Genomic DNA, 71,140 nt, shown 5'->3' on the forward strand with positions numbered 1-71,140 from the left:
TCCCCGGGACCCCCTGCACCCCCCTATACCCCTCCCCGGGACCACAACACCCTCTATACCCCCTACACCCCGGGACCCCTACACCCCCTATACCCCCTACACCCCTCCCTGTTTCTGTGATGCCAATACCCATCCACCTCTCTGTGACCTCTACACCCCTCAATTTCTCCATAACTATCCACGTCTCAGCGACCCCTCCCTACACCACTCTCCATCTCTGTGACCCCAGTACCCATCCACATTTCTGTGACCCCTCCCTACACCACTCCCCATCTCTGTGACCCCCAGTACCCATCCACATTTCTGTGACCCCTACACCACTCCCCATCTCTGTGACCCCAGTACCCATCCACATTTCTGCGACCTCTACACCACTCCCCATCTCTGTGACCCCAGTACCCATCCACATTTCTGTGACCCCTCCCTACACCACTCCCCATCTCTGTGACCCCAGTACCCATCCACATTTCTGTGACCCCTACACCACTCCCCATCTCTGTGACCCCAGTACCCATCCACATTTCTGTGACCCCTACACCACTCCCCATCTCTGTGACCCCAGTACCCATCCACATTTCTGTGACCCCTACACCACTCCCCATCTCTGTGACCCCAGTACCCATCCACATTTCTGTGACCCCTACACCACTCCCCATCTCTGACCCCAGTACCCATCCACATTTCTGCGACCCCTACACCACTCCCCATCTCTGTGACCCCAGTACCCATCCACATTTCTGTGACCCCTCCCTACACCACTCCCCATCTCTGTGACCCCAGTACCCATCCACATTTCTGTGACCCCACCCCACACCACTCCCCATCTCTGTGACCCCAGTACCCATCCACATTTCTGTGACCCCTACACCACTCCCCATCTCTGTGACCCCAGTACCCATCCACATTTCTGCGACCCCTACACCACTCCCCATCTCTGTGACCCCAATACCCATCCACATTTCTGTGACCCCTCCCTACACCACTCCCCATCTCTGTGACCCCAGTACCCATCCACATTTCTGTGACCCCTCCCTACACCACTCCCCATCTCTGTGACCCCAGTACCCATCCACATTTCTGTGACCACTACACCACTCCCCATCTCTGTGACCCCAGTACCCATCCACATTTCTGTGACCCCTACACCACTCCCCATCTCTGTGACCCCAGTACCCATCCACATTTCTGTGACCCCTACACCACTCCCCATCTCTGACCCCAGTACCCATCCACATTTCTGCGACCCCTACACCACTCCCCATCTCTGTGACCCCAGTACCCATCCACATTTCTGTGACCCCTCCCTACACCACTCCCCAGCTCTGTGACCCCAGTACCCATCCACATTTCTGTGACCCCCTCCCCTACTCCACTCCCCATCTCTGTGACCCCAGTACCCATCCACATTTCTGTGACCCCCTACACCACTCCCCCATCTCTGTGACCCCAGTACCCATCCACATTTCTGCGACCCCTACACCACTCCCCATCTCTGTGACCCCAATACCCATCCACATTTCTGTGACCCCTCCCTACACCACTCCCCCATCTCTGTGACCCCAGTACCCATCCACATTTCTGTGACCCCCTCCCTACACCACTCCCCATCACTGTGACCCCAGTACCCATCCACATTTCTGTGACCCCTACACCACTCCCCATCTCTGTGACCCCAATACCCATCCACATTTCTGTGACCCCTACACCACTCCCCATCTCTGTGACCCCAGTACCCATCCACATTTCTGTGACCCCTACACCACTCCCCATCTCTGTGACCCCAGTACCCAACCACATTTCTGCGACCCCTACACCACTCCCCATCTCTGTGACCCCAATACCCATCCACATTTCTGTGACCCCTCCCTACACCACTCCCCATCTCTGTGACCCCAGTACCCATCCACATTTCTGTGACCCCTCCCTACACCACTCCCCATCTCTGTGACCCCAGTACCCATCCACATTTCTGTGACCCCTACACCACTCCCCATCTCTGTGACCCCAATACCCATCCACATTTCTGTGACCCCTACACCACTCCCCATCACTGTGACCCCAGTACCCATCCACATTTCTGTGACCCCTACACCACTCCCCATTTCTGTGACCCCAGTACCCATCCACATTTCTGTGACCCCTACACCACTCCCCATCTCTGTGACCCCAGTACCCATCCACGTTTCTGTGACCCCTACACCACTCCCCATCTCTGTGACCCCAGTACCCATCCACATTTCTGTGACCCCTACACCACTCCCCATCTCTGAGACCCCAGTACCCATCCACATTTCTGTGACCCCTCCCTACACCACTCCCCATCTCTGTGACCCCAGTACCCATCCACATTTCTGTGACCCCTACACCACTCCCCATCTCTGTGACCCCAGTACCCATCCACATTTCTGTGACCCCTACACCACTCCCCATCTCTGTGACCCCAATACCCATCCACATTTCTGTGACCCCTCCCTACACCACTCCCCATCTCTGTGACCCCAGTACCCATCCACATTTCTGTGACCCCTCCCTACACCACTCCCCATCTCTGTGACCCCAGTACCCATCCACATTTCTGTGACCCCTACACCACTCCCCATCTCTGTGACCCCAATACCCATCCACATTTCTGTGACCCCTACACCACTCCCCATCTCTGTGACCCCAGTACCCATCCACATTTCTGTGACCCCTACACCACTCCCCATCTCTGTGACCCCAGTACCCATCCACATTTCTGTGACCCCTACACCACTCCCCATCTCTGTGACCCCAGTACCCATCCACATTTCTGTGACCCCTACACCACTCCCCATCTCTGTGACCCCAGTACCCATCCACATTTCTGTGACCCCTACACCACTCCCCATCTCTGTGACCCCAGTACCCATCCACATTTCTGTGACCCCTACACCACTCCCCATCTCTGACCCCAGTACCCATCCACATTTCTGCGACCCCTACACCACTCCCCATCTCTGTGACCCCAGTACCCATCCACATTTCTGTGACCCCTCCCTACACCACTCCCCATCTCTGTGACCCCAGTACCCATCCACATTTCTGTGACCCCTACACCACTCCCCATCTCTGTGACCCCAGTACCCATCCACATTTCTGCGACCCCTACACCACTCCCCATCTCTGTGACCCCAATACCCATCCACATTTCTGTGACCCCTCCCTACACCACTCCCCATCTCTGTGACCCCAGTACCCATCCACATTTCTGTGACCCCTCCCTACACCACTCCCCATCTCTGTGACCCCAGTACCCATCCACATTTCTGTGACCCCTACACCACTCCCCATCTCTGTGACCCCAATACCCATCCACATTTCTGTGACCCCTACACCACTCCCCATCTCTGTGACCCCAGTACCCATCCACATTTCTGTGACCCCTACACCACTCCCCATCTCTGTGACCCCAGTACCCATCCACATTTCTGTGACCCCTACACCACTCCCCATCTCTGTGACCCCAGTACCCATCCACATTTCTGTGACCCCTACACCACTCCCCATCTCTGTGACCCCAGTACCCATCCACATTTCTGTGACCCCTACACCACTCCCCTTCTCTGTGACCCCAATACCCATCCACATTTCTGTGACCCCTCCCTACACCACTCCCCATCTCTGTGACCCCAGTACCCATCCACATTTCTGCACCCCCTACACCACTCCCCATCTCTGTGACCCCAGTACCCATCCACATTTCTGTGACCCCTCCCTACACCACTCCCCATCTCTATGACCCCAGTACCCATCCACATTTCTGCGACCCCTACACCACTCCCCATCTCTGTGACCCCAATACCCATCCACATTTCTGTGACCCCTCCCTACACCACTCCCCATCTCTGTGACCCCAGTACCCATCCACATTTCTGCGACCCCTCCCTACACCACTCCCCATCTCTGTGACCCCAGTACCCATCCACATTTCTGCGACCCCTACACCACTCCCCATCTCTGTGACCCCAATACCCATCCACATTTCTGTGACCCCTCCCTACACCACTCCCCATCTCTGTGACCCCAGTACCCATCCACATTTCAGCGACCCCTCCCTACACCACTCCCCATCTCTGTGACCCCAGTACCCATCCACATTTCTGCGACCCCTCCCTACACCACTCCCCATCTCTGTGACCCCAGTACCCATCCACATTTCTGTGACCCCAGTACCCATCCACATTTCTGTGACCCCTACACCACTCCCCATCTCTGTGACCCCAGTACCCATCCACATTTCAGCGACCCCTACACCACTCCCCATCTCTGTGACCCCAGTACCCATCCACATTTCTGTGACCCCTACACCACTCCCCATCTCTGTGACCCCAGTACCCATCCACATTTCTGTGACCCCTACACCACTCCCCATCTCTGTGTCCCCAGTACCCATCCACATTTCTGTGACCCCTACACCACTCCCCATCTCTGTGACCCCAGTACCCATCCACATTTCTGTGACCCCTCCCTACACCACTCCCCATCTCTGTGACCCCAGTACCCATCCACATTTCTGCGACCCCTACACCACTCCCCATCTCTGACCCCAATACCCATCCACATTTCTGTGACCCCTCCCTACACCACTCCCCATCTCTGACCCCAGTACCCATCCACATTTCTGCGACCTCTACACCACTCCCCATCTCTGTGACCCCAGTACCCATCCACATTTCTGTGACCCCTCCCTACACCACTCCCCATCTCTGTGACCCCAGTACCCATCCACATTTCTGTGAGCCCAGTACCCATCCACATTTCTGTGACCCCTACACCACTCTCCATCTCTGTGTCCCCAGTACCCATCCACATTTCTGTGACCCCTACACCACTCCCCATCTCTGTGACCCCAGTACCCATCCACATTTCTGCGACCCCTACACCACTCCCCATCTCTGTGACCCCAGTACCCATCCACATTTCTGCGACCCCTACACCACTCCCCATCTCTTTAACCTGTACACCGCACAACTGGATCGGTCCTGCCTTCTGGTTCCCAAACCCCACACTCTGAAATTTCACCCCCAACCTCCATTTCCCTTCTTTTCAACCTGAGCCGTTCCTTTCTCTCCCAACAAGGTGTGGTGTTGAATATTTGTTGGAAATCCCCCCTCCCTCCTGACACAGGCCGGGCTGTCCTTCTGCAGCTTTGGACATGGCGTTTAGGGCAAGGTCCCCGATCAGGACATTAGACACCAGCATCTGTAGCAAAAGGTTCTGAGGAGGCCAGAAAATGGGGTGGAGTGGGAGAGGCCAGGAAATGGGGTGGAGAGGGGGAGAAGGCCAGGAAATGGGGTGGAGAGGGGGAGGCCAGGAAATGGGGTGGAGAGGGGGAGAAGGCCAGGAAATGGGGTGGAGAGGGGGAGGCCAGGAAATGGGGTGGAGAGGGGGAGGCCAGGAAATGGGGTGGAGAGGGGGAGGCCAGGAAATGGGGTGGAGGAGGGGGGAGGCCAGGAAATGGGGTGGAGAGGGGGAGAAGGCCAGGAAATGGGGTGGAGAGGGGGTCAGGAAATGGGGTGGAGAGGGGGAGGCCAGGAAATGGGGTGGAGGAGGGGGGAGGCCAGGAAATGGGGTGGAGGAGGGGGGAGGCCAGGAAATGGGGTGGAGAGGGGGAGGCCAGGAAATGGGGTGGAGAGGGGGTCAGGAAATGGGGTGGAGAGGGGGAGAAGGCCAGGAAATGGGGTGGAGAGGGGGAGAAGGCCAGGAAATGGGGTGGAGGAGGGGGGAGGCCAGGAAATGGGGTGGAGAGGGGGAGGCCAGGAAATGGGGTGGAGAGGGGGAGAAGGCCAGGAAATGGGGTGGAGAGGGGGAGAAGGCCAGGAAATGGGGGTGGCGAGGGGGAGGCCAGGAAATGGGGTGGAGAGGGGGTCAGGAAATGGGGTGGAGAGGGGGAGAAGGCCAGGAAATGGGGTGGAGAGGGGGAGAAGGCCAGGAAATGGGGTGGAGGAGGGGGGAGGCCAGGAAATGGGGTGGAGAGGGGGAGGCCAGGAAATGGGGTGGAGAGGGGGAGGCCAGGAAATGGGGTGGAGAGGGGGAGAAGGCCAGGAAATGGGGTGGAGAGGGGGAGGTCAGGAAATGGGGTGGAGAGGGGGAGGTCAGGAAATGGGGTGGAGAGGGGGAGAAGGCCAGGAAATGGGGTGGAGAGGGGGAGGTCAGGAAATGGGGTGGAGAGGGGGAGAAAGCCAGGAAATGGGGTGGAGAGGGGGTCAGGAAATGGGGTGGAGAGGGGGAGGCCAGGAAATGGGGTGGAGAGGGGGAGGCCAGGAAATGGGGTGGAGGGGGGGTCAGGAAATGGGGTGGAGAGGGGGAGGCCAGGAAATGGGGTGGAGAGGGGGTCAGGAAATGGGGTGGAGAGGGGGAGGCCAGGAAATGGGGTGGAGAGGGGGAGAAGGCCAGGAAATGGGGTGGAGAGGGGGAGAAGGCCAGGAAATGGGGTGGAGAGGGGGTCAGGAAATGGGGTGGAGAGGGGGAGGTCAGGAAATGGGGTGGAGAGGGGGAGAAGGCCAGGAAATGGGGTGGAGAGGGGGAGAAGGCCAGGAAATGGGGTGGAGAGGGGGTCAGGAAATGGGGTGGAGAGGGGGGAGGCCAGGAAATGGGGTGGAGAGGGGGTCAGGAAATGGGGTGGAGAGGGGGAGGCCAGGAAATGGGGTAAAGAGGGGGGTCAGGAAATGGGGTGGAGAGGGGGAGAAGGCCAGGAAATGGGGTGGAGAGGGGGAGGCCAGGAAATGGGGTGGAGAGGGGGAGAAGGCCAGGAAATGGGGTGGAGAGGGGGAGGTCAGGAAATGGGGTGGAGAGGGGGTCAGGAAATGGGGTGGAGAGGGGGAGAAGGCCAGGAAATGGGGTGGAGAGGGGGAGGTCAGGAAATGGGGTGGAGAGGGGGAGAAGGCCAGGAAATGGGGTGGAGAGTGGGTCAGGAAATGGGGTGGAGAGGGGGAGGCCAGGAAATGGGGTGGAGAGGGGGAGAAGGCCAGGAAATGGGGTGGAGAGGGGGTCAGGAAATGGGGTGGAGAGGGGGAGGCCAGGAAATGGGGTGGAGAGGGGGAGGCCAGGAAATGGGGTGGAGAGGGGGAGAAGGCCAGGAAATGGGGTGGAGAGGGGGAGGCCAGGAAATGGGTTGGAGATGGGGAGAAGGCCAGGAAATGGGGTGGATAGGGGGAGAAGGCCAGGAAATGGGGTAAGGGGGGAGGTCAGGAAATGGGGTGGAGAGGGGGAGGTCAGGAAATGGGGTGGAGAAGGGGAGAAGGCCAGGAAATGGGGTGGAGAGGGGGTCAGGAAGGGGGTGAGGAGGGGGTAGGCCAGGAAATGGGGTGGGGCCAGGAAATGGGGAAAGGAGGGGGGAGGCCAGGAAATCGGGTGGAGGAGGGGGGAGGTAAGGAAATGGAGTAAGGAGGGGGGAGAAGGCCAGGGAATGGGGTTGAGGAGGGGGGAGGCAAGGAAATGGAGTAAGGAGGGGGGAGAAGGCCAGGGAATGGGGTTGAGGAGGGGGGAGGCTAGGGAATGGGGTGGAGGAGGGGGGGAGAAGGCTAGGGAATGCAGTAGAGGAGGGGGGAGGCCAGCAAATGGGGTGGAGGGGACAGAAAGCCAAGAAATGGGGTAAGGAGGGGGGAGAAGGCCAGGAAATCGGGTGGGTGGGTGGGTGGGGGGGGAGGACAGGAAATGGGGTAAGGAGGGGGGAGAAGGCCAGGGAATGGGGTTGAGGAGGGGGGAGGCTAGGGAATGGGGTGGAGGAGGGGGGGAGAAGGCTAGGGAATGCAGTAGAGGGGGGAGGCCAGCAAATGGGGTGGAGGGGACAGAAAGCCAGGAAATGGGGTAAGGAGGGGGGAGAAGGCCAGGAAATCGGGTGGGCGAAGGCCAGGAAATAGGGTGGAGGAGGGGGTAAGAAGGCCAGAAAATGGGGTAAGGAGGGGGGAGGTCAGGAAATGGGGTAAGGAGGGGGAGGCCAGGAAATGGGGTGGAGGAGAGGGGGCCAGGAAATGGGGCATTGGTGGGTGGAAGGAGGCCAGGAAATGGGGTGGAGGAGGGGGTAAGAAGGCAAGGAAATGGGGTCAGGAGGGGGGAGGCCAGGAAATGGGGTGGTGGGGGAGGCCAGAAAATCGGGTAAGGAGTGGGGAAGGAGGGCAGGAAATGGGGTATTGGAGGGTGGAAGGCCAGGAAATGGTGTGGAGGAGGGGGTGCCAGGAAATGGGGTATGGAGGGGGGAGAAGACCAGGAAATGGGGTGGTCAGGAAATAGGGTAAGGAGAGGTCAGGAAATGGGGTAATTAGGGGGGCCAGGAAATGGGGTGGAGGAGGGTGGGAGAAGGCCAGGGAATGGGGTGGAGGAGGGGGAGAAGGTCAGGAAATGGGATGGAGGAGAGGGGGAGGCCAGGGAATGGGGTGGAGGAGAGGGGAGGCCAGGGAATGGGGTGGAGGGGGGGAGGCCAGGGAATGGGGTGGAGGGGGGGAGGCCAGCAAATGGGGTGGAGGAGGGGGGAGGCCAGGGAATGGGGTGGAGGAGGGGGAGGCCAGGGAATGGGGTGGAGGAGGGGGGAGGCCAGGGAATGGGGTGGAGGAGGGGGGAGGCCAGGGAATGGGGTGGAGGAGGGGGGAGGCCAGGGAATGGGGTGGAGGAGGGGGAGAAGGCCAGCGAATGGGGTGGAGGAGAGGGGAGGCTAGGGAATGGGGTGGAGGAGGGGGGAGGCCAGCGAATGGGGTGGAGGAGGGGGGAGGCCAGGGAATGGGGTGGAGGGGGGGGAGGCCAGCGAATGGGGTGGAGGAGAGGGGAGGCCAGGGAATGGGGTGGAGGAGAGGGGAGGCCAGGGAATGGGGTGGAGGAGAGGGGAGGCCAGGGAATGGGGTGGAGGAGAGGGGAGGCCAGGGAATGGGGTGGAGGAGAGGGGAGGCCAGGGAATGGGGTGGAGGAGAGGGGAGGCCAGGGAATGGGGTGGAGGAGGGGGGAGGCCAGGGAATGGGGTGGAGGAGGGGGGAGGCCAGGGAATGGGGTGGAGGAGGGGGGAGGCCAGGGAATGGGGTGGAGGAGGGGGGGAGGCCAGGGAATGGGGTGGAGGAGAGGGGAGGCCAGGGAATGGGGTGGAGGGGGGGAGGCCAGCGAATGGGGTGGAGGAGGGGGAGGCCAGGGAATGGGGTGGAGGAGGGGGAGGCCAGGGAATGGGGTGGAGGAGGGGGAGAAGGCCAGCGAATGGGGTGGAGGAGAGGGGAGGCCAGGGAATGGGGTGGAGGCCAGCAAATGGGGTGGAGGAGGGGGGAGGCCAGGGAATGGGGTGGAGGGGGGGAGGCCAGCGAATGGGGTGGAGGAGAGGGGAGGCCAGGGAATGGAGTAAGGAGGGGGGAGAAGGCCAGGGAATGGGGTGGAGAGGGGGTCAGGAAATGGAGTGGAGAGGGGAAGGTCAGGAAATGGGGTGGAGAGGGAGAAGGCCAGGAAATGGGGTGGATAGGGGGAGAAGGCCAGGAAATGGGGTAAGGAGGGGGGGTCCGGAAATGGGGTAAGGAGGGGGAGGCCAGGAAATGGGGTGGAGGAGGGGGAGGTCAGGAAGGGGGTGAGGAGGGGGTAGGCCAGGAAATGGGGGTGGGGCCAGGAAATGGGGGGGGGCCAGGAAATGGGGAAAGGAGGGGGGAGGTCAGGAAATCGGGTGGAGGGGGGGAGGCAAGGAAATGAAGTAAGGAGGGGGAGAAGGCCAGGAAATGGGGTTGAGGAGGGGGGAGGCAAGGAAATGGAGTAAGGAGGGGGGAGGCCAGGGAATGGGGTTGAGGAGGGGGGAGAAGGCTAGGGAATGGGGTGGAGGAGGCGGGGGAGAAGGCTAGGGAATGCAGTAGAGGAGGGGGGAGGCCAGCAAATGGGGTGGAGGGGGGAGAAAGCCAGGAAATGGGGTAAGGAGGGGGGAGGCCAGGAAATGGGGTGGTGGGGGAGGCCAGAAAATCGGGTAAGGAGTGGGGAAGGAGGGCAGGAAATGGGGCATTGGAGGGGGGAAGGCCAGGAAATGGTGTGGAGGAGGGGGTAAGCCAGGAAATGGGGTATGGAGGGGGGAGAAGACCAGGAAATGGGGTGGAGGTCAGGAAATGGAGTGGAGCTGGGGGGATGTCAGGAAATGGGGTAAGGAGGGGGAGGTCAGGAAATGGAGTGGAGCAGGGGGGATGTCAGGAAATGGGGTGAGGAGGGGGAGAAGACCAGGAAATGGGGTGGAGGTCAGGAAATAGGGTAAGGAGGGAGAGGTCAGGAAATGGAGTGGAGCAGGGGGGGATGTCAGGAAATGGGGTGAGGAGGGGGAGAAGGGTTCAGCCCTGGTGGAATGGTGGAGCAGACTGCTGCAGTGCCTTGAGGGGAGGAATGGGCCGGTTTTACACTGTGAGGTGATATTGCACTCCCAGTGATCCCTGTTGGATAGTGTTCAGTTTAGCACAGCAAGATCCAACAGCCCCCACCGCTCCCGTCGTTCACGGTCGAGGTGAGCAAATTGGTGGCTTTCCCTCTCAAAACACCCCAACAAACAACCCTAATCTTGCCTTCTGTTCCACCACCATAGTTGCCCCTACCAATCCAACGATACCGGTGCCCCCGATCCAAACCATTGATTTGCCCCCTCGCCCGCCTCTCTGCGGGTGCCAGTATCAAACATGGCCGCCCCTGGCCTGCTCAAGCCCCGCCCACATGACCTCCGTTCAAAAGCTGACAGACATTGACGTTGTCCAACCCGCACGAAAGGCTGGATTTGTGCGGGGTAACGTTTCCTTTCCGCTCCGGAAGAGGAAGCGGCCGGGCGGGAGACATGGCGCTGTAAACAGCCCGGCCCGTTTCTCAGGGGAGGCAATCCAGGAGCAGAACCCCCACCTCGGCTGCACTCTCCTTTCCAACTTCGGTGCCCAGACTGACCCCTCAACCCGTCCGCAAAATGCCAGAGATCAGGCTTCAGCATGTGGTGTCCTGCAGCAGCGAGGACCCGGTGAGAGGGCGGCCCACCTGGCACTTGTCCGGGGGGCAGAGGGTCGGCACGGTTTGGGGGCATCTCCTGGCAGAGGGTCGGCACGGTTTGGGGGCATCTTGAGGCAGAGGGTCGGCACGGTTTGGGGGCATCTTGAGGCAGAGGGTCGGCACGGTTTGGGGGCATCTCCTGGCAGAGGGTCGGCACGGTTTGGGGGCATCTTGAGGCAGTGGGTCGGCACGGTTTGGGGGCATCTCCTGGCAGAGGGTCGGCACGGTTTGGGGGCATCTCCTGGCAGAGGGTCGGCACGGTTTGGGGGCATCTTGAGGCAGTGGGTCGGCACGGTTTGGGGGCATCTTGAGGCAGTGTGTCGGCACGGTTTGGGGGCATCTTGAGGCAGTGTGTCGGCACGGTTTGGGGGCATCTTGAGGCAGTGGGTCGGCACGGTTTGGGGGCATCTTGAGGCAGTGGGTCGGCACGGTTTGGGGGCATCTTGAGGCAGTGGGTCGGCATGAACAATGTTGGTGACACACCATGGTGTCGGTGGGTGGTGAGGCCGGGGTGAGACTCAGCTGTGGACTCTGGAGGGAAGCTGGTTTTCTCCCACATCCACATCCTGGTGCACGGCGGAGAAGAGGGAGCAGCTGACCAGGAGAGTGGACTGTGGGGGCGTGTCTGGCGAGATCGGGTGGGCTGTTGCAGTGAGGCGTGGAGGTGAGAGATTGCAAGAGGAGTATTAGGATCCGATTTCTCCTCGGACGGGATCCCACGGACCCTCTCTCTCCTCGGACGGGATCCCACGGACCCTCTCTGGCAAAGGGACGTACTCTCAGCAATGCACCCTGAAGGGGAGGGGTTCACAGAGACAGCAAAGGATGGAGGGGCTGGGGGGGGGTGCGGCACAGAGCTGGGGGGAGTGAATGAGACTGCAGGTCAGACTGAATGCTGGGGTTGGACAGAGCACTGATCCTGTTGTGATGGATGTTTTATTGCACCCCAGACCCATAAGGCTGAGAATCTGCTCCTTGCGGATACATACCGAAAATGGCGTTGCAGCAACTGTGGAGAGAAGCAGAACTCAGTCATCCTCCAGGTACGTCTGTGCTAGAGGTGAGATATGGTCTTCCCTTCGCACCATGGTCTTGTTGTGGTCTGACCCAGGGATACAGAGACTGGAACTGCGCACGGTGCTCCCGGTGTGGGTCTGACCGAGGGATACGGAGACTGGAACTGTGCTCGGTGCTCCCGGTGTGGGTCTGACACAGGGGTACGGAGACTTGAACTGTGCACGGTGCTCCCAGTGTGAGTCTGACCCAGGGAGACGGAGACTGGAACTGTGCACGGTGTTCCTGGTGTGGGTCTGACCCAGGGACACGGAGACTGGAACTGTGCACGGTGCTCCCGGTGTGAGTCTGACCCAGGGAGACGGAGACTGGAACTGTGCACGGTGCTCCCGGTGTGGGTCTGACACAGGGGTACGGAGACTTGAACTGTGCACGGTGCTCCCGGTGTGGGTCTGACCCAGGGATACGGAGACTGGAACTGTGCACGGTGCTCCCGGTGTGGGTCTGACCCAGGGATACGGAAACAGGAACTGCGCACGGTGCTCCCGGTGTGGGTCTGACCCACGGATACGGAGACTGGAACTGTGCGCGGTGCTCCCGGTGTGGGTCTGACCCAGGGATACGGAAACAGGAACTGTGCGCGGTGCTCCCGGTGTGGGTCTGACCCAGGGACACGGAGACTGGAACTGTACACGGTGCTCCCGGTGTGGGTTTGACCAGGGACATGGAGACTGGAACTGTGCACGGTGCTCCCGGTGTGGGTTTGACCAGGGACACGGAGACTGGAACTGTGCACGGTGCTCCCGGTGTGGGTTTGACCAGGGACACGGAGACTGGAACTGTGCACGGTGCTCCCGGTGTGGGTTTGACCAGGGACACGGAAACTGGAACTGTGCACGGTACTCCCGGTGTGGGTCTGACCCACGGATACGGAGACTGGAACTGTGCGCGGTGCTCCCGGTGTGGGTCTGACCCAGGGATACGGAGACTGGAACTGTGCGTGGTGCTCCCGGTGTGGGTCTGACCCAGGGAGATGGAGACTGGAACTGTGCACGGTGTTCCCGGTGTGGGTCTGACCCAGGGACACGGAGACTGGAACTGTGCACGGTGCTCCCGGTGTGGGTCTGACCCAGGTATACAGAGAGTGGAACTGTGCACGGTGCTCCCGGTGTGGGTCTGACCCAGGGACACGGAGAATGGAACTGTGCACGGTGCTCCCGGTGTGGGTCTGACCCAGGGATATGGAGACTGGAACTGGACAGGGAAAGGGGGGATTTTCCAACCACGTACCCAGAGCATAGGCTCCCACTTGATGAGCAGTCGGCAACTGACTGCCCACAGCTTCCCCCCAGGACTGTCCCACATCGTCAGTACAAAGTTTACGTGGTGAGTTGGTGTAGCACAGCGGACCAGAACAGGGTGGGTAGCCAGGAGGAGGAGGAGGTGGCAAAGGGGAGACTCAGGCTGGCATCATCCTAACAATTGCAAAGATCACTGGATCAGCCAGGGAATTCACCACCTCTTTCCCTCCCAGCAAAGGAGTGGACATCGAGTGGAATTTGAATATTATCAACAGCCCGCCACTGAGAACCTCCTTCACTGCCGTAGCCACTGCCCTTCGGTCCCCAGCACCAACCTTTCCTCTCATCCTGATGCCAGAGAGTGGGTGACATCGTCGGGGGAGGGTTCTCTCTCTCTCTCTCCCCCCCCCAATCTCTGTGCTGTGAGCACACTGACTGGCACGTGTTCAGGGAGGCTGCAACCAATGGCGACTCTGCCAACTGAGAGGAGTACACAGCATCGGTGACCAGCTACATCAGCAAGTGCATCGATGATGTTACTCTGTCCAAGACCATCACTATAGGCGCCAACCAGAAGCCATGGATGACCACGGAGGTGCGTGCGCTGCTGAGGTCCCGCGACTCCGCCTTCAGAGCAGTTGACAAGGCAGCTTTAACAACAGCAAGAGCCAAGCTGTTCCAGGCCATCAGAGGGGCAAAGCGTGCACACACCCACTAATCCACATCGGCTTCCAGGACAGTGGCGACATGTGGAAGAGCATTCAGGACATCACCAACTAAAGCAGTGGACCCCAACCACCGGGCTGCGAGGAAATGATACGATTTGGTGATACGAAACAATATGAGCCAGCTGCACCTTTCCTCATTCTTTGTCAACGCCTACTGTTGAACGCACGTGAGGTCATCAGTCGCTTAAACACAGTGACACCCTCGCGTCAGGCGTCTCTGGTTGGCCTCGGGTAACCGGCCGGCGAGAAGTGCCGTTGCTCCTGGCCTGGAGCGTGGACAGATGGGCGCCACCTCTAAACCTGTTTAGCACACCAAGTATTCATGGGGAACCCGGTGATAAAATATTCACAGACGACCTAATTCGGGCTCAGGGTTTCGTAGGTAGCAGAGCAGCTACCTTGCTGCGATCTATTGAAAGTCATCCCTCGAGACAATCTTTTGTCGGCTGATAGATCCTACCTACCTACGGGGGGGGGGGGGGGGGGGTTGCAATCCTCAGTCGGTCGCTCTCTCTGGACTGCGACTGCCGCGGCCCCGGCACGGGGACCTCCGGCCCTTACCTTGTCCTCTCACTGGTGTGTTGCAATGGTTTTATATGTTCATACGAGGAAAATATACGCTGTGTGTTTAATAGCCAAACGTTACCTAAAATGTTATGATTCTACTGACTTATAAGTGAGCTATAATTGACTTATCACTATATTCACGCAAGGAAAATATACGCTGTGTGTTTAATATTAAGTTTGTTAAATAAACCCTTTTAGAAACAAAATTGAGTGTATTAGCCACTTATAAGTGACATAGTTGACTTATCACCTATATTCCAGTGACAATTAACACCCAGCCCCCCTCCCCCAGCTGGTCCGCAAGAATATTGGCAATATTAGACTGATCCGTGGTACAAAAAAGGTTGGTGACTCCTGGACTACAGGACAACATCACCTGCTGTGCGGGTGATGCCTCCCTCCCAGATGCGCTGAATAACCTCTACGTTTAGTTTGAGGCAGAAAATGACGTGGCGGCAAGGAATCCATCCCTCCTGCAAATGACTAGGTGCTGTGTCTCACCGTGGCCGATGTGAGAAGAACCCTGTGCAGGGTCAACCCACGGAAGGCTGCTGGACCAAACAACATTCCTGGTAGAGTGTTCAGAGGATGTGCAGACCAGCTAGCAGATGTTCTGACTGACATTTTCAACATCTCCCTGAGCAGCGCCACCATTCCAAAGTGCTTCAAGGCTGCCACCATCATCCCTGTGCAGAAATCTTCAGTGTCTTTCCTCAATGACTACCGTCCCATTGCACTCACATCCATCATCATGCAGTGTTTCGAGAGGCTGGTCATGAGGCATATCAAGACCCTGCTGCCCCCCTCACTGGACCCCCTGCAGTTTGCGTACCGTCCCAACCACTGAACAGAACGCCATTGCCACCACCCTCCACCTGGCCCTAACCCAACTGGACAAAAAAGACACATACGTTCGAATGCTGTTCACAGACTTTAGTTCAGTATTCAACACCATCATCCCTCAGAAACTGATTAGAAAGCTGAGCCTACTGGGCCTGAACACCTCCCTCTGCAACTGGATCCTAGACATCCTGACTGGGAGATCTCAGTCAGTCCGGATCAGAGCCAGCATCTCCAACACCATCACACTGAGCACGGGGGCTCCCCAGGGCTGTGTGCTCAGTCCACTGCTGTTCACTCTGCTGACCCACGACTGTGCTGCAACACACAGCTCGAACCACATCGTCAAGTTCACCGATGACACGACCGTGGTGGGTCTCATCAGCAAGAATGACGAGTCAGCTTACAGAGAGGAAGTGCAGTAGCTAACAGACTGGTGCAGAGCCAACAACCTGTCTCTGAATGTGAACAAAACAACAGAGATGGTTGTTGACTTAAGGAGGGCACGGAGCGACCACTGCCTGCTGAAATTTGATGGCTCCTCGGTAGAGATCGTAAAGAGCACCAACTTTCTTGGTGTTCACCTGGTGGAGAATCTCACCTGGTCCCTCAACACCAGCTCCATAGCAAAGAAAGCCCAGCAGCGTCTCTACTTTCTGCAAAGGCTGAGGAAAGTCCATCTCCCCCCACCCCCCATCCTCATCACATTCTACAGGGGTTGTACTGAGAGCATCCTGAGCAGCTGCATCACTGTCTGGTTCGGAAATTGCACCATCTCGGATCACAAGACCCTGCAGCGGATAGTGAGGTCAGCTGAGAAGATCATCGGGGTCTCTCTTCCCGCCATTACAGACATTTACATTACACGCTGCATCTGCAAAGCAAACAGCTGTAACCCCCTGGGTCGCCTCAGGCTCGCTCAGCTCGTACTCGTCTAGAGGGAGCAGCCTTCAGCCCCGCCAAACTGGGTAATCAGCTGGTGTGGATGCTGTGTGATGTCCCCGCCTCGCCCAAAAACAGACAGTACACCATATGCGATTAAATGAGTACAATTTATAAAGGTTACTATAACTAAGTGATTAATAACGATACAGTATATATAAAGAGAAAAAATAAAGAAAAGGCGCCAAACTTATCAAAGTCCAAACCACTTCGTGCACAACCGTTGGAGCTCAATTATTGAAGTCTGCTGGCCACCATTCGATCCCCTCCGAACTCCTCGACTCGCAGCTCAGGACCCTCTGAGTGGTCAACCAAGCACATCTAGCTTCATCCCCCCCCTCCTCGGAGTACCTCCCGGCCTCGGACCCCCACTTGGGGTCTGATCCTCGCCCAGTTTACAGCATTGCGTCCTCTCTCTCGACCCCCTCGCGCCGATCTGCCCAAAAGCCCGTCAACAAAAGTTTACAGACTCAGAAGAAAGAACATTAATCCCCATTTGGTTTACAAAGGAATACCATTCTCGTTATCAGTAAATTTTAACAAACAAGCTTCCAGCACTCTCTCACAACAAAGAAACATTCCTGCTTTTCACAAAACAAAGAAACCCTTTACCAACAGTAACAAAGAAAAAAGAAGAAACCCCCTTTACATAGCATTATGAAGGACCCCACGCACCCCTCATACAAACTTTTCTCCCTCCTGCCGTCTGGGAAAAGACACCGAAGCATTCGGGCTCTCACAACCAGACTATGTAACAGTTTATCAGAGCTATCAGACTCCTCAATACCCAGAGTCTGGACTGACACCAACTTACTGCCCTCCACTGTGCCTATTGTCTTGTTTATTATTTATTGTAATGCCTGCACTATTTTGTGCACTTTATGCAGTCCTGGGTAGGTCTGTAGTCTAGTGTTTTTTTTTCTGTGTTGTTTTCACGTAGTTCAGTCTAGTTTTTGTACTGTTTTATTTAGCACCATGGTCCTGAAAAACGTCTCATTTTCATTGTGTCCTGTACCAGCAGTTGTGGTCAAAATGACAATAAAAAGTGACAACTTGACACACTCCCCAACACTGATTCTCAAGTTCAAGTTCGGTTATTGTCATTCAACTGTGCGCGCAAATACTGACAAATGAGACAACGTTCCTCTGGACCAAGTTGCACAACACTACATATAACCCACACACACCACATGAAGTAACGTTACCACAAATAAAACATTTTCCAGAAGATTAATGTTTAGTATAAACATTTATGATACAAGTTTAAAAAGTGAAAATTGTGATGCTATTGTGCTTCATAACTGACGAAACCTGGGTTGTGGCAGGAGTCCAGGAAAAGCTGTTTCCCATCCTAACTGTCCTTGTCCTAATGCTATAGGAGGTCAACGAGATTGTGGGACGGAAGGGAGGGTCCTGCCGACATAGTGCTTCTGATGGGTGTGAGACACGTGCCAATGATCCCCTCAGAGATCATTGCAATCCTCTGTACGGACTTGCGATCGAGTGCCTCGCAATTCCCTGAGGGCTGGTCTCTGGTGAATCATGTCAAACAGCTGTAAAAATGGTGCCCTTTTTGTCCTTGCAGTTTGAGAAGGCAGAATTGATTCACAGCATTGATATCGGCAATGAGGGGTCTGCTTTCGTGGAAGTGTTGGTGGGCAATTCAACATCAGCCTGTGAGCAGGACTTTGAGGTGAGCACCCAAGACATGGTGTCAAATTAAAAGAGAAGGTTGACAGGTCGGGGCACCGAAGATGGATGGAGAAGACAAGAGAATGGGGTTGAGTGGGAGCAGATTCTCTGGCCCGAGTGGCCTAATTCTGCTCCTACATCTGTTTTAATGGTCTCCTCTCTCCCAGGTGATCCTGGTCTCCTCCTTCTTCATGTCTCCCACGGAGAGTCGCAGCGGTACCAACCTGAACCGTGTCCGGATGTTTGGGCCTGACAAGTTGGCCAAAGGTGTCCTGGGGAAAAAATGGGACCGTGTCAAAGTGGTCTGTACTCAACCCTACAACAAGGTGAGCGGGGGCTTAGAGAACAAAATCACCGTGGAGTTTAAATGTCCACGTGGACAGACGTGCATTAAAAAACCTATTTGCAGCAGCATCAGAGACTGTTCACAAGAAAAGCTTCAACGTATAAGTGCTTAATTTTTACAACAGAAAAGGTCAATTATATTGCAAAATGAGGTCCTAATGATTCTGATTTTAGTGTTACTGTGCTGAGTTAGAGAAGGGAAGAAGCCGTTCCTGAACCTGGTCAAGGTGCACTACAACACAAGAACAGGCCTTTCGGCCCATCTCGACCATACCAAGTTATTAATCTGCCGGGTCCCATTTTCCTGCACCCGGTCTGTAGCCCTCCACACTTCTCCTATCCGTGCACCTCTCCAAATTTCTTTTAAATATTGAAATTGAGCCTGCATCCACCATGTGTCTGGCAGCTTGCTCCACTCTCTCATCACCCTCCAAGTGAAGAAGATTCCCCTCATGTACTTTACCTTTCACACTCAACCTATGGGCTTGTGTTCTAATCTCACCCAACCTCAGTGAAAAAAAGCCTGCTTGCATTAGCCCTATCTATACTCCTCAGAATTTTGTGTACCTGTATTAAATCTCCTATATTCCAGGGAATTAAATCCTAACCTATTTGAGTTTTTCTTAAAATCGGGTCTTTATAACATCCTTGTAGATTTTCCCTGTACACTTTCAGTCTTATCTTTCCTATAGTTAGGTAACCAGAACTGCACACAATACTCCAAAGTAGGCCTCAGTAACAACCTGAGCATAACATCCCTACTCCTGCATTCAGTAATTTGATCTGTAAAGGCCAGTGTGCCTAACACCCTTTATGACTCTGTCTACCTATGTGGGATATGGTAGTGTGGGACTTCAGGCTTCTGTACATCCTGGCCAGTGGGTGCTGTGCCCACTAGAATGGGCTGGATGGTGGGGATCTTTGTAGATTGTGTAAATACTTCCGATGGTGACAGGCGTGTCCTTAATGTAGTCCACTGGCTTCACTAATCTGCAGCTTCTTACTCCAGGCACTACTTGTGTGTTTAAAACAAAAACTTGTCCCACACATCATCTTCAAACTTACCCCCTCTCATCTTGTATCCATGCCCTCTAGATTTTATTAGACGCCTCTCTGTCTGAAAAGATTCTGACCATTTACGTGCTTATAATTTTATAAACGTCATTCAGGTTCCCCCCCCTCAGCCCCTGTAGCTCCAAGTTTGAAGATTTGAGATGGTTTCTCCTCTCCTCATAGCTCACTCTAATCGGGACAGCATCCTGGGCACCTGTTGTGATGGAAATGAGACATTCTTTGGGTTGCAAATGGATACAGCAGCCTCTTCTGCTCCCTCTCCAAAGCCCCACATTCTTTCTGTAATGGGTGACCAGAACTGAATGCAATACTCCAAATGCAGCCGAACCAGAGCTTTATAAAGCAGCCAAATAACTTCCTGACACAGAGACAGCAGATGCTGCAAATCCAGAGCAACACACACAAAGTGCTGGGTCTCAGCCCGAAACATCAACTGTTTATTCCTTTCCATTGTGCTGAGTTCCTCCTGCGTTTTGTGTGTGTTGTTCCTGATCCAGTGCCTCAAGCGTGCCATGTACCACCTTTACTGCCCCGTCGACCTCTGCAGCCACTTTCAGGAAGCGATGGATAGATCCCACGATCACTCTGCTGCCAGCCATTTATCTTGGGAGATGGTGTGGCCATTCTGTCCCTCTTGCTCTAGTCTATCGCTCTGCTCGATCTCCCAGTTTCACCCTGCAGAGGGTTTATGAGGATGTTGTCGGTGTTTCTGAGCGAGGGAGTAGGGGAGTCCAGGGAGGGTTGGATTCGGCCTTGATTCTGGCAATGAAGTTGGGAAGCATTTCTACAGGTTTGTAGAAACCTTGGGATTGGGGTTTCTCGCCACCGATCATCTGCGTTTTTGAATATATGAGAAACTTGGATCGGCATCTATGGGAAGATGAGCTAGTACTGGAGAAAATGATATTAAGAAGAATGATCCAGGGAAGGGATGGGTTAATGTATGTGACACGTCTGATGGCTCCTGTACTTGATGGCGTTTCGTTGGGGGAGGGGTTGAGCAGTGATCTCATTGAACCCTAGCAAATATTGAAAGGCCAAAAATAGAGTAGATGTAGAGAGGATATTTCCTAGTCAGTGAGTGTAGGACCAGGGAGCACTGCCTCATAATAGAAGGAGGTCCCTATCAAAGGGAGTTGAGGGTGAATTTCTTTAGCCAGAGGGTGGTGAGTCTGTTGAATTCTTTGGAGGCAAAATTATTGGGTATGTTTGGCTCTTGATTAGTGAGGGGGTTAACGGCTACAGGGAGAAGGGAGCAGAATGGTATTAAGAAAAAATCAGTCTTGATTGCAAAGTGGAGCAGACTAGATGGGCTGAATGGCCTAATTCTGCTCCTATGCCATATGGTCATATGTCGGGCTGGTGTCAAATTGGATTAAGAGATATGGACGGGGCAGAGTTGGATAGTGCAGCGGCATGGTGGGTGTCAAAGGTTTCCGTCTGTCTCTGTATAACAGACATCGAGAGGGGTGAAAGGTTTCTGTCTGTCCCTGTATAACAGGGATCGAGAGGGGTGAAAGGTTTCTGTCTGTCCCTGTATAACAGACATCGAGAGGGGTGAAAGGTTTCTGTCTGTCCCTGTATAACAGACACCGAGAGGGGTGAAAGGTTTCTGTCTGTCCCTGTATAACAGACACCGAGAGGGGTGAAAGGTTTCTGTCTGTCCCTGTATAACAGACATCGAGAGGGGTGAAAGGTTTCTGTCTGTCCCTGTATAACAGACACCGAGAGGGGTTAAAGGTTTCCGTCTGTCCCTGTATAACACGGATCGAGAGGGGTTAAAGGTTTCTGTCTGTCCCTGTATAACACGGATCGAGAGGGGTAAAAGGTTTCTGTCTGTCCCTGTATAACAGACACCGAGAGGGGTGAAAGGTTTCTGTCTGTCCCTGTATAACACGGATCAAGAGGGGTTAAAGGTTTCCGTCTGTCCCTGTATAACACGGATCGAGAGGGGTTAAAGGTTTCTGTCTGTCCCTGTATAACACGGATCGAGAGGGGTGAAAGGTTTCCGTCTGTCTCTGTATAACAGACATCGAGAGGGGTGAAAGGTTTCTGTCTGTCCCTGTATAACAGACATCGAGAGGGGTGAAAGGTTTCTGTCTGTCCCTGTATAACAGACACCGAGAGGGGTGAAAGGTTTCTGTCTGTCCCTGTATAACAGACATCGAGAGGGGTGAAAGGTTTCTGTCTGTCCCTGTATAACACGGATCAAGAGGGGTTAAAGGTTTCCGTCTGTCCCTGTATAACACGGATCGAGAGGGGTTAAAGGTTTCTGTCTGTCCCTGTATAACAGACACCGAGAGGGGTTAAAGGTTTCTGTCTGTCCCTGTATAACAGACATCGAGAGGGGTGAAAGGTTTCTGTCTGTCCCTGTATAACAGACATCGAGAGGGGTGAAAGGCTTCTGTCTGTCCCTGTATAACACGGATCGAGAGGGGTAAAAGGTTTCTGTCTGTCCCTGTATAACAGACACCGAGAGGGGTTAAAGGTTTCTGTCTGTCCCTGTATAACACGGATCGAGAGGGGTAAAAGGTTTCTGTCTGTCCCTGTATAACACGGATCGAGAGGGGTAAAAGGTTTCTGTCTGTCCCTGTATAACAGACATCGAGAGGGGTAAAAGGCTTCTGTCTGTCCCTGTATAACACGGATCGAGAGGGGTAAAAGGTTTCTGTCTGTCCCTGTATAACAGACATCGAGAGGGGTGAAAGGTTTCTGTCTGTCCCTGTATAACAGACATCGAGAGGGGTGAAAGGTTTCTGTCTGTCCCTGTATAACACGGATCGAGAGGGGTGAAAGATTTCTGTCTGTCCCTGTATAACAGACACCGAGAGGGGTGAAAGGTTTCTGTCTGTCCCTGTATAACAGACACCGAGAGGGGTTAAAGGTTTCTGTCTGTCCCTGTATAACACGGATCGAGAGGGGTAAAAGGTTTCTGTCTGTCCCTGTATAACAGACACCGAGAGGGGTTAAAGGTTTCTGTCTGTCCCTGTATAACAGACACCGAGAGGGGTTAAAGGTTTCTGTCTGTCCCTGTATAACAGACACCGAGAGGGGTTAAAGGTTTCTGTCTGTCCCTGTATAACACGGATCGAGAGGGGTGAAAGATCTGCAGTTCCCTGTAAACCAAGCAGAGAGATTCACTGGACCACGAAGGTTGATTTTGTTCTCTAATATAGTTTTCTTTTCTTCTTTCCGCAATCCCTTACCTCTTCAAATGCTGGTGTAGAATTTGCCCTATGGGCTGTCGTTCATCAAATTTCACTCTACTCCCGAAGCTGATGAGAAGACCCCAAATTCCTACACTGCGGTAAGTGACTTGCACATCTGCAAGTTGCAGATTGTTCATTATGTTAGTGGTGGGGCCCTTCTACGCCCATCTTGTCCAACCTACTTACCTAAACTAGACCCACTTGGCAACATTTGTACCATATTCCCCAATCCACTTTTCTATCCAAATGTCTTTTAAATCTTGTAATTGTACCCACTTCTACCACTTCCTCTGGCAGCTTATTCCATAACACCCACCACCCTCCATGTGGAAAAACTTGTTATCAGATTCTCTTTAAATCTTTCCCTTCTCACCCTATCTACATCCTTAATGGTTTTAAATACTTCGTTTAAGTTCAAGTGTAATTGTCCTTCATCATATGCTTGTATACAGCTAGACGAAACAGCGTTCCTCCAGATCCAAGGTGCAAAACTGCATCCTGATGTTCCAAAGCATAACACTAACTCTGCTCCTCTGATGGTTGTGTCCAGGAAACTGTCCTCAGGAACTCCTGCGTTGCCGGAGAGGCTGTTTGCTGTTTCCTACTCCAGAGGGAGCGGGAGGGGTGTGGTTCCAGAGAACAAAATTGAAGGAGCGTGTTTTTCATTTCGTTTCTCTCCACAGAAAGTGACCAAGCTCGGCCAGTTTGTGGTGAAGGAGGAGGGGAGCACTGAGAGCCTGCGGCCGGGTAGCCTCTTCTTCAACAGGGTGACCAGGCCCTCGACCACCACTGCAGGTGGGACAGGAGAGGGAGGACTGGGACCATCTCCACATTCATTTACCCCAAGCACCACCCCCAACTCCTGACTTGGGACATTCCTTCCCCTGCCACCACGTTCTGTATGTGTGTCGTGGCGTACAAATTGCCTTTACACATTCAATTCTGCCTGGGAGCTGGGATGGCCCCCTCCCCACTGCGCCTACCTGGGAGCTGGGATGTCCCTTCCCCCTCCTGCCTGGAACCTGGGACGTCCCTCCCCTGCCCGCCTGGGAGTTGGGGAGTGCCTTCCCCTTCCCCTCACTCAGTGTGGGGCAGGTGTAGTTACCCACTCTGTTTACCCCACAGGGTCTCCCCTGTCAGTGAGCGAACGGCCAGTGGCGAGTTACGCAGCAGCCACTCTACAGGCCAGTGGGGTCACCTCCCCTGGCTCTGCCCTTCTGGGGGACAATGAAAATCCACTGGTTCAGCCCAGCCTCCGGGATCTGACCCCCAAGGTAGGCGCGCTCCTTATGTGAGTGATTCCTGATATCAGTCAGGGACGGTGAGGTCCCGGAAAATATGGGGAGGGATATTCAGGTTATAGGCAAAGAGTGGCAGTGGAGGGAGGGAGAGTGCTGGGGAGGGGGCAAGTTGGGGGCGTGGGAAGGGTAGGAAAGGGGAAGGGCGGTGCGGAAGGATGGAGGGGGTGAATGGGTTGGTGGTGAGAGGGGAGAGTTAGGGAATGGAGGGGAGGGATAAAGGGTTAGGATGGGGAGCGGACGGCTGACAATTCCTCCCGTTCCCCACCTTGCTGGACTCTGTGACCACAGGATGCCGCGCCAACCAAGAGGAAGTTTCAGTTCCCCAGGGAGCAAGGGAGGAAGGAGAAGGAGACGCCGGAAGGTTCAGGCAAGAAGGGCACCCCATCGCCATCGGCTTCGAAACGGCCCCGAGGTGAGGAGGGAGAAGTGAGGGGGAGCAGGGAAGGTGGGTCAATACCCCTGCTGCAAATGGTGTTGCCAGTATACCCTGGCACATTAACAAAGGTTGGGAGGTGCCCAGTGGAATCCCAGTGACTGGGGAAGTTCACATCTCTGTCGGTGGGACCTTGCTTTGCATATGCCATCATGGGGCTTCCTGAAATGGGAGTTGTGGAGGGTAATGAGGTTTGGAGTGATCCAAAGTTGTAACTATTTCTTCCCACCCTCTTTTCAACTTCCTCCTCCTCCTACTTCACTTGCCCTCCCTCACACTCTCCCCTGCTCCTTGCCCTTTTTTCCACCTCCCCCCACACCACCCCGCTCTCTGATGCACAGTAGATCATCTTACTCCAAAGACAGAGCCGACGTTAGGGAAGAGGAAGGCGGGGGCAGAGGGGAAACAGTCAGCACCCTCTGCCCCAACGCCCGACTTCCACTCCATCTTGGGAGGCACCGTGCTGGTCCTGAGCGGCTTCCAGAACCCCTTCCGCTCGGAACTGCGGGACAAGGCGCTTGAGATGGGGGCTCGTTACCGGAGCGACTGGGACCCCGAGTGTACGCACCTGATGTGAGTGCACAGAGCAATTCCACAGCTGGGGTCTGGGAGTGTATACAACAGGGAAACAGGTACATGGTTCCCTTAGAAGTGGTGACAGAGGGTGGCAAAGAAGGTGGATGACCGGGCACTGACTACAGGAGTTGGGATGTCATATTACAGCTGTACAAGACGTTAGTGAGACAGAGCTTTTGTATTGTGTGTACGTCCAGTTATAGGAAGGATGTCATTAACCTCAAGAAGCTGCAGGAAAGACTTATGAGTATGTTACCAGGACTGGAGAGTTTGAATTATAAAGAGAGGCTGGAGAGTGTGGGACTGTTTTCCCTGATGGGTGACCTTATAAAAGTTTATAAAATCATGAGGGGCAGAGATCAGGTGGATGGTCACAGACTCTCCTCCAGGGTAGGGTTGGGGAGTCTAAAACTAGAGGGCATAGGTTTAAGGGGAAAGAGGAGATTTAAAGGGGACCTGAGGGGTAAGTTTTCCACACAAAGGGTGCTGGATATTATGGAACGAGATGCCAGAGGGAGTGGTAGAGGTGGGTACAATTACAACACTTAAAATGCAGTGCCTCATAAAAGTGTTCAGCTTTGTTTACATAAATGACTATTACAACCAGGGACTTTGATCCATTTAACTGAGAATTTTTATTTGTGTATCACCAACTCTTTTATTTCATAGCAGGGCCCTAAAAACAGGGAAAGCGGTAACTAAAGATTCAAAAACTGAATTATCAGCAGTTCAAATGTAGTCATCGTTCTTTGCTCAGCACTTAGTTGAACCACCTCTCTCAACTATTATAGCCAGTAATGTTTTGGATAAGTCTGTATTAGCATTGTATAGCATGATTGGCACGTTCCTCCTTGCAAATTTGCTCACGTTGTGCCAGGTTAGTTGGGGAGCAGCGATGGACAGCTTGAGGTCTTACCAGAGATGTTCAATTGGGTTACGGTCAGGACTCTGGCCTTTCAAGGACATAAATTTCCTTCATTTGAAACCACTCCATGGTTGCATTGGTACTGTGTTGTTGTCCTGCTGAAAGATGAACTTCCTCCCCACTTTCTGGCAGTCCAGCAGGTGTTTATCCAGGATCTCTCTATAGCAGTATTCATCTTCCCATCAATCTTGACCGGATTTAAAAGCATCCCCGTAGCATGATGCTACCTCCACCATACTTCAGTGTCCTCCCACCACCAGACCTTCTTCCGCATCTTTGCAATATTTTCTAAGCAACGCTTTGCTAAGTCTTCACAGGCAAGGGTATGCTCTTTTTTAAGCCGGGGCTTCTTCCTTGCCACTTTTCCATAAATACCCTTGTTGCACAAGGCTTTAGAGAAGTGGAGCCATTAACTTCATCGCCAGTTACAGCTCACTCAGAGTGACTGTTAGAGTTAGAAATGCCATTCTTCTCCAGCTACTAAGTTTAGAGGGGCAGCCTGAACTAGGCAGTGTGGCTGGGCTGTGGTTTCATATTTTTCCACTTTTTAAGGGGACTGTACTGAGCTCTGAGGTACGTTCAGTGCCTTTGAAGTGGTCTTGTACCCTTCCCCCGATTTGTGCTTCACTGACTCACCTTGAGTGCTCTTTTATTCCCATTTTGGTTTGTTCTGTTGAAAACCTACCATACTGTTGGACCTTACAGAGAGAGGGGTATTCATTCAGGTAAATCCTCCAATTTTCTGCATCAACAAATGGGTCAGTTGGTAAGGTAATACATTGCACTTGCAGAAATTAGCATAGTTGTTACAAAGTGGATGAACCTCACAACCTTGTTTTTCAGACTTTAGTAAATTGTTGACAAGTTTTGGAACTTTTCTTTTTACATGCTTTGTAGATTAGTTCAAAAATCCGACTTGATAAATTTAGAAAATGAGAGAGTGAAATGTGAAAATAGTTGTGGGGTTGAACAGTTTTCTTTTAGGCACTGTACATTTATAATGGGGTATGAATAGGAAAAGTTTTGAAGAATGTTGGTCAAACTCATACAACTGGGAGTAACTTGGATAGGCACCTTTGATGGCATGGATGAAGGGTGCAATTTCATTTTATGACTAGCCTGAAAGTGACCTTTCTCATTCTTTCAGTTAACCACACTGATCTCTACCCAACAGTGACCCAACCCCAGCTGTTTTCTGATGTCTCTGTTTACTACGTTTACTGGGTTCTCACAACATCCTGTTTGTCCCTTCCACAATCTCCTGGAATCTTGCTGGACTGCGAGATAATGCCATGGGCACTATAGAATGAGTTTGTCAGTGGGCTGTGGGAAGGGAGATGTTTCACTCAGCGCCTGCGGTCCCGTGGATGGCTGCATAAGGGTGTTCTTTTACCCCACCCTTGTCTGTTACAGCTGTGCGTTTGCCAACACACCCAAGTACACGCAAGTGAAGGCACTGGGCGGCACCGTGGTGCGGAAGGACTGGATTCTCGACTGTTACAAGCGAAGACGCCGGCTCTCTCACAAACGGTGCAGACATCTTCCCTCCTCTTCTCCGGTCTACCTGCCCTCTGCCCTTCAGACCTCACAGCCCCCCCCCCCTCTCTTTTTCAGTTTACCTCCCCACTTAGTTTTAATCTCTCTACCTTGGCCCCTACATGCCTCTGCAGCTTCTCCAACAGACCACCCCCATACCCCCTTCTCAGCCTGTGCCCCCTCCTTTCCTTTCACCCTCCCCCACACCTCGCTGCCTCGCCCGCCCCAAGTCTCCCTCTAACCCATTCACCTCCAGTTACCGTAACTCCACTACCTACACTGACGCCTGTCCCTGACCCTTGACAGTTACCTGCTGGACAGGCCTGCTTCGAGCAGCGAGGAAGATGAGGGGGATGAAGAGCCCAGGCCCCCGGCACAGACAGCTCACGGGAAGGTAGGAGAGATTGACGTCGTGGAGTGGTTTAGCATACGGCTGTTTTGGGGGGGGAGGTGTGCACAGGAACCTGAACAGCCCCCCTCCAGGGTCAGAAATGGGCAATGAAATGCTCAGTCGCCAAGGGTTGATTTCCCAGTGCCAAGGGTTCCCTCCAGCCGGGTGGGTGGTGGTCTGGGTGGGCCGTCCCCGTCACTCAGGAGTGATTTCCCAGTGCCCAGGGTTCCCTCCAGCCGGGTGGGTGGTGGTCTGGGTGGGCCGTCCCCGTCACTCAGGAGTGATTTCCCAGTGCCCAGGGTTCCCTCCAGCCGGGTGGGTGGTGGTCTGGGTGGGCCGTCCCCGTCACTCAGGAGTGATTTCCCAGTGCCCAGGGTTCCCTCCAGCCGGGTGGGTGGTGGTCTGGGTGGGCCGTCCCCGTCACTCAGGAGTGATTTCCCAGTGCCCAGGGTTCCCTCCAGCCGGGTGGGTGGTGGTCTGGGTGGGCCGTCCCCGTCACTCAGGAGTGATTTCCCAGTGCCCAGGGTTCCCTCCAGCCGGGTGGGTGGTGGTCTGGGTGGGCCGTCCCCGTCACTCAGGAGTGATTTCCCAGTGCCCAGGGTTCCCTCCAGCCGGGTGGGTGGTGGTCTGGGTGGGCCGTCCCCGTCACTCAGGAGTGATTTCCCAGTGCCCAGGGTTCCCTCCAGCCGGGTGGGTGGTGGTCTGGGTGGGCCGTCCCCGTCACTCAGGAGTGATTTCCCAGTGCCCAGGGTTCCCTCCAGCCGGGTGGGTGGTGGTCTGGGTGGGCCGTCCCCGTCACTCAGGAGTGATTTCCCAGTGCCCAGGGTTCCCTTCAGTCGGATGGGTGGTGGTCTGGGTGGGACGTCCCACGAGTGTACAGTTCTGTCCCCCACAGGCCCCTCAGCTGGAGACCCAAAGCGAGCAGCAGGATGCTGTTCCCAGCACCTCCCGGCAAAGCGAAAGGATGGCCACTCCAGAGCGGGTCTACGAAGGGTCCACAGATGAGGAAACAGAAGGTACAGATGTGTTTGTGGAAGGAAAAACTCCCCCGCTGGGACACTGGTGCCAGACTCCTCCTCTGCTCATTGCCCGACGCTCCCTTCCCACTCTGCCCCTCTCCTCCCATGCTCTCCCCTTCTACCCAGATCCTCTCTCCTCCCCAGTCACATTCTCTCCTCCTCAGCTTGACCCAGGCCTGCTCCTCCTCCTCGTCCAGCCAGCCGTCTCTCTTCAAAACTCACATTCTCAGATTCCCATCAGCCATTTCCATTTCCAACCCCTCCCACGTGCGTGCGTACACTCACACACACCCATAACCCACCCCCCACACACACACTCCCCCCACACACCCACAACCCACACACCGCCCACTCACACACGCACCCCCACGCACACACACACACACCCACACACCCACCCAATCAGGTGGCCAATTTACAGTAGCTTGTGAAAAACTCCACCCCACGTGCCATTAGGATGTGAGATGGAAACGAGGAACCCGTTTTCCAAGGTGACAGAGTTGACCTGAGCTGGTTCTATGTTTGGTCAACTACCTCTAAACTTTCCTATCCTGGTATCTGTCCAATTGTCTTTTCAATATTGTAAAGAAGCTGCCACTCAAATCCCCTTTAAATCTCCCGCCTCTCTTTCAACCTGTGTCCTTGAATTCTTCGTGCCCCAGCGCTGGGGAAAAGACTATACATTGAAGTCATTTATTGTCGGTTAACTGTACGCACGTATGCCATCAAACGAGACGATGTTTCTGCAGCTCGGTGTAAAACACAGTAGTACCTATTACACATAACACAAGAATTACAGTAAATCCTCAAATGAATTACACACAAGTAAAGTGCATAAATTAAATACTGTAGTGTACAGGACTGATTAACTGCCAACACTTGGAATGTGACGCTGCAGAGAGTTGCTTCCCATTCTCACTGTTCCCCTCTCTATGCATCGGAGTCTCCTGGCTGATGGTTGAAAGTCAAAGAGGATGTTGGTGGGATCCTTAATAATACTAAGGGCCCTGCGTATGCAGCGCTCCTGATAAATGTCCCTGAAGGATGACAGGGACACCCCCTATGATCCTCTTGGCTGTTCTCAGAGTCCTTTGTAGGGTCTCCTGGTCCGGTGCTCGACTGCTCCCAGACCAGATGGAGATGCAGCTTGTCAGGACGCTCTCAATGGTGCTCCTGTAAAATTCAATTAAGATTCGGGGGGGGGGGGGGTTGGGAGTGGCCTCTCTTGCCTCAATTCCCTCAGGAAGTGGAGGTACTGTGCCACCTTATTCAGAGAGGTGATATTGAGGGACCAGGTATGGTCATCCGTGATGTGAACTAGCTGGAACTTGATGCACTGAGCTCTCTCTACAGAGGAGCCGTGTATCAGCAGAGGGGCATGATTCATCTGCACCTTCCTAACCATTTGCTTGGTCTTCTCCGGGTGGTGGTTCTGGGAGCAACCACCGCCCACTTCACTTCCTCTCTGAGCTCCAACTCGTCATTGTTTATGAGGCCAGCCGCTGTTGTGTCATCCGCTAACCTGATGACATGGTTTGAGCTGACGCAGGCTGAGCTCGCAGCCAAGGGGAGCGGCAGTGCTCACTGTAATGGGACTGACTGTGAACCTTGCGTTGAGAAATCCAGTTACAGAGGGAGTTGTTGAATCCAAGGTGAACAGTTTCCCACCAGTTTCTGGGACGTGATGGTCATGCTGCTCTTCATCATTTTATATACCTCTTCCTTGCCTTACACGCTACTGAACAAAGCTTCAACCTCCCCAACCTCTTTCCATAGCTCAGTCCCTCAAGTTTCAAAACTTCTCGTAAATCTGCTCTGCACTCTCTTCAGTTTAATGCCATCTTTCTTTCAGCAGGGTGACCAAAGCTGAACACAGTACTCCCAAGTGCAGCTTCACCAATGCCTTGTACAACTGCAACGTGACTTGTATTAGGTGCCAAACGCCTTCTTCAGCAACTGTGCCACCACTCTCAGGGAACTACATACTTGTATCCCAATCCTTTTATTTTACAACACTGAAGACTCAGAATCAGCTTTGTTAATCACATGAACATGGAAACCAACAGAGAAATATGTGCATTGTATTAACCACCAACATAGTTTGTAGCGCCACCAAGCTTCTGGTGCTAACATAGCACGTCCAATGAAGTTCAGCCGAATACCATGCACCTAACACACAGGGCCGGCCTCTGGACCCCCAAACGCATGACAGGCCACCTTCGAGCTCCCAGTCTGCAGACATCGGCCCCAGACTCACTGACCTCCATCCCTGAAACCCTACTGTTCACAGTAAACTCCTGCCGTGGTTCGGCTCCCCATGTGTGATACCTGGCACTTGTGCTTGTAATCCAATCTGACACAGAGTGGGTTTCAAACCTGACACGAAGGGGGACGCTAAGCGTCTTTGAGACCCCAACCGTTGACCTTGACACCCCTCCTCCCCCAGCAAGCAGCAGGTTAACTGGTGTCCCCTTTCTCTCTCACTCCAGGAGCACAGAGGACGGTTGATGACGATTCTGGCTGTGACACGGAAGATGAGATTAAAAGGTGGGTCTCGAATCCGAGTGCGTGCACTCGTGTCCTGCAGTTCCCCAGTGCCACTGGAGAAAATCCCACCCTGCCATCCCAGGACATCCACAGCTCAGTCCGAGGGACAAAGGGGAGGGAGGGAATTTCGAGGCCTAGATAGCTGAATGCCTCAAGGTCAAAGAGATGGGAACTGATGGGAGAGAGATGGTGGGGAGGTCAGGATTGGAGGAGGAGGAGGATGATTGAGGGAAGAGCGTGGAGGGTCCACAGAAGTGGGCAGGGATATAGGGGGCTGGAGTGTTTGGTGATCAATGTGTTTAACCTTTGACTCCCACCTGCACAGGGTCCAGGATCACCTCCAGAAACAGCAAGAAGAGGAGAGCGATCCGTACGCGGCGTCCACCGATGAGAACACGGATGTAGAGGACACAGCACCGGAGATCAGCCTGCCCATTCCAGAGCTGCCTGGTTTGTACCTGGGACACCACTGTGTCTCTGTGACCACCCCCCCAACCCTTCCCATCTCTGTGACTGCCCTCTGCCCCTTTCAACCCTCCCATCTCTGGCCCCAACAACATGCCCATTCTATGTCACTCAATGTCCCCTTCTCCAAAGCACATATTTCCAGTCCATCTCGTCCCCCAGCACCACATCCCTGCACCCGCCCCAGAACCGTCCATCCTCTCGATATCCAGAAGCCTCTCAGACTGAGCCTCCAGGGATTGGGTGGGAGAATCCCTGCATCCCTGGGATCCCCATTACCTTCTGAGTGAATGAATCTCTCCCCATCTCTGTGTATAAAAGCCACCCTTCCCCGGTCAGCGGGCTGAGAGACGGGGGAGCCACGCACCACATTCCCCATGTGGAAGGTAGAACAGAGTGAGAGTGTGTGACTGAAACCATTTGTCTTCCACAGATCTCTTCGTGGGGAAGCACTTCCTCCTGTACGGGGAGTTTCCAAACAATGAGCGTCGCCTATTGACTCGTTACATCACTGCCTTCAATGGGTGAGGAGGGTCAGCGGGATGTCGAGGGAGAGATAGTGGGGAGTGAGTTGCAAGCTGCAGGGATGAGGAGGGAGTGAGTGGCAGAGAGAGAGCCATGCAGCGGTGAGGGAGCGACGTGATGCAGGGAGGGAGTGTTGCACTGCGGGAGGTGCAGTGGTGAGGGAGGGAGTGTTGCACTGCGGGAGGTGCAGTGGTGAGGGAGGGAGTGTTGCACTGCGGGAGGTGCAGTGGTGAGGGAGGGAGTGTTGCACTGCGGGAGGTGCAGTGGTGAGGGAGGGAGTGTTGCACTGCGGGAGGTGCAGTGGTGAGGGAGGGAGTGTTGCACTGCGGGAGGTGCAGTGGTGAGGGAGCGACGTGATGCAGGGAGGGAGTGTTGCACTGCGGGAGGTGCAGTGGTGAGGGAGTGCCATGCTGCAGAAAGGTGGTTTCCTTTACAAAGTATCAAACTTCTGCATTTGCAGTGTTTCTGTGGGCAGTCTGGCCAAGTTTCTTACTGTACTAGGAGACCATTCAATAATCTGATTGCAGCAGGTCTTGGACCCTGTGGGTATGTGCTCTCAGGCTTTTGTATCTTGTGCCTGGATGAATAGGGGAGAGGAGAGATGTCTGGTGTCTGTGGGGTCATTGATCATGCTGGCTGTTTTACTGAGGTAGTGGGAAGTGCAGACGGAGTCCGTGGAGGGGACACTGGTTCCCATGGTGTGCTGAGCTGTGTCCATAACTCTGCAGGTTCTGGCGGTCAGAAACAAGAAAGGATGCTTCTTGTGGTGCATTGATATAAATCGATGAGGGTTGACAGAGACGTGCTGAATTTCTTCAACCTCCTGAGGAAGAGGAGGCCCGAGGGAGCTTTCAGGCTCCCCTCATTAGAGGAAGACTGACCATTCACCCTAGCTAATGCCTTGATAGACTTCCCCTTCTTGGACTGGAACAAGTTGCTGGTGATGTTCAAAACCAGGAACTTGAAGCTGTCCACCCCAGCACTGCTGGTACAGGAAGAAGTGTGGATTCTGCCTGTGTGCTGGTGTCACTGACAAGTTCTGTTTGCAGATGGGGAGAGAGGTTGTTGCCTCTACTGTACATACAAGCTGACCTGTTGTGTAACTCTCCCTCTCTGCAGCTCACTGGAAGACTACATGAGTGAGAGTGTTAACTTTGTGGTCACAGCTGAAGATTGGGATGACCGATTTGATGAGGTGAGTGGCCCTCCCATATTGTCCCTTCCTCGCTGACCCTCCCATGGCACGATGCTCCCGCCTCAGCTCAGTGGGTGGTGGTTATATGGGCCAGATTTATCGAAGCTGGTCTTACCGTTTTCCCTTCTCACCACCCCTCCTCTGGGTGCTTTGATTCCTCCTCGCCGACCCTCTCATTGCGCAACACTCCCTCCTCATCACCCCTCCCTCATTGCTGTGACCCCTCCTTGCTGCCCCTCCCATGACGTGGCCCTCCCTCAATCGTGACGAGGCTACAGTGGATGGGACCTTGGTGGGTGGGGTATGTGGGCCAAATGTCTCAAGGCCTGACAATGCTCTCGTATTTTTCCCTCCTCCAGGCTCTGATGGAGAACTCGAACCTGGCTTTCGTCCGCCCCCGCTGGGTGTACACTTGTAATGAGAAGCAGAAGCTGGTCCCCCACCAGCCTTACGTGGTGGTTCCCAGCATCTAGACCACCCAGCCATCTGCAGGGGGAGAGAGTGGAGTCCACCTTAACCCAAGGAACTCCTCTCTCCCGTGCTGCCCCATCTGTCACTGTGCCCCCTTTCTGCCTCCACCTTTCTGTCTGATGCTGAAAGCTTGGGGGCAATTTGGTCTTTGTTCTTCCCCAATCGTCCCGACCTCTCTTGTACCTTTTTATAGTGCTCTCTGCACCTTCCCCTTAGTGTGTCAAGGACAGACACACTCCCGCCTGCCTTTCCCTCGGGCACAAGAGTTTCCGTTGGTGCCACTTCTGACCTGTTTTGTGATTTCTCAGAATTCAGTTCTCATCTTCTGTTGCTTCTATTTTGAAATACAGACAATAAAACTAGGATTTCACAAACACCGAGTGCTGTTATGACCCAGATGCTATCCAGACATGGGCTGGAACATTCACCCCACACACACTGTCTCCCACAAAATGTTCAGTGCTGTGCCCATCACACTGTCCACCCAACCTCTACAACCTGGGGCAGTGGGGGAGACCTAAACTGGATCAGGGTTGGGGCTTCACTCACCCCTGACACCTCGAGGTCTTTCCCCCATCAGCAGGGCAGGGGTGTGATAGGACAACCCCCCACTACCCTGGGTGGAGTCAGTCCATGCACTCCCCATTTCCCTGAGTGGGGTTAGTCCAGGCAATCCACATCTGCCACTTTACCTGTCCCCCATCTACAAGTCAGGAGTGTGATGCACTCCCCATTTCCCTGAGTGAGTACAGCTTCACTGACCAGGAACTCAGCTGGACCAGATCTGGCCCTTACACCCCTCCACAACTATGTGACCTCCCCTGAACCCCGCACTGTCTCTGTTAACCCCTCCTTCCCCTATACCTCTTCTCCTTGCGATGTATATAAGTGACCTGAATGAAAGCACATATGGGTGGGTTAGCAAATTTGTAAATGATGGTGATGTCAGTATAGAAGATGGCCAGATATTGGCAGAGAAATGGCAGATGGAATTTAATCGGGCAAGTGTGAGGTCTTGCATTCTGGGAGGGTAAATGTAAGCGGCACGGTATACGGTTAATGGCAGGACCCTTAACTGTGTTGATGTACAGGGGGATCTTGGCTGGGGTCCAAGTTCACAGCTCCCTGTAGGTGGCCGCATAAGCAGAGAGGGGGGTGAGGACAAGTGGCTAGATCCCTTCTGATATCCCAATTTAGAATCTCAACCTGAGCACCAGTCCTATCCTGAAACTAATGGAATTATGATCACTGTATCCAAAGTGTTCCCATCACACATGCCTGTCACCTGCCCTGTCTCATTCCCCTCAAGGTTGTTAATTATACAGCAAAGAGACACTGGAATCTCCAGAGGCTCTGATGCAGATCCTACCTTCAAACCACTGCAGAGCTTTGCTGAGATTCTACAAAGTGCCCCGTGAGACTTGGAGAACAAATGAAGCCCCATGTTCTGAGAGAATGGAAGTATTTGGTTTTTTCACAATGTCACGGTGGATTTTCCCCTGACCATAACACTCCACTGGTACAAAACCTCTCGTATCCCCTCATGCCTGCCCCGGACCTTGTCCATGCCGCCTGTGCTCTCTCACTGCACAAGAACACAAATGAGCCAAAACCCTTCCAACCTGTGCCAGTATTTAATACAGAGAGATCTGGAGTTCAGGCCTTTGTGCTCAAAGGTTGGCGACATGGACGGGTGATGAAGAATATCTGTGAGTGTGGCAGGTGGTGAGTTCTGGTTTCAGATGTCCATGTGAGCAGGAAGCACGAGGGCTGGTAAGTTGCCTGGATTTCAGCGTACCGTCGGCAACTAATCCACGGGAGATCAATCGGAATGCTGGAGGCCCAGCGGCCTGTCCCGGACTTCGAGGGCAGTCCGGTTGTGAGAGTGGGGGAAAGGGATTCGTTGTGCTGTTGTTGCATCATTGCTTCTTGTATTTTGTTTAATTGTGCTGAGAATGGTGGCCAGAATGTATGGTGACACTTGCAGACTGCGCCCATTGCATCCTTAGGTGTGTTGATTGTGAATGTACACAACACATTTCACTGTATGTTTCCATGCACATGTAATAACTAAATCTGAACTTAATACAATATACCTCCCAACTCCCCATCATCTACTTCCCTCAACCCAACATTTACTTCTTTCATCTGTCCCCCATTTCTCTCCTGCAAGAGAATTCCTGAGATTCTGTCTGAGGTTCTCACCATCAGTGTTCAAAAGCTGCCCCCTGATTTTGTAACTCTGCTTCCTGAATTGAGACTGGGGAAACATCTCCACATCCCCTATCCTATGCCCTTAGAAACTGAGATGTTTCAGAAAGTCTCTTCCTCACCGCCCCTCCCCCTTCCTGCCTTGGTGTCAGAGATGGAACCCATGTCTCCTCAAGAGGCGCAAAGCCACTCCAACTACCCCACACCAACTTTGGTCCTGTAGCGCATGTAGACCTTGTCTCCTAATTGAATCATCACCTCTTTCATGAATTGTCAGTGCCTGCTATCACTGCTGATTGGATGGTCGTCTAGTGGGAGACGGGGCTTCATCTGACGAGGAACTGGGCAGACGAGGAAAAGAGTACCGAGACCTTCCATCAGAATTCAAAGAGGTTCATCGATGATGAGAAACGAGTTTGCCAGGCAGAGTCTGAAAGGGCGGATGGCCGTCAGATCTCTGGATTTCATTGTAACACTCTTACTGTAAGCTTGTCCTGAGTCAGTTACTAGTCACTTCAACCTAACAGCAACATAACTCACTCTACAATGCATGGGAATAATGAACAAATAGTGATGATAAATTCCATTAAATAAAGACAACATGATTTGGATATATACACCCATATAAATTTACCATTCGCCAGGAAACAATTTAATTCACTCCAGTATAGATTTAGATGGAAATTGTATTGACAAAATATTTTAAACTTACAAACACAATACTATCTAATACAAAATGAAGTAAATGTCCATAATTTATACATAAATAATATTGTGCGCATAACCATTGGAGCTTATTTTTGAGAAATCAATCCACTTTGATGGTTGGAAGGCCTGAAGTAAGTTGTATTTAGAATGTAACCCACACTAATAAAAAGAGAAGTGATAAGGGTAATAGATAGAGGTGAGTGGTGGGCCAACGAATGGTCAACCAGATTTACGGCCAAGGGGAAGAAGCTTCTTTAGGATGGCGTGAAGTTTTGATTTAATAGCCCTGTACGCTTTCCAGAAGGGAGTAATTTGGAAAGGCACTTTGTAGAGTGAGCAGTGTCCTCCCTGCTCCTCTTTTCTGGACACATTAGTGATTGATGGTAGACTGCAGCAGATCAGAATCAGGTTTATTGTCATGCCTTGTGTTATGGTAATGTAGCAGCTGCAGTTAAATGCAATGCATAATATAGAAGGAAAATGAAATAATAAACACGTAAATCAATTACAGTATATGTATATTGAATAGATTAAAATCATGCAAAAACTATATATTTGAAAAAGTGAGGTAAGGTACAATGTCTATTTAGGAATCAGATGGCAGAGGGGAAGAAGCTGTTCCTGAATCGCTGAGTGTGTGCCTTCAGGCTTCTGTACCTCCTCCCTGATGGTAACCGTGAGAAAAGGGCATGCCCTGAGTGCTGGGGGTCCTTAATAATGGACGCTCCTGAAGTTGTCCTGGGTACTTTGTAGGCTAGTACACAAGATGAAGAGCCAACAACCTGTCTCTGAATGTGAACAAAAGAGATGGTTGTTGACTTCAGGAGGACACGGAGTGACCACTCCCCGCTGAACATAGACGGCTCCTCGGTAGAGATCGTAAAGAGCACCAAATTTCTTGGTGTTCACCTGACGGAGAATCTCACCTGGTCCCTCAACACCAGCTCCATAGCAAAGAAAGCCCAGCAGCGTCTCTACTTTCTGCGAAGGCTGAGGAAAGTCCATCTCCCACCCCCCATCCTCATCACATTCTACAGAGGATGTATTGAGAGCATCCTGAGCAGCTGCATCACTGCCTGGTTCGGAAATTGTACCATCTCAGATCGCAAGACCCTGCAGTGGATAGTGCGGTCAGCTGAGAAGATCATTGGGGTCTCCCCGCCATCACAGACATTTACACAGCACACTGCATCCGCAAAGCAAACAGCATTATGAAGGACCCCACGCACCCCTCATACAAACTCTTCTCCCTCCTGCCATCTGGGAAAAGGCTCCGAAGCATTCGGGCTCTCACAACCAGACTATGTAACAGTTTCTTCCCCCAAGCTATCAGACTCCTCAATACCCGAAGCCTGGACTGACACTTTGCCCTATTGTCCTGTTTATTAAATTTGTTGTAAACGCCTGCACTGTTTTTGTGCACTTTATGCAGTCCAGTGTAGCTCTGTAGTCTAGTGTAGCTTTCTCTGTGTTTTCTTTTTACATAGTTCAGTCTAGTTTTTGTACTGTGTCATGTAACACCGTGGTCCTGAAAAATGTTGTCTCATTTTTACTATGCACTGTACCAGCAGTTATGGTCGAAATGACAATAAAGGGACTTGACTAGATTGACGACCCTCTGCAGCTTCGTTCGGTCCTGAGCAGTATCATCCCCAGATGGTGATGCAGCCTGTCAGAATACTCTGCACGACCTTTGACTTTTTCTACTAACGTATAAGACTATAAAAAGTGGAACAGAATTAGACCATTCGCCCATCGAGTCGGCTTCATCATTGTTGATCCATTTTCCCTCTCAGCCCTAATCTCTCCGTATCCCTTCGTGCCCTGACCAATCAAGAATCTATCAACCTCTGCCTTAAATATACCCGATGACTTGGCCTCCACAGCCGCCTATAGCAACGAATTCCGCAGTAGCACCGGTTCCTGGCTAAAGAAATCCCTCCTCACCTCCTCCTGTGAGAGGGTGCGTCCTCTGGTCCCAGACGGCTTCCCTCACCGCCTGGCACATACCGAGCCCCTCCCGCGGTACTGTCTCCATCCCCTTCACCACACTGACAAGCCGCTAAAGACAGACAACCCCTCTGGTCTAACCTGACTTCCCGTCCGACAGACAACCCCTCTGGTCTAACCTGACTTCCCGTCCGACAGACAACCCCTCTGGTCTAACCTGACTTCCCGTCCGACAGACAACCCCTCTGGTCTAACCTGACTTCCCTTCCGACAGACAACCCCTCTGGTCTAACCTGACTTCCCGTCCGACAGACAACCCCTCTGGTCTAACCTGACTTCCCGTCCGACAGACAACCCCTCTGGTCTAACCTGACTTCCCTTCCGACAGACAACCCCTCTGGTCTAACCTGACTTCCCGTCCGACAGACAACCCCTCTGGTCTAACCTGACTTCCCGTCCGACAGACAACCCCTCTGGTCTAACCTGACTTCCCGTCCGACAGACAACCCCTCTGGTCTAACCTGACTTCCCGTCCGACAGACAACCCCTCTGGTCTAACCTGACTTCCCGTCCGACAGACAACCCCTCTGGTCTAACCTGACTTCCCGTCCGACAGACAACCCCTCTGGTCTAACCTGACTTCCCTTCCGACAGACAACCCCTCTGGTCTAACCTGACTTCCCGTCCGACAGACAACCCCTCTGTTGTAACCTGACTTCCCGTCCGACAGACAACCCCTCTGTTGTAACCTGACTTCCCGTCCGACAGACAACCCCTCTGTTGTAACCTGACTTCCCGTCCGACAGACAACCCCTCTGTTGTAACCTGACTTCCCGTCCGACAGACAACCCCTCTGGTCTAACCTGACTTCCCGTCCGACAGACAACCCCTCTGTTGTAACCTGACTTCCCGTCCGACAGACAACCCCTCTGTTGTAACCTGACTTCCCGTCCGACAGACAACCCCTCTGTTGTAACCTGACTTCCCGTCCGACAGACAACCCCTCTGTTGTAACCTGACTTCCCGTCCGACAGACAACCCCTCTGTTCTAACCTGACTTCCCGTCCGACAGACAACCCCTCTGGTCTAACCTGACTTCCCGTCCGACAGACAACCCCTCTGTTCTAACCTGACTTCCCGTCCGACAGACAACCCCTCTGGTCTAACCTGACTTCCCGTCCGACAGACAACCCCTCTGTTCTAACCTGACTTCCCTTCCGACAGACAACCCCTCTGTTCTAACCTGACTTCCCGTCCGACAGACAACCCCTCTGGTCTAACCTGACTTCCCGTCCGACAGACAACCCCTCTGTTCTAACCTGACTTCCCGTCCGACAGACAACCCCTCTGTTCTAACCTGACTTCCCGTCCGACAGACAACCCCTCTGTTGTAACCTGACTTCCCTTCCGACAGACAACCCCTCTGTTCTAACCTGACTTCCCGTCCGACAGACAACCCCTCTGGTCTAACCTGACTTCCCGTCCGACAGACAACCCCTCTGTTCTAACCTGACTTCCCTTCCGACAGACAACGGAAGTTAGTAATATCACTTCCCGGTCGTTACTGAGCAGCGGGCTGGAAGAAACGATGTTTATTTCCCCGTGAGTGCTAGTGCCGTGGGGAATATTTGGAGCAATGGCAGTCTCCAAGCGCTTGATCGGTGGCATTGTCGTTGGCTGTACACTAGTGCCATTCTTTTTACGCTGGAAGTATGGAGTCTATTTTCAACAATTCGCCAGACTAATCTCTAAATTCTACCGGTACTTGGTACCGCAGACCCTCTACTGCCAAGGTGGGACACAGCAGTGAGTGAATCGTCTCAGAGCCGGGGGGCGAGGGTACGTGGTGTGAGAGTCTAGAGCCAGGGTGTCAACTAACACCGGAGTGGCTGAGAGTTTATGGAAGATGGGGAGGAAGCTCGGGAATTATCTGCGCCGGCGGAGGAGGGGGGGGGGGGTTACTGGGGCAGATCGTGTTGAGTGATGGGAAAAGTTACTGGCCGATTCGTGTACTTGTGAAGGGAGAGGTAGAGGAGGAGCTGAACAGGGTCCGGTCAGGGTGGAGGGGATTGTGATGGGGAGCGTGGATATGAAAGAAGGTGACAGTGGACATGTTGTGTTTTGTACCAGTGGAGTGTTATGGTCAGGGGAAAATCCACCACGATATTGTGAAAAAACTGAACATTACCGAAAAACCAGGGGCTCCACTTGTTCTCTTTGTCTACAAAGTGTCCCGTGAAACTGAGGATCTCCGCAACGCCCTGCAGTGGATTGAAGGTAGGATTTCATCGAGCTTCTGGAGAGTTCAGTGTCTCTGTCCCTTTTGCCAAGGAACACTCCCAGTGCGGCACTGGGGGCGCCCCGCTCCCTCTGTCCTCCCAGTGCGGCACTGGGGGCGCCCCGCTCCCTCTGTCCTCCCAGTGCGGCACTGGGGGCGCCCCGCTCCCTCTGTCCTCCCAGTGCGGCACTGGGGGCGCCCCGCTCCCTCTGTCCTCCCAGTGCGGCACTGGGGGAGCCCCGCTCCCTCTGTCCTCCCAGTGCGGCACTGGGGGCGCCCCGCTCCCTCTGTCCTCCCAGTGCGGCACTGGGGGCGCCCCGCTCCCTCTGTCCTCCCAGTGCGGCACTGGGGGCGCCCCGCCCCCTCTGTCCTCCCAGTGCGGCACTGGGGGCGCCCCGCCCCCCTCTGTCCTCCCAGTGCGGCACTGGGGGCGCCCCGCCCCCTCTGTCCTCCCAGTGCGGCACTGGGGGCGCCCCGCTCCCTCTGTCCTCCCAGTGCGGCACTGGGGGCGCCCCGCCCCCTCTGTCCTCCCAGTGCGGCACTGGGGGCACCCCGCTCCCTTTGTCCTCCCAGTGCGGCACTGGGGGCGCCCCGCTCCCTCTGCCCTCCCAGTTGGATTGAATTTCCTGTTGTTTTCAAGTAGCTGAGTTATTCCGGGTCTATCCCTGATCCGATACTTCAGTGGGTTATGGAGCTAACAGACAGCCTGGAGAGATCTTTACTGTAGGCACATTCAGGAGGGGCCGAATGTTTCCATTAGGATGGAGGGTCCTTTGAGAGGGTTATTCTCAGCAGTGATGTGGAATGTGCCACCAGGAAGGACAGTGGAAGCAGATTGAACCTGACAAAGTGCACCTGCTGGCCTCTTGGAGGCCGAGGGAAGAGGCAGATTGTTGTCTAAGTGTAGTCAGACTGGAAGTGAATGAAGAACAGAACGATTTTGGTGTTTAGGTGCATGAGCGGGCAGGTTAAACAAGTGATTAAGCTGCCAAATGGTCTACGGTAGAGAGGTTGGAATTGGAGAACGGGGAGGTTTCTTTGCAGTTGTACGAGGGAACGCTGCACAGATTTAGTTCCCTCACCTAAAATAGGAACGTACAGTCCGAGACCACCTTACATTGCATGCCTGCTCGTTAATGCAGATGTGTGGCAGCAACTCGGTGCAGACGTGGTCATTAGCTTCAGTTGTTCACACCAAGTATCAGAATGGGGAGGAAATATGGCGCAAGTGACCATGGAATAATTGCTGGTGCCAGAGTTCACAGAGAATGGTGCAATCAACAAAAAAGACTTTCAGTGGGTGGCAGTTCTGTGGGTGAACGTGCGACAGGTCAGAGGAGAAAGACAGACTGTAACTCAGATAACCGTGCATAGAACGAAGAGCAGTACAATACAGGGGCAGGCCTTTCATACCACAATTTTGTGCTAAACCAGCTAAAAAGTAACTCAAGAAACACCCACGAAACTAATCCCTCCTACCGACTTTCCCTCCATCTTCCTCACACTTCTTAAACACCTCTAATGTATTTACCTCTGCCTCCCAGGCATCCACCACTCACATCCCCTTTGAACCTACCCCCTCACCTTCAGTGCATGCCCCCGGTATTGGACATTTCAGCCCTGGAAGACAGATACTTCCTGTTTATGCCTTTCAGGATCCCATAAACCTCTGTCAGATCTCCTCTCAGCCTCCGGGGCTCCAGAGAAAACGGTCCAAGTGTACCCGGCCTCTCATGACAGCACATGCCCTCTAAACCAGGCAGCATCCTGGTAAACCTCTCCTGCAGCCTCAATGTCCTTCCGATAGCGGGGCAACCAGAACTGTATGCAATACTCCTGATGTGGCTTAATCAGAGTTTTATAAAGTTGCAACATAATCTTTTAACTTTTGAACTTTGCCTCAACTCATAACAGCCAGCATTCCATAACCCTTCTTAACCACATCGAGGAGCTATGAACTTAGACCCCAAGATCTCTCTACTCAACAACACCTCCAGCTTGAATAAGTTCCTTTAATCACTACCCTCTGTCTTCTAAGCACAAGTCAATTCTGAATCCAGACATCCAATTTGTCACGGACCCCTGCATCTTAATCTTCTGGATTAGCCTTCCATGAGGGATTTTATCAAATCCATGTAGACAATCTCTACTGCCCTACCCTCAATTTCTTGTCATCCTGTCAAAAAACTCAATGGTTAGTAAGACAAGACCTGCCCCACACAAGGCTATGTTGGGTCTCCCTAATTGGGCCATGGATTTCCAGAATCTCATATATCCTATCCCTAAGAATTTTATCCAGCAATTTTCCTACAACTGACGTGAGACTCACTGGTCGATAAATCCCAGTATTTTCCCTTGTTCCCTTCTCAAGTAAGGTATGGCAATAGCCACTCACCAGTCCTCTGGGACCTCGAATAGAGAGGACACTAAGTACTGGTCAAACAAGGTTCCAGTAATCTTGTCTTTTGCTTCCTTAAATAACCCAGGGTAAATCCCATCAGCCCCTGGGGGCATCCATCTTAATACTCATTAGGAGGCCCAACACTTCCTCCTCATGAACCTCTATATGCCTGAGGATATTAATGCACTCAGCACCGATTTCCTGATCCTCCTTTTCATTGGTAACTACTGAAACCAAGTACTCATTAAGTACTTCACTTATATTTACCGCATCCAAGCAAGTGTTCCCCTCTTTAAATGGTACCACTCTCTCTCTAGTTGTCCTCTTGCTCATGATGTATGTATAGAATGCCCTGTGATTCCCCTTAATCCTACTGGCCAAGGGCTTTCCAATGCCCCTCTTGGCTTTCCTAATTCCTCTCTGGAGTTCTTTTCTGACTTCTTTATGTTCCTCGTGCTCCATTTGATCCTGACTTCATACTTTACCTTTCTTTACCGGACTAAGCTGATCACCTCTGGATATCCAAGGTCCTCTTATTTTTCAGTCCTTGTCCCGGAGGGGAATGAATACCCTCGCTGCGAGGTTTGCTCGTGCTGTTTGGGAGGGTCCCAGGTCAGTAAGGAAAGCATTGGACTGGAAGATTGACGTCAGGGAAGATATTGAAAGGGAACATCGAAGTACCAGGTCTGATGGGTCAGCTGGTTTGAAGTGTGTGTATGTTAATGGGTGAAGGCAATGAATTTAGAGTGTGGATCGGTACACGGAACTACAATGTTGTGGTTGAGAGAGGGGCAGGAATGGGTGATCTATGTACCAGGTTTTCAAAATTTCAGAAAAGATAGAAAAGGGGGGGGGAGGGTGGGAATTGCACTGCGTATCAGGGACGATATCAGAGCTGGAGGGGTCTGTTGAGTGGAACTCAGGAACAGGAAAGGTGCAATCACTCTGATGGGATTGTACTTCAGACCCCACAACAGCCACCGGGACATTGAGGAACAGATATGTCAGCAGATGAAGGGACTGTTTCAGGGCCAATATCAGAGCTGGAGGGGTCTGCCTCTGTTAGAAGAAAGGACGGAGATAAGAGAACCTTGGGTAATCGATCTAGTCAAGAAGTAAAAGGAAGAGTACGTACAGCTTCAGAAGGATCAAACTAAGCACATGAGGATTATAAAGAAGCTAGAAAAGAACAGAAGAAGGGAATTAGGAAAGCCCGTAAGGGCCGTAGGAAGCCCTTGGCCAGTAGGATTAAGGTGAATCTCAAGACATTCTATACGTACATCATGAGCAAAAGAATAACTAGGGAGCGGGTAGGACCACTCGAGGATAAAGACTTGGAAGTGGAGAACCTGAGTGAGGTGCGTAATGAGTACTTTGCCAAGGAAGAGGACGTGGAGGACCAGGAGATCAGTGCTGAGTGTATAGATACGTTCTGGTGTTCAGAGATCAAGGGGGAGGAAATGTTGGGTCTCCTAATAAGTATTAAGGTGGGATTGCCCCTATGGCCTAATGGGATTTACCCCAGGTTAGTAAAGGAGCCGCAAAGTGAGATTGTCGGGGCTTTGACCAGTATCTTCATGTCCGCTTTAGCCACAGGCGAGCACCTGGTGGTTACTTTTGTACCTCTATTTAAGAGGCCAGCTGGTGGCATCAGCACCGGACTTCGGAGCGAAGGCTCCCGAGTTCGAATCCAGCCGGCTCCCTTGCACGCTTTCCATCCGTGCTGGGTTGAGTGTTGAGCCAGCAACTCGGCCTCGTAAAAACAAGAAAGCCTGCTAAAAAAACTGCCATCATGACGGTGTCCCGATGACCCCACTCAGAGTTAAAGGCTTTCTTCTTCTTCTTCGTCTTTCTATTTAAGAAGGGAACAAGGAAAAATCCTGGGCATTATAGACTGGAGAGTCTCACGTCAGTTGTAGGGAAATTGCTGGAGAGAATTCTTAGGGTTTGGATATACGAGTATTTGGAAACATGATTAGGGAGACCCAGCATGGCTTTGTGTGAGGCAGTTTGCAACTTGATTGAATTTTATGACAAGGTGACAAGAAAGATTGATGATGCCAGGGCAGTGGATATTGTCTACATGGATTTTAGTGAGTCTCCTGGGAGACGAACCCCGAAGATTAAGATACATGGGGTCCATGACAAATTGGTTGTTTGGATTTAGAACTGGCTTGCGTGTAGAAGTCAGAGGGTGGTGGTTGAAGGGACTTATTCAAGCTGGAGGTCTGTGATTAGTGAAGTTCTGCGGGGATCTGTGCCGGGACCTCTGCTGTCTGTCATGACCTGGATGAAAATGTAGGTGGGTGGGTTAGTAAGTTTGTGGATGATACCAAGATCAGTAGAGTTGTGGATAGTGTAGACAATTGGCAAAGAATACCACATGATATAGATCAGTTGCAGTTTGGGCAGAGAAATTGCAGATGGCGTTTAATCCAGATAAATATAAGGTATTGCACATTGGTAGGGAAAATTCAGAGACACTACACTGTTAAGGACAAGTTCATTATTAGTGTTGCCAAACAGAGATCTTAGCATCCAAGTTCGTGAGTCTTGAAAGTGGTGTTATGAAAGTGCCACAACTCTGAGGGGCCGAAGGGTACAAAGTAGCCCCCTCCTTTTCAAGAATCGCAAGATCGCTATTAATTCGGGTCTGGGACCCAGGAAATGAGAGAGAGATGTTTGGAATGTGTCCTGGCCTCTGCGATACAAAGCCATGGATAACGGCTATTGTCTCTTGGAGATGGAATTGTGTATTGAGTACTGTACTATTTATTGAAAACCCTCACGGGATGACCAGAGTGGGCTGGTTGAGGGATGGCACCATCCCAACCTGATTGACATCTGAGACCCCGTGAGTAAGGATAAAAGAAGGTCTGGGGAACAACCCCTTCAGACGCACCAGGAGAAACGCTAGAAATCCCGTGACAGCGTTTAATAGCGACAGCTGGTGGGGCCCGCGTGCATCCTTTCCCGTTGCCCGGGATTGGCAGGACTGACCACGGAAGAACGGCTTAGCTAAAAGGAAAAGGACACCAACGACATTTCGAAGGATCGACATCATAAAAAAGGAAACTCTGGCAAGTTCCAAAATCTCTCTCTCTTGACTCCAACCAAAGGCTGCAGCCTGAATGAACTAAAGTGACTTTTATATTTCCATCGGACAATACATTATCCCCTAGACAAGAGCTATTTCTTATTGATTATTATTATACCCGCGCTTTTAGATTTAGTATTGACGACATATATTATCTGTAGGTTTGCATTGATATCATTTTTGTATATTTTATCAATAAATACTGTTAAAGTAGTACCATCAGACTTCAACGGACCTCTCTATCTTTGCTGGTAAGTGACCCAGTTACTGGGTTCGTAACAGTGGCTACATAGGTCAATAAGGTGGTTACGAAGGCTTATGGAATATTTGTTTCTATTTGTCAAGACACTGAGTTCAAAAGTCAAGAAGTTGTGTTGCAACTTAATAAAACTCTGGTTAGGCCACAACTGGAATATTGCAGAGTTCTGGTTGCCTTGCTACAGGAAGGATGTTGAGGGTTTGGAGCGGGTTCACCAGTTGCTGCCTGGTTTGGAGCACACATGCTACCGATGCTCCTCAGAATTTAAAGGGACGGGAGCAGAAGGTTTGACAGGGTAGATGTTGAGGTATTTCCATCAATGGGAGAGTCGTGATCAAAGAATTTTCCAGCACAAATGACAATCATGAAGCAGCGGGGAGACCAGACCGGGAGCATCGGAAACAACGGCATTTCTGGGAAGCACAGACATAATGAATAGAACCTGGGGAATGAATCGTGAGGAAGATTCAACCAGAACACACTGGAGTTCAGAAGGAAGAGTTGTGATCACACCGATGCATCAAAGAGCTGAGGAGATCGGAGTTGGGGAGGTGAGGGGTCAGGAATTGGAATACAACCAGGACAACAAGGTCAGCCTACTGGTTTGGGTTTGTGCTTTTGTAGGGTTGCCTTAAGGGACAGGGGCTAGTTAGTAATAACAAGACTGAAGGTGAAGCCATTTAATTTACTTACATGATAGGCACTCAAGCGAGGAAAAAAGAAGACATCTGCGCTGTGGTCCTGCTGGAAAAGTGCTTGAGTAGACAGCACTTGCCGATGGAAGTTGCTAACCGGGAAATGTTTGATACTAACTCTGTGGTTGTGCGAATTCGCTGGGAATCCGATAAGATTCTAAAGGATTCCCTCAACAAGACAGCGATGGCCAAAGTCAGAGAGAAGATTATGGAGTGTCAAGGTGAGTAAGATTTTCAAATCAAGCTTTTGAACAATTTGTTGATTCCAGTGCACGTGGTGCTGCTGTCCTTATCCCTCTGAGCAATGGAGTTGTGGGTTTGGGAGGTGATGTTGCAGAATCATTGGGGAGCTGCTGCAGGTCACGTGACATGGGAACTCTGCCCTGTGGCATTGTGGGTGGCCCAACCCCTTCTCCATCTCATTGGTCTAATGGTAATGGTCTGTATAAGCCGGGGGTCGGCAACCCGCGGCTCCGGAGCCACATGTGGCTCTTTTACGTCTGTGCTGCGGCTCCCTGTTGCTTTGGGAAATAATTGGTCAGTATTTAATTAAAATGTATTTTATGTTAGTTTGTTAGTTTTTGAAATGTAATTCTAAATTTGAAGATTATGGTGATCTTGTACAATCTAAATAAGACGTTGTGGCGGCCCATTTCCTGACACATCCGAACCGGCTCACAATTAGCCAGCGTTCAGGCTGAGGGAGATAGCCTACGGGGGTTTGTGAGTACGTGCCTTTTGCAGCATCCGCGCCCATGGGGGGGCGGGTTGAGGGAGGCTTAAAAGCAAGGCTGTTTAGTTCGAATAAAGCTATCTTTGACTGCAGTTTACTGACTGCGTGTAGCACACCGCTACAACGTGTTTTTATCGCTGGCTGTCCAGAGGGGAGGTGCTGAAACGCTTTGTCACGTGTCTGGAAGAAGTGAAAACTTTCCTGGGCAGCAAAGGGCTCACCTTTCCTGTGCTGGAACAGCCAGAGTGGCTGGAAAAGCTACACTTCATGGTAGACATGACAACGCACCTGAACATGCTGAACACAGCTCTTTAGGGGAAAGGACGTACAGCCCTACACATGTTGGAGGATGTTTTGGCATTCGAGCGCAAGTTGACAGTGCTTGCCAGAGATTTACAGAAAGGCACATTGTCTCACTTCCCCAATTTGAGAGAGTTCAAACAAGGCCACGACATGATAAATTCGGAGTATTTACATTCTGCAATCATCGCAATGCAAACATCATTTGGGAAACGCTTCTGTGAGTTCAGAGAGGAAAAAAACACATTATCCTTCCCGGTCACTCCCCTAAGCATCGATCCATCCCTACTGAATACGACTGCATTGTCAGGTGTGAGTCAACCTGACCAAGTATGATAAATATTTTAATTGCCTATTATTTTACGTATATTCATATGTTTTCATTGTTCAGTGAAATAGTCCTTTTATTTTTCATGTTGACAGCTGGCTGACGTTATTTTTGGTTTGCTGCTGGCGGAAAATTTAAGTTTGGCGTTTTTCATAAATACAAGAAGGACTCAAATAGACGTTGAGTATTTTACTTAAAAGTAACCTTCAACCCAACGTCTTTTTTTCGGAGTTCAAAATGTTTTTGTTGCATGCAGAAATGTAATTTCATTTTCTCTGCAGGAATTCATCAATTTCATAAATGCAACACATTATAGTTTATTTATACATAGCATAAAGGCAAAACAAAACGTTGTATGCAGTGTTATTTCATTTTAAATGTCAAACGGGTTTTGTGGCTCCCAGTGTTTTCTTTTCTGTGGGAAACGGGTCCAAGTGGCTCTTTCAGTGGTAAAGGTTGCTGACCCCTGGTATAAGCTCTCCTTGTCCTTTGGAAAATGCACGTGCTGACCTGGTCTGGCCTGCTGCAGCATTCCGGAGGGAAAGGGAGCGCAGCCGGAAAGAAGCCTGCTCACCAGTGACATCTCAAGTTGGAAATGTGAGGAGGTCCTGAGGACAGATTTTAGGGGGCTAGGTAGAAAGCTGGAAAACAGCCCCTCCAGGGCTAGCCATGTGCCAGAAAGGGTAAGAAAAAGATGATTTGGCAGGTGAATGCGTAGCGGAGGAGCTGGTGCAGGGGTTCAGATTTCAAGATCATTGGGATCTCTTCTGGGGAAGGTAATATCAGTACAGAAGGGACAGGTTACACCTGAACTTGAGGGGGACCCGTATCTTTGCGGGCAGATTGCAAGACCTGCTCGGAAGGGTTTGACAGGGGGGTGGTAATCGGAGGTATAGGGCTGAGTTTGGGGTAGTAGGTTTACAGTGACTCCTGGCAAGGAGAGGCTGTTGATAGGTCAAAACTTCTGTCAATAGGATGGGTTGCAACGTAAGAGGGGTACAAAATCAAGAAGGGTGAATACAAGACCAAAGTTTTAATATTTGATTGTGCACGGTATACAGAATAAGGTAGATGAACTTGTATCACAGTTACAGATTGGCACATGTGACATTGTGGGCATCACTGAATCATGGCTGAATGAAGATTATAGCTGGGAGATTAACGTCCAAGGATACACAGTGTATTGAAAGGACAAGAAGGTAGGCAGAGGGAGTGGCATGGCTCTGATGGTAAAAATGAAATCAAATCATTAGAAAGAAATTACATAGGATCAGAAGGTGTAGAATTATTGTGGGTAGTTAAGGAACTGCAAGTGTAAAAAGACCCTGATTGGAGTTGTATCCAGTCCTCTCTTGGGAAAGACGTGGTATAATGGGAGATAGAAAGTAGATGTCAAAGGGCAAAATGTGGGATTTCAATGTGCAGGCAGCATCAGAAAGGGTTCAAAGGAGGTTCCGGGGTTCTGGGATTAAAAGGCTTATCATACGAGGAGTGTTTGATGGTTCTGGGCCTGTACTCACTGGAATTCAGAAGAATGAGGGGTATCTCATTGAAGCCTACTGAATTCGAAAGACCTCGATAGAGTGGGTGTGGAGAGGATGTTTTCTAGGATGGGGGACTCAGTCCAGAGGACACAGCCTCAGAATAGAGAAGTGTCCATTTGGAACAGAGAAATGGATTAATTTGTTCAGCCGGATAGTGGTGAATCTGTAGTTTGTGTCACAGGCGCATGGCACAGCCGGGAGCCCTTAAAGTACAACCCAGATGTTTGTGGGGGCCAAGTCACTGAGTATATTTCAGGCAGAGTTTGATAGATTCTTGATTGATCATAGCATGAAGGGATACGGGGAGAAAGCGGGCAATTGGCGCTGAATTGGATCAGCCATGCTGAAATGGCCTAATTCTGCTGCTGTGTCCTTTGTTCTATTGTAGGTAGCTTCACGACCACAAGGGCTGATTCTTCACCAGCTGTGAACTGACCAGGGAAACCAGCAGCAGAGAGGGACACATTTCAGCTCCCCGTTTTCCGTCCTGGTGGTGGAATGCACAGACAATGTGATTACCAGAAAGTGTTTTCCTTAATATTGCATCTGTCCTCACTAGGATCCAGTGATTCCCTGTTTCTACTCTCCTTCCCTAAGTGGGGTCACTGTCCCAGGGTAAGGAGATCGGTCTTGCAAGGTTCCACGGACCAGGGCCCACTCTGTTTCCCTGTACCATTTCTTCTTCAAATCCTGGCCCTTGATAAATGAGACATGGGATCCACAGAAACTTGGATTCAGAGCTGGTTTGCCCACAGAAGGCACAGGGGGTGGTGATAGATGGAGTGTACTCTTCCTCGAGGTCCATAACTAGTGGTGATCCATGAGGAATCTATTCTGGGACCCCTGCTCTTTTTATAAATGACTTGAATGAGGTAGGTAGTGGAAATAAGTTCACAGAGACACGAGGGTTGATGGAGGATGTTCCGAAGAGCTGGGCAAAGTGGCAGATGGAGTGCCATCCAGAATAGTGTGAAGTGATTCACTTCAGAATATCGAGCTTAAAGGCGGAGTACCAAGTGAATGACAGGATTCTTAACACAGTGAGATCTTTGGTACCAAGTCCATAGATTTTTCAAGGTTGCTGCACGAGTTGGTAGGGTTGTTAAGAAGGAGTATCGTGCATCGGCCTTCATTATTCAGGAGAATGGACTGAAAAACTGTGAGATAATGTGGCAGCATTCTGAAACTCTGGTGTTACGTATTCAGGCAACAATAAATATATGAGTTCGGCAAGGGTTTCTTATAATAAAACAACACGTTTATTAAACACAGAAAACAAACCCCCCAAAAGTAAACAAACACTACCGTAACCGGAAACAGCTGCTGAGCGGCTGTTCAAACAGTTCGTAAAGTGATATTCCAAAAACAGTTCTTTAAAGTGATATTCCAAAACAGTTCTTAAAGTGATATTGCCAAAAGTTCAATATGCTCACAGTCCATTTAAAAGGAGAGACTTTACAGGACGATTTAAGTTCTCTTTCACGTCGCTTGCTTCGATTCCCGACGTCGAAATTCCCACGAAGAATTTACGAAACAGAACGGCTTAAAGGCACTGACCTTTCCTTCTCCACTACCTTCAATCCTTTCTAGGTAAACCTAGGGATTAACACGAAGATAGTCAACGAAATCCTTCCAAATAAGGATCAAACAAAGGTCGCCCCCGTTTCACCGTAGAAAGCGATTCTCCTCGATCTTTAACTTCCAACCTTGAATCTTCACTCTCCTTTAATTCTCAAACTAACAGAATCATAAAGAACCTGTTGGCATTAACCTTTTAAACTTTAGGCATTAAATAAAAACTTCATCCTTCAACTAAACTGCGTCATCACTTCAAACACGCAGTGGCATGAAGTCAACTTGGCAAATCCAGCCACGAACTGCCCCTCCTCACAGGGTGGGGTCTACCTTTTATAACCTGTAAAAAACCCATCACATGATCTCTACTGGCGGGAAAATGACGTCATTCCACCATCACAAGACCATCACCTCAAGTCCAGTACAGCTTCAACCCCAGTCACATGACAAGGGCACCACTGTCATGTGTCACGAGTATGTAACACTGGTTAGACTCCACTTGGTATCATCTTCAGTTCTAGTCACATCATTATAGGAAGGATGTAGAAAGGGTGCAGAAGAGATTTACCAGGAGGTGGCCTGACTTAGAAAACATGTCTTATGAGGGAAGGATGAGTGCCGGAGGATGAGAGTGATCTGATGGAGGTGTGTAAGTTTATGAGAGGCGATGGACGGAGCAGACAGCCAGGGCAGCAGTGGCCAGTTCCAGAGGATGTGCATTTGAGGTGAATGGAAGAAAGTTTAGGGGGGATGTCAGAAGTAGGTGTAAGTGCCTGGAGCCCTGCCCAGGGTGGTAGTAGAGGCTAGTACATCAGGAATATATCAGAAATGCTCATGTAGGCACATGAATGAAAAAAATGGAGGATTAGAGCTGTATCTGGCCTCTCAGAGACAGTCTTATATGAATGACCCTGTGTCCAGTCCAGGGACAAATGGAAGCATCTTCTCCCATGAAACCCATCCATAGCAGTGAGACCCTTCCCCAGGACAACCCCAAGGCTTCCCTTTCCCAGCCTGGTCAGTGTTCACTACTCTGTGTAAACCTTCTCCAGCACCATGGTGAACAGAACGTGGTCTGTTAGGCTCTTTACAAAGCACAGGGGGTCCAGTGGGGAAGTGTGTATCACCTCTGTGTTCCCGCACAGTGACGTTCCTGCACTGTGCTCCCACTCCTGTACGCTGGAAAGTCAGGTGTGTACAGCTGATGGAGCTCTGTAATTCCTGTCCACAGGAGGAGGACATCGACCCACCGTTTCGGTGATTCTGGGAATCCTCTCCACATCTGCCTTGGCTCATCAGTGAAGATGGCTGATCCGGCTATGGCTCACTGCAGACACTCACCTGAAGAAGAGTGTTTGATGGCAGTCATTATATTGAAAGTGTCACGTGTTCTCTGCTCGGACTGCTTGCTTCCCTGCCGATGGGTGGTGTGACTCCTGCAATGTGCACCTCCTTGCTGCTGATGAAAATTACCCTGAACAGCCCACGTTAGGACAGAGCCCCAAGAATGAACTTGCTAGCACTCTCCCACAAAGCGATTCTGCTGACAGTGTGACCCGTCCCCACCCACGCTGAGATTATCAGCACTCTCTGCCTTTATCACCGGTGACACCCCGTTCTCTGGGAACCGCCTCCTCCAGGCCGGGATTGACATGAGTGGAGTCTGGTGCTGTGTCATTGTTGATGTTCTGTGTGTCAGACTCTCTTCCTGCCCACAGAGGGATTTGCCTGTGCTGGAGGCCAACCTTTGATTGTACCCAGACTGGTAACTGCCGGCACCGCAGTCCATACTGTCCAGCCTGCTGTCACTGATTGCCCAGATTAGAGGTTATCAGCCAAGGGGGAGGGTGACACTGCTTGTTTTCTCTGGAGTAGCAGATGAGGAGGCTGCTCTGTCTATCTTTTTGATGCCTTTACTGTAAGTAGGAGCACACAATACTCCTGTTTAGGACTCAACATCTTGCACAACTCCAACAATAACAACCCATCTCCTGAACTGATCGATGAAGGCCAACGTGCCAAAAGCTTTCTTTACGACCCTTTGTACCTGTGACATTACTGTCCGTGTTCCCAGATCCCTCCGTTCGCTCTGCAAATCCTACACTGGTTTGCATTCCCAGAGTGCTGCCTCACACTTGGCTGCTTTCAGTTCCATCTGCCCAGGTCCTGCTGCAAGCTCTGATAGCCTTCCTCGCTGTCCTCTACACCCCGATGTTGGTGGCGTTTACAAATTTGCTGATCCAGTTGACCACATTTTCATCTGGATTATTGATACAGGTGACCAACAACGCCACCCAGCACCGACCCCTGCCACACTCCAGTCAGAGGGGCGACCAGCTACTTCTGAATGTCTTCCAATCGATTGATTTATTTGTTATCTATCTCTGAAATGTAGATCAATGAAATTTGTGTTAAGGATGTGCTGGAGGGCAGTCCACACCAATACTTTGGATTGACAATGGTTGCATATCTACATTGGCAGACACCTCCGAATGTTCATGTTCCCCAACTAATTGACACAGAATGTCTAACAGCTTCTGTAGACAGAGCCTGGTCTCCAAGATTAATTTGTTAGGGCTGACTCTCCCAGTACACAAATATCAAAATTATTGATTTCCTACAGTGACTCTGTTTGATATACTAAGTGACAACATCTGTCTGGTCTAGCGCCGGCTTGAACTGAAATCACAATGGAACAAATGTGTGCAGGGGAACACTTTGGTTCCAGTGATCGTAACACCATTAGTTTCAACTTGATCATGGATAAAGATAGATCCGGTCCTTGGGTTGAGGTTCTAAACTAGAAAAAGGCCAAATTTGAAGAAATGAGAAAGGATTGAAAAAGCGTGGGTAGGCACAGGTTGTTCTCTGGCAAGGATGTTGTTGTTAAGTGGGAGGCCTTCAAAGGAGAAGGTTTGAGAGTGCAGAGTTTGTATGTTCCTGTCAGGATTAAAGGCAAAGTGAACAAGAATAAGGAACCTTGGTTCTCGAGGGATATTGGAACTGATAAAGAAGAAGAGAGAGATGTATGACACGTATAGGAAACAGGGAGCAAATAAAGTGCTTGAGGAGTATAAAAAGTGCAAAAAAATACTTAAAGAAATCAGGAGTGCTAAAAGAAGACATGAGGTTCCTTTGGCAGTCAGGGTGAAGGATAATCCAAAGAGCTTCTACAGGTATATTAAGAGCAAAAGGATAGTAAGGAATAAAATTGGTCCTCTTGACGATCAGAGTGGTCGGCTATGTATGGAACCAAAAGATATGGGGGAGATCTTTAATGGGGTTTTTGCATCTGTATTTTCTAAGGAAACTGGCATGGAGTCAGTGGCAAACAAGTAGTGAGGTCATGGAGCCTATACAGATCGAAGAGGGGGAGGTGCTTCCTATCTTGAGGCAAATCAGAGTAGATAAATCGCCAGGACCTGACAGGGACCCTCGGACCTTGAAGGAGACGAGTGTTGAAATTGCAGGGGCCCTGGAAGATATATTTAAAATGTCGGTATCTACAGGTGACATGCCGGAGGATTGGAGGATAGCTCATGCTGTTCCGTTGTTTAAAAAAGGCTTTAAAAGTAATCCGGGAAATTATAGGGTGGTAAGTTTGACGTCGGTAGTAGGTAAATTATTGGAAGGAGTATTAAGAGACAGGATCTACAAGTATTTGGATAGACAGGGACTTATTAGGGAGAGTAAACACGGCTTTGTGTGTGGTAGGTCATGTTTAACCAATCTATTAGAGTTTTTTAAGGAGGTTACCAGGAAAGTGGATGTTGTCTACATAGACTTCAGTAAGGCCTTTGACAAGGTCCCGCATGGGAGGTTAGTTAGTCAGTCGCTAGGTACACATGGTGAGGTAGTAAATTGGATTAGACATTGGCTCAATGGGAGAAGTCAGTGAGTGGTAGTGGAGGATTGCTTCTCTGAGTGGAGGCCTGTGACCAGTGGTGTGCCACAGGGATCAGTGCTGGGTCCATTGTTATTTGTCATCTATATCAATGATCTGGATGATAATGTGGTAAATTGGATCAGCAAATTTGCTGGTGATACAAAGATTGGAGGTGTAGTGGACAGTGGGGAAGGTTTTCAAAGCTTTGGTGAGACTGAATTTGGAGTATTGTGTGCAGTTTTGGTCACCGAATTACAGGAAGGATATTAATAAGGTTGAAAGAGTGCAGAGAAGGTTTACAAGGATGTTGCTGGGACTTGAGAAACTGAGTTACAGAGAAAGGTTGAATAGGTTAGGACTTTATTCCCCGGAGTGTAGGAGAATGAAGGGTGATTTGATAGAGGTGTATAAAAATATGATGGGTATAGATAGAGTGAATGCAAGCAGGCTTTTTCCGCTGAGGCCAGGGTTGAAAAAAACCAGAGGTCATGGGTTAAGGGTAAAGGGGGAAAGTTTAAAGGGAACATGGGGGGGGGGCTTCTTCACACAGAGAGTGGTGAGAGTGTGGAATGAGCTGCCAGATAAAGTGGTAAATGTGGGCAAACACAAGGAAATCTGCAGATGCTGGAAATTCAAACAACACACACAAAATGCTGGTGGAACACAGCAGGCCAGGCAGCATCTATAGGGAGAAGCACTGTCGACGTTTTGGGCCGAGACCTTTCGTCAGGACTGACAAAGGTCCTGATGAAGTCCAGGTGGGTTCAGTCCTGATGAAGGGTTTTGGCCCGAAACATCATCACTACTTCCTCCCACAGATGCTGTCTGGCTTGCTGAGTTCTGCCAGCATTTTGTGTTTTTATTTATTTCCAGCATCAGCAGATTCACTCATGTTCCGATGCAAGTGTAAACATCTCATGTTCACCCTTTTGCAAGTCATATCGCTGAGTCTGTGAGCAGCCAGTCCTTTTAACTTCGATTTCCAATGAGAAGTGAGGATCGAGTCTTGTCTGAATCACTCCAGGGTACTCCCGAGCACAGAGACTTTAACACCATATTTACTCTGATATTGTTTGTTGTTGTATTTTTACCAATCTTGACAAATTAAAAATGTTGCTGCAGCTATAGAAAGAGTAAGCAAAGGATCCTCTCTTGGCAGGTATAGGCCCAGCTGTGTACGTAATATTTGAGTAATCTTGATTGAGCATTCTTTGTCTCTGTAATTCATTGTAGGTGAATTCTATTCATCCGGATGCTGCTGTCATGTGACTTGCCTGCACCTTGCTTCAATTAAAATTCGGACTGAGACTTGTCATTTCAGAACCCATTCTTATTCCAATTAGTCGTCGATGTTTTGGAATTACAAGATGTAACAGGCAAGGAGTGTATTAATGATTTGGCTGATCATATCCATAAAATAGCAGCTAAGATACACACACAAAATGCTGGGGGACAGACAGCATCTATGGAAAGTCAATGTTTTGGCTGAGATCCTTCATCAGGGCTGGGAAAGGAAGGCGGAAGTTGGTGGGAAAGGAGGATAGCTGGAGGGGGGATGTGGAAAAGGTACAGGGCCGGACAGGAGGAAGCTGATGGGTGGGCAGAGTGGACCACAGGGGAAAGGGAAGGAGAGTGACATCAGGGGAGGGGAAGAGGGGAGGGCAGAGGAAAAGCTAATCCATCTGATGAATGAGATTTTTTTGACAAGAAAGGTAGGGTTACTCAATATTACAATTTATAATATGTGCTCTGGTGTGCTTTATTGTAATTTACAGCTTAATTGTGTAAGGAACGACAACAGAATCACCCCGTGAGTGCCTGCTTGTAAGGACAATCCATCTATGACAAAACTCTTCCATGTTTTCATAACTCAGGCGAATTTTTGACTATTTTAAACTTATTGCAGCTACGGCAAGTTTCTCTGCCTCTGAAGTTCGAGGTGTAAATGTGCAGTGGGGGAATGAATGCTGGATTAGGGTGTAGAGTTGTTATTTTTTTTAGTTTAACTTGCCTATTGTGGAAATATATTCAACACTTACTGTATTTAATCTTGCAATGTGACAAAATGAAACCTGTATAATCCCCGAGCACTTTGCGATAAGTCTGCATGTAGCAGCAGGCATGTAATGTCCTGATTATTGTTCACTGTGTAGCTAAGGCGAGGTTGATATATTGTGCAGCTTTGAGTACTGTAGCTGCTAGGTGCAGGAGGGGACTCCCGGAACAGCTGACAGCCAAAGAATAGGCTGAGAACTTGTGTATAAAATGAACTTTGTAAGCTGTACAGCAGAAGCTGCCTGCCATCCATTGAGGAGTGGAGTTTACATAAGTAGTAAACATGCTTTTGAACAGATCCACTTCGTTTTTTTTTTAATTGGTTCTTTGACCTAGCAAAAGATGTATGACGCTATGCTTTTTATACAATCACCTGCTGTGCCTATAATGTAGTTGTTCAGCAAAGCGTTCCAGTAACTGTTCCTGTTTCTCCAGAAGCACCTGAGTTTTTCTGTAGAATGTTCCGCGTCACCGGAATCTGGCTGTTTTATAGATGAATGGCTATCACTGGGATGTTACCTGTTTAATCAGAGCTACATTTTCTGAAAAGGATAACTATCATTTCTTCTGCTCTCTGCTCTTCTTTCTACACGTAACATTTAATAAACATTTATAAGTTGCGTGCTCCACCCTTGCCTTTCAGACCTCCTGCATTCAACAGCGGACGGTACGAAGGAGCCCGCCAGTCTGCACCAGGCCTCGCCAATGCAGAGGCTTCAGATGATCCCAGCAGACTCCCAGGTGAAGTGTTGCCTCACCTTGGGGCTCTGAATGGTGGTGAGAAAGAAGGCGCGGGGGCAATGACAGGGATAACAGCCCAGTTGGAGGTCAGTGGGCAGGGGCAAGTGGATGAAGAAATCATGTAATCCCTGAGGAAAGTGGGTGGGGTGGAAGGGGAGGGTAGGATCCTAATAGCGATGATGGGAGTTCCAGAGAAGGAGGCTTGTAGGATGGTGGCTAAGTACCTACCCTGCTCCGAAAACAGGAGGATGGGGTGAGGGGAAGTGTGTTGGGAATTGAGGAGGTGGAAGGGAAGCCTCTTGTGGAATAAAAAGATACCTCAGATGTCCTGGATTGGAAATCCTCCTCCTAGGAGATGGAGGAACCGAGAGGCGGGAGTGAGAGCATTTTATTAGGGAAGAGGTATAGTCAATAGCTGTAAAAGATAGTCCAGCTGAGGGCAGCGAGGTGGATTACCTAAGTTTCAGGGCAGGCCGGAAGTTGGAGACAGGAGGTGAGCATTCCAGAGTAGGGAGTGCTCGGCCGCACCTTGTGTTTGGAGAAATGGAGAAATTCGGGAATCACAGTGTGGTGACAAGGCAGGAGGAGCCGTCCGGAGTTTAATGTGAAAAGCAACTCTTGCAGCCAATCTCATTCCTCGCGCAGTGAAGCTTCTTTCCTTTCAGTCCACCTGCACTCAGACACGACTCTCTCTGGGAACACACTCAGTCACTTCTCGGTTCTTATGCCGATTATCTTCCTGTGTCTCCCAAGGTCATAAACTCGGAACCTCAGTCACCGTCCCCCGTCTCCTCAGGCGCTCCAATCAGAAACACCAGCTCTTTGACTGACGGGGGAAAGACCCAATCGGCTGCCCGCGTCGGTCTCTGGGCCCGAGATAGTCAGAGTCTCTACTCATGAGGACCAGAAAATAAAAGCAAGACCGGGACGTGGAGACTTTGTAAAGCACTGGCGAGGCCTCGCAAGACCGGGACGTGGAGACTTTGTAAAGCACTGGCGAGGCCTCGCAAGACCGGGACGTGGAGACTTTGTAAAGCACTGGCGAGGCCTCGCAAGACCGGGACGTGGAGACTTTGTAAAGCACTGGCGAGGCCTCGCAAGACCGGGACGTGGAGACTTTGTAAAGCACTGGCGAGGCCTCGCAAGACCGGGACGTTGAGACTTTGTAAAGCACTGGCGAGGCCTCGCAAGACCGGGACGTGGAGACTTTGTAAAGCACTGGCGAGGCCTCGCAAGACCGGGACGTTGAGACTTTGTAAAGCACTGGCGAGGCCTCGCAAGGAGTGTTATGAGCAGTTTTGGGCTCCTTAAAGGATGTGCTGAAACTGGACGGGATTCAAAACAGCTGCACAAAAACGATTGCAGGATTGAACAGCTTGTCGTGTGTTGATGGCTCTGGGTCCGTCTTCACTAGAATTCAGAGGAAAGAGGGGTGACCTCATTGAATGGTGAAAGGCCTTGAGAGTGGATGTGGAGAGGATGTTCCCTATGGTGGCAGAGTCTAAGACCAGAGGACACAGCCTCAGTATAGAGGGGCGTCCATTTAAAATGGAGATGAGGAGGAATTTCTTTAGCCAGAGAGTGGTGAATCTGTAGAATTCTTTGCCACAGGCAGCTGTGGAGGCCAAGTATTTTAAAGAAGAGGTTGATAGATTCTTGAGTGGTCAGGGCCTGAAGGGATGCAGGGAGAAGGCAGGAGACTGGGGCTGAGAGGGAAATGGATCAGCTAGGATGAAATGGCAGAGCAGACTTGATGGGCCAAATGGCCTAATTCTGCTCGTACACCGTATGATCTTATTTAAAAAGTGGAGGAAACAGAAATGGTAGCAACTTCTCTCAATAAAAGCAGGATAATTCCACGAGAAAATAAAGTCTGAAGCTTGTTATTTCTAATGGATGACTAGTTACTGATGGTAGTGGTTCAGCTAGACCAGGGGTTCCTAACCAGGGTTTCACGGACCCCTTGGTAATGGCAAGGGTCCACAGCATGCAAGAGGTTGGGAATCCCTGGCATATATCATGTTTTCTGTTCAAGACTGAGGTTGACGTGTTTCTGGATATTGAAGGGATTAAAGGATATCAAGAGGGAGACAAGATAAACGTCAGAATATGACAGATCAGTCCTGCTGAAAAATCAAAGCTGATCTATTAAATTTGTTTTTCTTTCTCTGGAGGCCTGACTCCAGCACCTCCTGTTTCTGATCAAGTGGTATTGGGAGAGAGCAGAATTGGCTCTTGAGGTTCTCTGACTGTACAAATACAGACCACACAAAACAGCTGGACACAGTGCAGCCACAAAACATATACCACACGCAGCACATACAACAAAAGATTACCGTAAATAAATTAATAAAATATAATTCAAAGTGCATACAGTGTGCAGCTGAGGTGTGTCGGCCTCCGTTAGTCTCGATTTGTGCCTTGGCAAGTTTCCCGGGCAAGGCTTTCTTTGTGGCAGTTGGCCAAGCTGCAAGTCTCCCCTCTCCACGCCACCAATGTTGTCCAAGGGAAGGGCATTAAGGGCAGCTAAGGTAAACAGTAAACAGCTCGCTTTGCTACAGGCGAGACCTTGGTGGGGGCAGGGTATTCATTAGTCTCTCAGCCTGACTGTTACCCAGTCTGATGCTCCTGTACCTCCGTCCTGACGGTAGTGGGTCAGAGAGATTGAGGGACGGGTGGTAGGGATCTTCCACAATGCTTTGGGCCCTACGTCTGCACTCCCAGTGAATGTCACAAATGGGGGGGGACCCTGGCAATTCTCGATTCGCTCAGTGATTTTTAACAACGTCTTGCTGTCCAATGCCTTGCAGCTTCTGTACGATACAGTTATGCTGAAGATTTGCCATGATATTATTGAAGGGTGAGTTACCCACTGAGTCAGAGCAAAGCTGTAGTGAGAGCGGCCGCCAGCAGGTGGCAGTACCACGGTGGGTCCCACACGGGAAATGCCGGAGGGACTGCGGTCAGGAGGGGGGGTGGGGAAGAGGTCGTATTTCGGGCTGGGACCCTTCATCAGCTGTCAACAATCTCAGGGGAAATATTTTAACATTAAACACATTTAAACCACTGACTCTGGATTCATAACAGTGAGAATAAGATGTGGCACGTGTTCAGGGAGGCTGCAACCAATGGCGACTCTGCCAACTGAGAGGAGTACACAGCATCGGTGACCAGCTACATCAGCAAGTGCATCGATGATGTTACTCTGTCCAAGACCATCACTATAGGCGCCAACCGGAAGCCATGGATGACCGCGGAGGTGCGTGCGCTGCTGAGGTCCCGCGACTCAGCCTTCAGAGCAGTTGACAAGGCAGCTCTAACAACAGCAAGGGCCAAGCTGTTCCAGGCCATCAGAGGGGCAAAGCGTGCACACGCCCACTAATCCACAGTCACTTCCAGGACAGCGGCGACACGCGGCACATGTGGAAGGGCATCCAGGACATCACCAACTACAGGACAACATCACCTGACTGTGCTGGTGATGCCTCCCTCCCAGATGTGCTGAATAACTCTTACACCCATTTTGAGGCAGAAAATGACGTGGCGGTGAGGAATCCACCCCTCCTGCAAATGACCAGATGCTGTGTCTCACCGTGGCCGACGTGAGAAGAACCCTGTGCAGGATCAACCCACGGAAGGCTTCTGGACCAGACAACATCCCTGGTAGAGTGCTCAGAGGATGTGCAGACCAGCTGGCAGATGTTCTCACTGACATTTTCAACATCTCCCTGAGCAGCGCCACCATTCCAACGTGCTTCAAGGCCGCCACCATCGTCCCTGTGCCGAAGAAGTCTTCAGTGTCTTTCCTCAAAGACTACCGTCCCATTGCACTCACATCCATCATCATGAAGTGCTTCGAGAGGCTGGTCATGAGGCATATCAAGACCCTGCTGCCCCCTCACTGGACCCCCTGCAGTTAGCGTACCGTCCCAACCGCTCAACAGACCACGCCATTGCCATCACCCTCCACCTGGCCCTAACCCACCCGGACAAAAAAGACACATACGTTCGGATGCTGTTCATAGACTTCAGTTCAGCATTCAACACCATCATCCCTCAGAAACTGATTGGAAAGCTGAGCCTACTGGGCCTGAACACCTCCCTCTGCAACTGGATCCTAGACTTCCTGACTGGGAGATATCAGTCAGTCCGGATCGGGAGCAGCATCTCCAACACCATCACACTGAGCACGGGGTCCCCCAGGGCTGTGTGCTCAGTCCACTGCTGTTCACTCTGCTGACCCACGACTGTGCTGCAACACACAGCTCGAACCACATCGTCAAGTTCACCGATAACACGACCGTGGTGGGTCTCATCAGCAAGAATGACGAGTCAGTTTACAGAGAGGAAGTGCAGTAGCTAACAGACTGGTGCAGAGTCAACAACCTGTCTCTGAATATGAACAAAACAAAAGAGATGGTTGTTGACTTCAGGAGGGCACGGAGCGACCACTCTCCACTGAACATCGACGGCTCCTCAGTAGAGATCATAAAGAGCACCAAATTTCTTGGTCAGCTGAGAAGATCATTGGGGTCTCTCTTCCCGCCATCACGGACATTTACACTACACGCTGCATCCGTAAGGCAAACAGCATTGTGAAGGACCCCACGCACCCCTCATACAAACTCTTCTCCCTCCTGCCATCTGGGAAAAGGCACCGGAGCAATGGGTTCTCACGACCAGACTATGTAACAGTTTCTTCCCCCAAGCCATCAGACTCCTCAATACCCAGAGCCTGGACTGACACCAACTTACTGCCCTCTACTGTGCCTATTGTCTTCTTTATTATTTATTGTAAACGCCTGCACTGTTTTGTGCACTTTATGCAGTCCTGGGTAGGTCTGTAGTCTAGTGTAGTATTTTTGTCTGTGTTGTTTTACGTAGATTCAATGTAGTTTTTGTACTGTTTCATGTAGCACCACGGCCCTGAAAAACATTGTCTCATTTTTACTGCGTACTGTACCAGCAGTTATGGTCAAAATGACAATAAAAAGTGACTTGACTTGGATGGTAGGGTACGACAGGCGAAGGTCCAGGTGCAGATCAATGGGAGTGCGACTAGATGAACAGAAGGCCCTGAGGGTGGACAGGCCAGTTTCAGTGGGATGGGAGTGGATGTGGATCTGGTGAGACATGCCAGTTTCAGTGGGAAGAGGGAGGATGTGGATCTGGTGAGACAGGCCAGTTTCAGTGGGATGGGAGTGGATGTGGACCTGGTGAGACAGGCCAGTTTCAGTGGGATGGGAGTGGATGTGGACCTGGTAAGACTGGCCAGTTTCAGTGGGATGGGAGTGGATGTGGACCTGGTGAGACAGGCCACTTTCATTGGGATGGGAGTGGATGTGGACCTGGTAAGACTGGCCAGTTTCATTGGGATGGGAGTGGATGTGGACCTGGTGAGACAGGCCAGTTTCAGTGGGAAGAGGGTGGATGTGGACCTGGTGAGACAGGCCAGTTTCAGTGGGATGGGAGTGGATGTGGACCTGGTGAGACTGGCCAGTTTCAGTGGGATGGGAGTGGATGTAGACCTGGTGAGACAGGCCAGTTTCAGTGGGATGGGAGTGGATGTGGACCTGGTGAGACCGGTCAGTTTCAGTGGGATGGGAGTGGATGTGGACCTGGTGAGACCGGCCAGTTTCAGTGGGATGGGAGTGGAAGTGGACCTGGTGAGACAGGCCACTTTCATTGGGATGGGAGTGGATGTGGACCTGGTAAGACTGGCCAGTTTCATTGGGATGGGAGTGGATGTGGACCTGGTGAGATAGGCCAGTTTCAGTGGGAAGAGGGTGGATGTGGACCTGGTGAGACTGGCCAGTTTCAGAGGGCTGGGAGTGGATGTGGACCTGGTGAGACAGGCCAGTTTCAGTGGGAAGAGGGTGGATGTGGACCTGGTGAGACAGGCCAGTTTCAGTGGGATGGGAGTGGATGTGGACCTGGTGAGACTGGCCAGTTTCAGTGGGATGGGAGTGGATGTAGACCTGGTGAGACAGGCCAGTTTCAGTGGGATGGGAGTGGATGTGGACCTGGTGAGACCGGTCAGTTTCAGTGGGATGGGAGTGGATGTGGACCTGGTGAGACCGGCCAGTTTCAGTGGGATGGGAGTGGATGTGGACCTGGTGAGACTGGCCAGTTTCAGTGGGATGGGAGTGGATGTAGACCTGGTGAGACAGGCCAGTTTCAGTGGGATGGGAGTGGATGTGGACCTGGTGAGACTGGCCAGTTTCAGTGGGATGGGAGTGGATGTGGATCTGGTGAGACAGGCCAGTTTCAGTGGGATGGGAGTGGATGTGGACCTGGTGAGACTGGCCAGTTTCAGTGGGATGGGAGTGGATGTGGACCTGGTGAGACAGGCCAGTTTCAGTGGGATGGGAGTGGATGTGGACCTGGTGAGACTGGCCAGTTTCAGTGGGATGGGAGTGGATGTGGACCTGGTGAGACAGGCCAGTTTCAGTGGGAAGAGGGTGGATGTGGACCTGGTGAGACAGGCCAGTTTCACTGGGATGGGAGTGGATGTGGACCTGGTGAGACTGGCCAGTTTCAGTGGGATGGGAGTGGATGTGGATCTGGTGAGACAGGCCAGTTTCAGTGGGATGGGAGTGGATGTGGACCTGGTGAGACTGGCCAGTTTCAGTGGGATGGGAGTGGATGTGGACCTGGTGAGACAGGCCAGTTTCAGTGGGATGGGAGTGGATGTGGACCTGGTGAGACTGGCCAGTTTCAGTGGGATGGGAGTGGATGTGGACCTGGTGAGACAGGCCAGTTTCAGTGGGAAGAGGGTGGATGTGGACCTGGTGAGACAGGCCAGTTTCACTGGGATGGGAGTGGATGTGGACCTGGTGAGACTGGCCAGTTTCAGTGGGATGGGAGTGGATGTGGACCTGGTGAGACTGGCCAGTTTCAGTGGGATAGGAGTGGATGTGGACCTGGTGAGACCGGTCAGTTTCAGTCGGATGGGAGTGGATGTGGATCTGGTGAGACAGGCCAGTTTCAGTGGGATGGGAGTGCATGTGGACCTGGTGAGACCAGCCAGTTTCAGTGGGAAGAGGGTGGATGTAGACCTGCTGAGACAGGCCAGTTTCAGTGGGAAGAGGGTGGATGTGGACCTGGTGAGACAGGCCAGTTTCAGTGGGATGGGAGTGGATGTGGACCTGGTGAGACCGGTCAGTTTCAGTGGGATGGGAGTGGATGTGGACCTGGTGAGACCGGCCAGTTTCAGTGGGATGGGAGTGGATGTGGACCTGGTGAGACTGGCCAGTTTCAGTGGGATGGGAGTGGATGTGGACCTGGTGAGACTGGCCAGTTTCAGTGGGATGGGAGTGGATGTGGACCTGGTGAGACTGGCCAGTTTCAGTGGGAAGAGGGTGGATGTGGACCTGGAGAGATAGGCCAGTTTCAGTGGGATAGGAGTGGATGTGGACCTGGTGAGACAGGCCACTTTCAGTGGGATAGGAGTGGATGTGGACCTGGTGAGACAGGCCAGTTTCAGTGGGATAGGAGTGGATGTGGACCTGGTGAGACAGGCCAGTTTCAGTGGGATGGGAGTGGATGTGGACCTGGAGAGATAGGCCAGTTTCAATGGGATGGGAGTGGATGTGGGCCTGGTGAGAGAAGCCAGTTTCAGTGGGATGGGAGTGGATGTGGATCTGGTGAGACAGGCCAGTTTCAGTGGGAAGAGGGTGGATGTGGACCTGGTGAGACAGGCCAGTTTCAGTGGGATATGAGTGGATGTGGACGTGGTGAGACAGGCCAGTTTCAGTGGGATAGGAGTGGATGTGGACCTGGTGAGACAGGCCAGTTTCAGTGGGATAGGAGTAGATGTGGACCTGGTGAGACAGGCCAGTTTCAGTGGGATGAGGGTGGATGTGGACGTGGTGAGACAGGCCAGTTTCAGTGGGATGGGAGTGGATGTAGACCTGGTGAGACAGGCCAGTTTCAGTGGGATAGGAGTGGATGTGGACCTGCTGAGACAGGCCAGTGTCAGTGGGATGGGAGTAGCTGTGGATCTGGTGAGACTGGCCAGTTTCAGTGGGATAGGAGTGGATGTTGACCTGGTGAGACAGGCCAGTTTCAGTGGGATAGGAGTAGATGTGGACCTGGTGAGACAGGCCAGTTTCAGTGGGATATGAGTGGATGTGGACCTGGTGACACAGGCCAGTTTCATTGGGATGGGAGTGGATGTGGACCTGGTGAGACAGGCCAGTTTCAGCGGGATAGGAGTGGATGTGGACCTGGTGAGACAGGCCAGTTTCAGTGGGATGGGAGTGGATGTGGACCTGGTGAGACTGGCCAGTTTCAGTGGGATGGGAGTGGATGTGGACCTGGTGAGACAGGCCTGTTTCAGTGGGATGGGAGTGGATGTGGACCTGGTGAGACTGGCCAGCTTCAGTGGGATAGGAGTGGATGTGGACCTGGTGAGACCGGTCAGTTTCAGTGGGATGTGAGTGGATGTGGACCTGGTGAGACCGGCCAGTTTCAGTGGGAAGAGGGTGGATGTAGACCTGGTGGGACAGGCCAGTTTCAGTGGGAAGAGGGTGGATGTGGACCTGGTGAGACAGGCCAGTTTCAGTGGGAAGAGGGTGGATGTGGACCTGGTGAGACAGGCCAGTTTCAGTGGGATGGGAGTGGATGTGGACCTGGTGAGACTGGCCAGTTTCAGTGGGATGGGAGTGGATGTAGACCTGGTGAGACAGGCCAGTTTCAGTGGGATGGGAGTGGATGTGGACCTGGTGAGACCGGTCAGTTTCAGTGGGATGGGAGTGGATGTGGACCTGGTGAGACCGGCCAGTTTCAGTGGGATGGGAGTGGAAGTGGACCTGGTGAGACTGGCCAGTTTCAGTGGGATGGGAGTGGATGTGGACCTGGTGAGTCTGGCAAGTTTCAGTGGGATGGGAGTGGATGTGGACCTGGTGAGACTGGCCAGTTTCAGTGGGATGGGAGTGGATGTGGATCTGGTGAGACAGGCCAGTTTCAGTGGGATGGGAGTGGATGTGGACCTGGTGAGACTGGCCAGTTTCAGTGGGATGGGAGTGGATGTGGACCTGGTGAGACAGGCCAGTTTCAGTGGGATGGGAGTGGATGTGGACCTGGTGAGACTGGCCAGTTTCAGTGGGATGGGAGTGGATGTGGACCTGGTGAGACAGGCCAGTTTCAGTGGGAAGAGGGTGGATGTGGACCTGGTGAGACAGGCCAGTTTCACTGGGATGGGAGTGGATGTGGACCTGGTGAGACTGGCCAGTTTCAGTGGGATGGGAGTGGATGTGGACCTGGTGAGACTGGCCAGTTTCAGTGGCATAGGAGTGGATGTGGACCTGGTGAGACCGGTCAGTTTCAGTCGGATGGGAGTGGATGTGGATCTGGTGAGACAGGCCAGTTTCAGTGGGATGGGAGTGCATGTGGACCTGGTGAGACCAGCCAGTTTCAGTGGGAAGAGGGTGGATGTAGACCTGCTGAGACAGGCCAGTTTCAGTGGGAAGAGGGTGGATGAGGACCTGGTGAGACAGGCCAGTTTCAGTGGGATGGGAGTGGATGTGGACCTGGTGAGACCGGTCAGTTTCAGTGGGATGGGAGTGGATGTGGACCTGGTGAGACCGGCCAGTTTCAGTGGGATGGGAGTGGATGTGGACCTGGTGAGACTGGCCAGTTTCAGTGGGATGGGAGTGGATGTGGACCTGGTGAGACTGGCCAGTTTCAGTGGGATGGGAGTGGATGTGGACCTGGTGAGACTGGCCAGTTTCAGTGGGAAGAGGGTGGATGTGGACCTGGAGAGATAGGCCAGTTTCAGTGGGATAGGAGTGGATGTGGACCTGGTGAGACAGGCCACTTTCAGTGGGATAGGAGTGGATGTGGACCTGGTGAGACAGGCCAGTTTCAGTGGGATAGGAGTGGATGTGGACCTGGTGAGACAGGCCAGTTTCAGTGGGATGGGAGTGGATGTGGACCTGGAGAGATAGGCCAGTTTCAATGGGATGGGAGTGGATGTGGGCCTGGTGAGAGAAGCCAGTTTCAGTGGGATGGGAGTGGATGTGGATCTGGTGAGACAGGCCAGTTTCAGTGGGAAGAGGGTGGATGTGGACCTGGTGAGACAGGCCAGTTTCAGTGGGATATGAGTGGATGTGGACCTGGTGAGACAGGCCAGTTTCAGTGGGATAGGAGTGGATGTGGACCTGGTGAGACAGGCCAGTTTCAGTGGGATAGGAGTAGATGTGGACCTGGTGAGACAGGCCAGTTTCAGTGGGATGAGGGTGGATGTGGACGTGGTGAGACAGGCCAGTTTCAGTGGGATGGGAGTGGATGTAGACCTGGTGAGACAGGCCAGTTTCAGTGGGATAGGAGTGGATGTGGACCTGCTGAGACAGGCCAGTGTCAGTGGGATGGGAGTAGCTGTGGATCTGGTGAGACTGGCCAGTTTCAGTGGGATAGGAGTGGATGTTGACCTGGTGAGACAGGCCAGTTTCAGTGGGATAGGAGTAGATGTGGACCTGGTGAGACAGGCCAGTTTCAGTGGGATATGAGTGGATGTGGACCTGGTGACACAGGCCAGTTTCATTGGGATGGGAGTGGATGTGGACCTGGTGAGACAGGCCAGTTTCAGCGGGATAGGAGTGGATGTGGACCTGGTGAGACAGGCCAGTTTCAGTGGGATGGGAGTGGATGTGGACCTGGTGAGACAGGCCTGTTTCAGTGGGATTGGAGTGGATGTGGACCTGGTGAGACTGGCCAGCTTCAGTGGGATAGGAGTGGATGTGGACCTGGTGAGACCGGTCAGTTTCAGTGGGATGTGAGTGGATGTGGACCTGGTGAGACCGGCCAGTTTCAGTGGGAAGAGAGTGGATGTAGACCTGGTGGGACAGGCCAGTTTCAGTGGGAAGAGGGTGGATGTGGACCTGCTGAGACAGGCCAGTTTCAGTGGGATGGGAGTGGATGTGGACCTGGTGAGACCGGTCAGTTTCAGTGGGATGGGAGTGGATGTGGATCTGGTGAGACAGGCCAGTTTCAGTGGGAAGAGGGTGGATGTGGACCTGGTGAGACAGGCCAGTTTCAGTGGGATATGAGTGGATGTGGACCTGGTGAGACAGGCCAGTTTCAGTGGGATAGGAGTGGATGTGGACCTGGTGAGACAGGCCAGTTTCAGTGGGATAGGAGTAGATGTGGACCTGGTGAGACAGGCCAGTTTCAGTGGGATGAGGGTGGATGTGGACGTGGTGAGACAGGCCAGTTTCAGTGGGATGGGAGTGGATGTAGACCTGGTGAGACAGGCCAGTTTCAGTGGGATAGGAGTGGATGTGGACCTGGTGAGACAGGCCAGTGTCAGTGGGATGGGAGTAGCTGTGGATCTGGTGAGGCTGGCCAGTTTCAGTGGGATAGGAGTGGATGTTGACCTGGTGAGACAGGCCAGTTTCAGTGGGATAGGAGTAGATGTGGACCTGGTGAGACAGGCCAGTTTCAGTGGGATATGAGTGGATGTGGACCTGGTGACACAGGCCAGTTTCATTCGGATGGGAGTGGATGTGGACCTGGTGAGACAGGCCAGTTTCAGCGGTATAGGAGTGGATGTGGACCTGGTGAGACAGGCCAGTTTCAGTGGGATGGGAGTGGATGTGGACCTGGTGAGTCTGGCCAGTTTCAGTGGGATGGGAGTGGATGTGGACCTGGTGAGACAGGCCTGTTTCAGTGGGATGGGAGTGGATGTGGACCTGGTGAGACTGGCCAGCTTCAGTGGGATAGGAGTGGATGTGGACCTGGTGAGACCGGTCAGTTTCAGTGGGATGTGAGTGGATGTGGACCTGGTGAGACCGGCCAGTTTCAGTAGGAAGAGGGTGGATGTAGACCTGGTGGGACAGGCCAGTTTCATTGGGAAGAGGGTGGATGTGGACCTGCTGAGACAGGCCAGTTTCAGTGGGATGTGAGTGGATGTGGACCTGGTGAGACCGGCCAGTTTCAGTGGGATGTGAGTGGATGTGGACCTGGTGAGACCGGCCAGTTTCAGTGGGATGGGAGTGGATGTGGACCTGGTGAGACTGGCCAGTTTCAGTGGGATGGGAGTGGATGTGGACCTGGTGAGACTGGCCAGTTTCAGTGGGATGGGAGTGGATGTGGACCTGGTGAGACTGGCCAGTTTCAGTGGGAAGAGGGTCGATGTGGACCTGGAGAGATAGGCCAGTTTCAGTGGGATGTGAGTGGATGTGGACCTGGTGAGACAGGCCAGTTTCAGTGGGATGGGAGTGGATGTGGACCTGGTGAGACAGGCCAGGTTCAGTGGGATGGGAGTGGATGTGGACCTGGTGAGACTGGCCAGTT

At 51.9% G+C, this 71,140-nt stretch overlaps 1 protein-coding gene across 5 annotated transcripts; it reads left to right on the plus strand.

Annotated features, from left to right (window-relative positions):
- Positions 1-10,335: 10,335 nt before the first annotated feature.
- On the plus strand, positions 10,336-34,456 carry xrcc1 (X-ray repair complementing defective repair in Chinese hamster cells 1). 5 transcript variants are annotated; one of them, XM_059961408.1, is made up of 17 exons: positions 10,336-10,957; positions 11,937-12,046; positions 17,964-18,071; positions 18,238-18,396; positions 22,716-22,796; positions 23,382-23,493; positions 23,824-23,972; positions 24,288-24,411; positions 24,774-25,005; positions 27,347-27,463; positions 27,776-27,863; positions 28,756-28,876; positions 31,369-31,426; positions 31,752-31,876; positions 32,325-32,415; positions 33,536-33,611; positions 33,971-34,456. In XM_059961408.1, the coding sequence occupies exons 2-17, from the start codon at positions 11,981-11,983 to the stop codon at positions 34,082-34,084; spliced, it is 1,821 nt and encodes a 606-aa protein (XP_059817391.1). In that variant the 5' UTR covers positions 10,336-10,957; positions 11,937-11,980; the 3' UTR covers positions 34,085-34,456. The 5 variants fall into 5 exon arrangements, with proteins under 5 accessions (XP_059817391.1, XP_059817389.1, XP_059817390.1 ...); XM_059961406.1 differs by having other exon boundaries at positions 10,337-10,957; positions 11,937-12,029; XM_059961407.1 differs by having other exon boundaries at positions 10,337-10,957; positions 11,937-12,029; positions 24,777-25,005.
- Positions 34,457-71,140: the final 36,684 nt, after the last annotated feature.

Source organism: Hypanus sabinus, unplaced genomic scaffold (assembly GCF_030144855.1).
Source record: "Hypanus sabinus isolate sHypSab1 unplaced genomic scaffold, sHypSab1.hap1 scaffold_450, whole genome shotgun sequence".
NCBI classification, from domain to species: Eukaryota; Metazoa; Chordata; class Chondrichthyes; order Myliobatiformes; family Dasyatidae; genus Hypanus; species Hypanus sabinus.

Bases quoted from the DNA above. Each gene is read 5' to 3' on its own strand.
- xrcc1 (XM_059961406.1), top strand. From the start codon at position 10,907: ATGCCAGAGATCAGGCTTCAGCATGTGGTGTCCTGCAGCAGCGAGGAC. The intron at 27,864-28,755 runs GTAGGAGAGATT...TGTCCCCCACAG, and splicing joins CACAGACAGCTCACGGGAAG to GCCCCTCAGCTGGAGACCCA. The intron at 28,877-31,368 runs GTACAGATGTGT...CTCTCACTCCAG, and splicing joins CACAGATGAGGAAACAGAAG to GAGCACAGAGGACGGTTGAT.